Below are 60,262 nucleotides of genomic sequence, written 5' to 3'. Positions count from 1 at the left end.
CTTCCTTCTCATTTAAAGCAGACCACTTGTGTTGTGAACTAAGATCAAATTTTTTCTTCTCCAATATTTTCAATTCAACACAAAGACGTTCGAATTTAGAGCGCCATATCAACTCGGTTATCGTAGCATTAAGAGGATTTTTGACAAATGCTGAAGTTGCTCTGCTGTTTTCTTACCAAGTTTTTTTAAAAATTAAAATATTATTGCGCCTTCCGTGGATATTTGTGCCAGAGCCGCACTTAAGGAGCCAAAGAGCCACATGCGGCTCTGGAGCCGCACTTTGCCGACCACTGATTTAAGCAATCGATTTTGTGTTAGTCTCTCTTGATTGCAGGGTAAAAAAAAATACACAGTAAACTATATCTCCTTTGCCTAAATATACTTATTAATTATAAAAAAAAACTTATAATTTTTCCCCTCCCTTCAGTAAAATCGTGATTTTACTGAGAACTTTTTACGCGAGTTCAAATTTTTTCATACCATTAAAAAAGTCATTTATCCATAGACAATTCCATGCTAATAACAATTTTTAATAATTAATTATAATTTTTTAATATTTTATTTAGTAATGGACAAAAAAATATTTTGAATTTTAAAAAATTCAATTTTTACATTATTTTAAAATACATAATTTCAAAAAGTAAAGCTCAAAATTTGAGCTCAATTCGTTGAATACTTCTTGAATAATCAAAATTTAAAATAATTCGTATATTAAAATTTGATTTATCGAGAACTGTTTGATTGCTTTCGTTCCACTTTTGTATTTTATCATATAAAATTGCATTCTTTAAAATGATGTAAAATGATTTATGCCTTACGCTTCAGACTTTTTGTTAGAACCTTACAAAATAAAATATTAAAAAAAGGACAAATAAGTAATTTAAAAAAATTGCGTGGAGTTAACTTTAAAAACTTTTTTGATTCGCTGTAATAGAAATATATCTCGAATTTATGATGAAAAATGCAAAAAGTAAAATTAACAAAGTGGTATAAGCTTTTAAAAAAACTATGTGTCTGATCTCATAAAAGACAAAATCATTCATCTGCACTAATTAATTAGTATATTTGAGGTCAGGTCCTCAAATTATTAAGACATAGACCTGGTACTTGAAAATCCAATCATTAAATCAAGAGGTATTCAGGATGTTCATCTTTTTTAGCGCAAAAAAATATGATGAAATAAAATGCTAAATGAGAATCGGAAACTAATCAGGTTCACAGATCAAGGCCAAGAATTATTTCATTCAATTTACTTCCGAGGTTACTGCCCACTTTTTTTTTAAAAAAATAATATTTTCCTTTTTGAACTTAGCCAATGCTTGGCTGTAACGTTCTATTTATTGTAATCATCAATGCTAAATTGGCGAATTTTTCAGCCCTTCTCAACGAGATTGGCGATAAGAATAAAAGTTTCAGTTTCAGTTTTGACCGATGTTCCTCCATCTTGAAATTATGTAATTAATAGAATAAATAGAATCAGTGAAAATCTACTTCATGTATAGTTATTGACGAAATCTTCCGAATAGGTAAGTGATATTTGCCCATCACATTTTTCTTGACATCAGTTCTTTTTCCTCAATTTTTGCATTAAATTCTTTTTAGAATTTTTTATGTAGCAACGAACTTGGAAAAATTGTATGATTGTTATTTTTAATGTGCTTTCTATTTGTATAGTTTGCTCACAATTAGATGCATGTTTGAAACTTTTAATGTTTAGTCTTGAAGTACTAAACATATTCTAACTTTTTTTAATCTATTCACAACAGTTCCCAATTAGATAAGAAGTCATAACAATTTCAAGTAATTAATATAGCTATGGTAAAACTATTTTTTTCTTATTTAAAGATGCTTGTTCACAAAATGAGAAAAGATTTTTTTGTTGTTGATGTTTTTTCATCTTCTGAAAGTTTTTTTATGGTGTAAGTTTTGTTTTAATTTAATGAATTTTTTTTCTCTTTTTCATTAAAGTAACTTGTTTCATTTGAAATACATTTTATAAACTCAATGTTTGAATTCTAAAAAAATGGGTAGCAATAAAGAAATATTTCTAGCTTTGTTTAATCACTTTATATTTATAAGAGCATGCAACTAAACACTTTATTATATTATACTTGATTATTATTGAAACATTTGATTATTATAAACATTTTATTATTATTGTTATGTGTAACTAAATTTTTTACAAAGCAAGATACTTAAATAAAAATACAAATTAGCTCATAGAATGATTTATTAAAAAGTAAAAATAATCAATTTTTATCTGAAATTTAAAAAATATCAATGATTTTATTAATAATAGAAATTTTATTGCATTTACTAAAATTTGATTACATAATTACACATGAAAACACATTTATTAAATTAGAAAAATGTAAGAAAAGAGTAATAAAATCTTCCAATTAGCACACGGAATTTTTTAATTATTAATAATAAAAAAATTATAAGTAATCCAAATTATAATAGTAAATTATTAATAATCCAAAATTAAAAAAAAATGCTTCAATGAAATTTTCCTTTTCGGTTTTGGATGACCATTAACACCACCAATCAAAAGCTAAAGTCAATACTACAAATTTTATTTTGCTTCTAATATTTAAAATTGCTTGAATTTTTTTTAAGTATTTAATTTCTTAATATTTAGACATCTTTACCATAAATAATGCAAAAACAAAGCTAAGTGCACTAATAAAAATCATTATAAGATTGCCAGATGTTTTTTAAAAATTTATTTATGTTTAGTCATATACGTCGAAAGTGAAGCTTTGATTTTTTTAATATTTTTTTATTTGTGCTCATTATACGTGTTTGTTTTAGGAGATATTTCCGTATCATAATCTGTCACGGCGCCAACTACAATCGCCAAGATATCAAATATATTTTAAACTTTGCTTAATTAAAAAAAAAAAATGTGGAAGTTTGCCTGTAGGTGGCTACGAGCTATACCTTTCGAGTTGGTCCCTTTCTGTGATGTTTTTCTTAACATTCTCTCTGGCCGCTGCCGGGAAGTTACCTAGACTTGGCGATTATTCTGCCACAGATCACGATATGATATGGAAATCCCCCTCGATGCACCATGTTGCAGAATGATTCAGTGGTGAATTAATGCATATTCAATACATCCATGCACCTCTGACAATTTTTTTAAAAGCAAAGCAAAATAGAGTCATGGTGGCTCAGGGGATAGAGCGCTCTCCTCCCAATGAGATGATCTGCCATCGAATCCCTGGTCAATTCGAATTCCGCACCCAGCTCGAACCGATCACCTATGTTGACGTAAAATATCATCAGTGGTACATGGATCATGTGTTAAGAGTCCCCATGCCTTCAGGCTAATCGTGGGAGGTTTTCGTGGTTTTAATCTCCAAACGCGGGTTAGTTTCATCAAAAAATCCTTCATCTAGGCAATTTTCTCCTGATATTTGGATGCAGAATTTCTTTTGTCTTCTGGATCGAGTTCTAAATTTCAAGGCTAAGGAATTGAACAATAATAAAATAGGTTATAAGATAAAATAGTAAAACAATAATAACAAATAAGATAATGGTACGGTTTTTACGATTTTCCAATAAGCCTTCCATTTAGATCCATTGCCTGCCAGATAAGTGATACAGAATTATTGCGAGTGATTACAACACCCTTAGCTGGTCAGGCAGAAACTCGTAAAATATGGCGTGGAAAACCACAAAAACCTCCTTGGATTAGCCTGATGGCAAGGGGACTCTAACCCTCGATCCATCTACCACTAAGGTTATTTTACATCAGCACTGTCGTCGGTGTGAGACTGGTACGGAATTCGACCAGCCATCGCTGGAATTCGAACTCAGGAAACCTGAATGGGAGGAGAGCATTGGGTTGGATCCTGAGCCACCGCATCGGATATTTATGTGTTTTTGTCTCACTTTGTATGAATTGTTGTACTCTTTCCAGAACTAAGTTCTAATAATGTGTAGCATATACAGGGCCCGTGCTAAGCATTCGTCATCTCGCTAAATGCGATAAAATCGTAAATCCGGTGAAAAAAATTGTGTTTTGGCGAGTGATTTTTTCAACAAGAAGGAAATTATATATACTCCTCGTCCTCGATCCTGAAAAAAGCAGAAAAAGAAACAAAAAGTAATAGGGAATTTTTCTGAACATTCGTGTATTTTTATGTGATCAAAGTAATTTCCATTAGGATGCGTCGCATAACTAATTAGACTTGTATTAAGCATAGACTAACTACCATAAAATGCAAATAAAAAACTTTCATTGCCGGATCACGCGATATCGCGCAATGAAATTTTTCCTCTATTCTGTGTCTATAAACAGATCAAGTGGTAGCAAGATGCATATTTATAATCCATCGTAACAATAACGTAATGCTACTTCAGGTTTATCTTTATATTACTGCTATAGTGCAGTGGCGTACATATACTTAGATGCGCCCTATCATAGACTTAACACAATTTTTTTTAAAAATTATAATATGAAACGAAAACAATGAAGAGGCATTCGGGCATTTATAATCATTAATTTTATTTTAATTTATATATTTTTAATATTCATTAATAAGGAATTAATTGCGATGCAAGGTGGAATTTCGATAAATTATTAAATGGTAACATTGTATACAATACACTTCCCGACTTACCACATTGAAATGAAATTAATCTTTAAAAATGCGGGAAAGCTACTCACTATCTTGCAATATTTATATTCAAAGTTTACTAGATAGAGATATTTTTATTTGTAAAAAATTTTATAATATTTTTTATAATTTTAGTATAAAAGTTTTATTTTTTTTTTATTTGTATTGTAATTCAGATTACGTGGGTGTCCAAATAATTAAACATGTTGACCGCAAATATCATAATTTTTATGAAAACATCAGTGCAGTAAATTAAATTATTTTTTTATTACCTTAATTCTTTTTTATTAGTCAACTTAGTAATATATTTGCATGCAACACAAAAGCGAATTTAAAAGAAATTGACTGAAATGTAGTTGAGTCAAAGTAAAAAATAAATATTTTATTGAGCAATATAAATGTAAATTAAATCTTTCAATTAAAAGAAATTGTGTAAGATTTAAAAAGTTTTTTAAAAAAAATGAAAAAACTACAACAAAAGGATTATAGCTCCAAATAACATTTAACATTCAGTTGGGATTCAGTTCAGTATATTTTTAACTTAAGAACATTTATCTTTGGGGAATAATATGAGATTTTATGAATATTAAATCGCAAATGTTTTAAGCCACAAAAAAGTGGATACAACGGTTAAAAACAGTAAGCAGTAAAAAAAGAAACTCACATTCAAATTACACGTTTTGTAATATTATATTAAAATTATCAAGATTAAATAAAGAACAATTGAATAATAACTTAGATTGTAACAATGAAATCGGCACAAATAAAGCACGTCAAAGGAGATGATTAAAATGTCCGATTCGAAAATCGTTATATCACCGAATTAAAAATATCAGGAGTTTTGAAACTTCGAGGAAAAGCGGAGCGATTACTATTGAAAGAACGATTAAGGAAAAGAAAAAAAGAAACCACTTAGCTTTGCGTTGTAAATAAAGCAATAATTAGCAACGCAAATAAAGCGCCCATGGGAAATGCACGATTTGAGTGTGGTATTAAAACATATTAAAAATATCGGGATTTTCACAACTATGTGAAAATGCTTATTGCCGAAAAAGCGATGGGTAAAGGACTTGGATTTACGATATGATTGACACAATTCAAAGTTCGAGATTTGAGATCCAACAATATAGACTTCGAAAACACGATCGAAAAGTCACTATAAAAATATTGGACACAATTAAAGAGCTACAAAAGTGATTATTAAAATTCGAAATTTCGCATCATCATTTTTTCATATTAAAAATATTGGGATTTTTTAAACTATGGAAATTCGTAGTGATAACCACCAAAAAAAGGGATCGAAAAACTACATTGATTTAGATTTGACGCTTCCAAAATTTAAATCTGAAGAGTTTCCTATTTTTTATTTTATTTTCCATAGCAAATTATAATAGTTTATTATTATTATTATTACGTTCAATAGCTGTCATGGCCCTCGCACCCCTCTGTAGTGTATAATTTCTGGAATATTCCGCCCTCTAACCTCATGCACCCCTCCCCCGCATCAAGGGGAAGATATTTACGCTACTGCTCTTGTCTAAGAAGTTATCAAAATTAACCCCTAACTGTTCCTATTTCTTTTCTTCAAAGATGTTAAAACAAGATCTACATTTTTCATCCTTTTTCCCAGAAAAATCACTCTTGATTTGAAATTGCAATCTATAAAATAATTCAATTTATAGTAAATTTCTATTTTGATTTGTAGTTTTCTATTGAAAAAAAATCAATCATAAAAATTTTTTAAAATTTGCTTTTAACTAAGAATTTTGAAATTTGGCTAATTTACTGGTTAATAATTAGAATTTAGCGCAGGCTCTGCTTATGCATCCTACAAAACCTTGCATTACAGTTTGTTTTATATGCATTTCACTGATAATGGAGTTATTATTTATTTATGTTGGAAGATTATAGTAAATATGGTACGTTTGCCCTTGTGAAGAATTAACAGTCCACCGATGTTTCAATACAATAATTGCTTTATATTAGTAACAATGGCCATTATACAATAAAACGAAAGAACTACTGAAGATCTGACGCCTATAATAGAGATTAAGAGATGCATCCTCGAACAAGATGAAATATTTCTTAAAGTTAAGTTTTGACACGCTTGGATTTGGGGCGACCCCCCCCCCCAGTCCTAACGCCAAGAATTAAAAATGTTAAGAAAGTGAATTGTTTCCAACGGATAGTTAGGAACATGGGAAGAGATCAATAGTGAGCAATTTATCAAAAGATAAAATATTCGAAATCAAAGCAAACTCCCCGTGATCAATATCAAATAATTTGACTGCTGTTTAATCGCCAAAAAGATCGTAAGAATTAATTTAACCGTGTAACTGAATCATTTTTGTGGTTAGAGAAATAAAGTATCTTAACGGAAACAGAGTTTGATGTTCGATTTAGTCCTTTTGCGGCAATGAAATAATGAATCATACATTTGTATTGAACTAAAAAGTTAGCCGTTGCATCGATTGTTAAGGAGAGAATAAAATATTTTTATTTGTTTTTTATAAAATGTAATAGTTGGTTCAATTGAATTAAAATTAGATTTCCAATGATTAAAAAATTTAATTTATTAAAATAAAGAAATTTTAAAAGCTAGGAAATATGTTATACCTATTATGGTATCACAGATACTTTTAAATTACATTCATAAAAATCATGCATAGAATTTTCCCATATGCACAGTGTTAAGAGATTCGTTAATCTCAAGTCCTTTATTTTAACATTTACTCATGAAATGCCGTTGGTTAAAAGTATCTCTCCGCTGCGTTAATTATGAACCATCATTAGACCAGTGATCGGTAATAAAACATTTGAAGAACATTCGAAACGCAACCATTAACCATAAAATATTCTAAACGCAACCATTTTTCTCAGAGGAGTGCATCTAAGGAAAATAGTTTCTAAAATATTTCAAAAATCGTGCATATTTTTTCGGTAAAATGATCTTATATGTGAACTTCCGATATTTTCACGGACAACTTAAGCAATTTATTTATAACCGTACTTCATCAAGAAATTTCGACAAATTATTTACTTTTTACAACATTTAAATTTTATTTAAAAAAAATGCTATATTTAAATATGTTGGTACCAAATTAAATATGCTATGAACACTGAAGAGAAAATAGATTATAGTATTTTTTAAAGTCAACCTATGTTTTTGTTTTGTAGTTTGTTTTATCTTCGAATTAAGCAAAAATATTTGTTAATTATGGCTGAAAACTGAAATTTTCGTCCGTTTCGAGCATCAGAGTAGACTCTTATATGACAAGAAGAAAAGAAAAGAAGAAAAGAAAACTCCTGGATCATGTATTAGGACAAATTAGTCTTCGTGGAGGATTTTTTGATGGAATTAACTCGAATTTGCGTTACATAATCGTTGCGCACATAGAGGAAATCTACGAAAGCCTTCCACGGTTTTTACCGTCTACCATTGAGGAAATTTTTACGTGAGCTCTGTGGTTGACGCGAACCAGAAGCAAAATTCCTATTCAATTCCACTGCTGGGATTCGAATCTGGTTCACCTCATGGGGAGGCAAACGCTCTACTTTCTGTGTCACCACGGATGAACAAGCATTATTTGTAATTATTTTAATTAATTACAGTAACAGCAAACTATAAATTTTTATTTACGGGATTTTCAGGGAGCATGCAAATACCCCATTGCAGGCGCCTATAAACTCAACGTTATTATTATTAAATAGACGACACATATCATACACTATAATTAGTTAAGTTAAGTTAATAAGCACAATTTAATTGTCAGAAAAATATGAAAAATACATGTAATGAACGAAGTGAAAGCAAACATTGCCTTAATGTATATTATCTGTGGTTTAAAATTATTTTTAAATGTATTTTTTTACTATCACTATTATCCTTATTAATTTATTTAAAATTAATTTTTTCATCAAAATTACAATTATTATAAATAATTTATTTGTAACTTTTTCTGGTTTAGAGGACTTAAAGTTATCTGGGCCGCTCTTATATTTGTTTATCGAAACGATTGAGGTTATTTTAATTGCGGGAAATTTCCCTTTTTCCATGAAATAGTTTCAATCATCTGTTTCACGTCTATCTCGTTGAGAAACTCATCACTCTTGCTTCTTTTTTTTTTTTAGATTAAATGATGAGTTGTTATTTTTCTGTGCTAGATGAAGAACATGTCATTTTTCATTAAGTACTATTTGATAAGAATTTAGTTTATATTTTAGGATTTAATGTGATCTTTTTCTGATACCCAATATACATGACTAAAGTAAAACTATTTAATCCAATAGATTCGGATTGACCAATTTTTCTGAGAAAAAAGCAGCAGGGAAAAAAATTGAATTTTCGGGAAACCGTAAAAAATTAGCGCTTATGTCTCTACTAGCTGAATGCTCGACTTCGTATGAGGTGAAAAAACAACAACCAATAAATCAGTACATGACGAAACACTACAAAATCCTGCTCGAAACTGGAAGACATTTACAATTAAGTGATTTTTTTCCTGTACTCACCCTTTAATTCAAAGGGGCCGTGAAAACCTATTTTCTCATTATTGATGCAGTCATTGTAGGTATATTAGAAAAAATTTATCTAATTAAAAATAACTAATTAAAATCTAATTAAAATACATGATTTTTAATTTTTTACGTTTCTTCTAAAAAAATTAGTAACATTTCTCCTTTAATTTAGGTTCATAATGTATACAAAGCTCATTTTTTTATATATTTCAATTAGCAACAAATATAAAATGAAACATCATTGGGGTCTAAAATGTCTAAAATAGTGTGGCGATTTTTTACTTTTCTCTTGAACGAATTTGATATATTTCAACGTCAATTTTCTTTTTTGCCAATGATAATCTGACGAATTTTTACGTTTCTACGAATTAGTACTATTTCTCAATTAATTTGCTTTTTAATTTATAGCTTTTTTTTTTCGTTTGAGTTAATAACTAGATCATTGGCGTCAATATTTATATGACGATTTCTTTTGCTTCTTTTAAATAATTTTGCCTTATTTCTACGGTAATTTTGCCTTTTAGTACAGAGATTAATATTTTTTTTCTTCCATTAGTCCCCATTGCTGAAATTAACCCAGCATCATGGGCATCAAAAAATAATGTAACTATTTTTTTACGGTTTTTCTAAATGGATTAGTATTATTTCTCCATAAATTTTTTTCAATACAAACTTATTTTTTTATTTGAAATATCGTAATTTAGTGACTTAAAATTTATTTCGTTATATAAAAACATCTTTTTGAAGCATAACTCTAAACAAAATAGATATATGGTTTAAGATAGCTTTAGGAATACTAATTTACTGACGTAATCTGCTTATGCTACCACATTCACGTTGATTATTGAGTTGATCTGACACGAATAAAAATAATGAAATATTTTAAAAACATTAAATAAACACCTTTTTTTAAGGTAGAAAACATCACTGTTATCTTTAAGAAATATATGTAATCAAAATTCAGAATCGTTTGTAGTTTAATTTTTATCAATGGCTTATAATTATAACCAATGAAAAAATTCCATATAACCAATGAAAAAATTCCAATTTTTCGAAGTCTCTCTCTAACAGATTTAGTTAAATTTTTGAACGATTACATATGAAACGACCGGTACTAGAGTTGAAAGAGACACATATTCAAAGACAAAACTCTTCATTTCATTATTATAGATTTATCGTCAAATGTATCGTTGTCTGTGCATTCTCAATTTTCGGAATAATCATGTGATATGTCCATCTTAAAATAGAAATGATGCAGATCGTCTGTTTTTAAATCTGGACATAGCTCTAAATTATCTCTTTATGAAGTGGGCGTTTTTATGAAAATAGCTCATAAAAACGCCCACGAATTATTCTATTATGATTATACTACAATGACAGAGAGAATTATTCTATGATACATTTTGTGAGTACTTATATATTATGCGCCAGCATATGTAAGTATGTATTTAATTAAAATGTATAAACACATGTATTAACTTAAAATATTTATTAAATGCTACAGTTTAAATCAAACTACCATATTTTTCCTGGAATTGTAAGTTTTGGCCATGATAGAATTGGTTGGCAGGGCGCTGGACTCACGTTCGTGAGAACAGGATTTCGAATCCAGATTCCCCGTGTAGTAAATGGTTAATGGTGCAAGTTAAATTTATAGGGTCACAAAGTCCTCCATGTTATCATAACGAATTATACCTCTGGGAGTACTGAATAAGAGTTTGATCGCTCTCTGGTTCAGGTCAAAATTGTATTCTGTGGATGACTACATGGATGTATGAATGGGTCCGTCTTATAAACGGGTGTGACAGAAATAGAATTCTGGGCCATATATGAAGCCACTGGAAAACAAGAACAATCGTGCCCCTTACCTTAATGGCTCTCGACAATAACAACAATTATAAGTTTTCAGTTAAAAGTATTAAAAAAGTGTAGTAATAGTTTCAGACCTTGAAGTAGAGATGTTAAAATGTGTTAACATGTTTTTTACATCCACATAAAGAAAAATTCTTGAATTTGGAATCGAGGGGGTAAAAAAATTCTCCGTGTAAATCTCTCTAATAAACAAGTTAATGTGTTTTCAGAGTGGGTAAAATTAAATAAATCGTGAAATAACGGTGAGTAAACATTTTAGTTTGGCTGTAGTACTAAAGAACTGAAAATTTATTGCCTTTATCTACTCTGTTAATAACAGAGTAGATAAAATACTCCAGTGACCTATCATCGAGGTTTATTGTTCGTACCAAATTGGCAAAGATGAGAAAATAAAACGTCATTTTTTTTTAAAAAACTTCATGAATCCTAAGGTGAAAAAAAATTTTGAAGTAAAATAATTTTAAATATGAGAAAAAAGGTCCACTATGGTTATTCTAGAAAAAGTAAAATATAATATATTGGTTTTAAGAATCATGTTAATCTTGTCTCAAATAGTTTTCTAGATATGTTTTTTATACAAAATTCATTTTAAAATATATTGCAAGAATTTCTCATAAAACGTTTAAGAAAAAAAAAAGATAAAAAATCGACAGCTTATTTAATGTTATTGTTGTGCGTTTATTTGATGTTATTATTGTTGTACGTAAACCACCGACATTTTTTTCGAACTTAGACTATATAGGGGAGTGTCGGGTACCCCTACCCAGCGGGTACCCCCGCCCACTGTCAATTTCATATGTATAGAATATTTTTTCAAGTCAATGGGCCATCGGACATTAATTGTTCTATTAAAAAAAGATTATTTTCAAAGTTTCAAGTATTTATGCAGCTGGTAACATGGTAAGCAATAGTTTTGAAAATATGTTGAATACAGTAGTCCTGAAATTAAGAAAAATTGGTTGAATGTTTCTATTAAACTTCATTTTAATACTAAAAAAATAATTTGTTCTATACATACAACATTAAAGTATGTAGTCTTAAGTTTAATTTGCACAAAGAAAGAAGTTTATATGTGAAAAATTGTTCGAGTAATTACAAATTTACAAAAAAAATTGGATTTCGGGTAGCCCCGCTCACATGAATGTCGGGTATCACGGTTCAATTTTATTTCGTCGATAAATGTACGGTTGCTAAGATTATTATTTTATTGCCTCAAATTTGAATGTTATATGCATTTTTGAAACAAATATATGTTTTAATATTATATGAAACATAAATTTATATATTTAAAAATGCAAATTAAATATTTTTAAAATTTAATTGATATATCCAAATTAAATTTAATATCAAGAAATCATAAATATTATGATATGCTATTCACATACTTATTTATTTTCACTTATTTGCGAATGAATCAGTCTACAGAAACATTTGAATGCAATCAAAATACAAAGTCAATTTGTAATTTTTCTAAAATTGTTTTGGTGGTATTTGTATTTCTTTTCTCGCCTATTTCACAATACCGGTATGATATTTATTTTAATTGTTTATATAACATAATATTTTTAGCATTATTATTTGAAGAATAATTTTTATTTTAGTTTTTTTTCTTCGAAAATGCCCAAATTCAAGAAAAAATTTACAAATCGTGGAAAATGGAACAGTGCGCAAATGTTAACAGCTACTAAATTGGTTTTAAATAATTTTGTGATAAAAATGATTAATGGTGTTTATCTATTGTCAATACATTGGTCATTTTCATTTACACCTGAAAAAACAGTAACAGAAAAAACACTACCCGACACATTTTGAAAAGAGCTGAAAAACATGCTTTTTTAAATTTCTATTTTTTTAAGTTGAACTGTTCTTTTTTTGGTTTATTCCTTTTGCATTATTTAATTAGATGATAACACAATAGAAACATACAAAAATATTGATTATTACTCAATATTATACAGAAATATAAGCAATACTCCTTAAGTGGGGGGGGGGCTACCCGACTCTCCTCTGCTACCCTACAATAATGGAAGAGACAATTTCAGTTTTTGAAATTTTTTGAAATTTTTCAAGGAACACTTAAAAGATTTTTTTTTTTTTTTTTGTAATTCACAGGTATTTTTTGTTCATACGATTTCTTATACTTAGCATTAAGATTTAAATCTTTCAGGGGTTTGGGAGACCGACAATAAATGACGAAAGAAAACAAGTATTTTTGAACACCCTATGCCAGAAAACACCGATTACTTTAGTTGTTAGTTGTTATTTTTTATAACTGAATAAAGTTTCGTAATGAATGAATATTTATAGAAATATGGACAATTTTATGAAAAATTACTTTCTTGATTTAAGATCTTAAAAAAATTCTTTAAAAACTGCGCAAGATGTGAGTATTTAAGCTACTTCTTTTATACTGCGCATGCGCAAAAAAAAAATTAAAAAGTTTTGTACGTGATAATTTATTTTGTAGGTTTGTCTAATGATGAAAGCTGTATTTAAATAACCTAGAAATTTAAAATCAAGCAATTTTCTAAGTAGTTTTTGTACTTTTTGAAAGAAAGCTCAAAACAATAATGGGCTATCCACAAATTTCATGTACTAAGCAAGACTTATTAAAAATGAGATCGGCTGTGGAAATGTGGAGGATCACCCGCATAAAAGTATGTCTTTTGCATCCTTTCTTTCTCTATACCAGGGGTTTCTTCCAACTTACATGAGGCCGGGCGCCGCAATTAAAACATCAGTCAAATGGCGGGTCGCAACTTTATCAAAATTTTATATAGGACTCTTTTATGTCTGAAGGAACATTAAATATTACTGTCAGACTTTTATCAAGTTGTACAAAACAAAAGTATTGAATTACAAATTAAAATAAGAAGTAGATTTTTATCTGAGAAATAAATTTTTTGCACCGTTGGTATGTTAAATTTCACAGAAACGAAGAAATTGGGGTTTTTTTAAACGAAAGAAACGTATTTTAAACCCTTATAGATTTTTACGAAAATTGTCTGCAAAAAAATTACAACTAATATATTTTAGTTCGCAGACCACAAAGAAAGACTTCGCGGGCCGGATGTGGCCCGCGGACTGCCTGTTGGTAACCACTGCTCTATACCATCAAAGTTTAGATTCCAGATGATTATTGTAAGGTATCATTTGCTATTAAATTTTATCTATGATACAAAATTAAATTTGTGAAAACCCCTGATCGTTTTGAGCTTTTTTTTGAAAAGTACAAAAACTACTTATAAAATCTCTTGAAACTTTTTAAATTTTTAAGATTTTGAAATCAATTTTTTTTTATTAGTTACTTTTATTAATTTTTTTATTAGTTTTTTATTAGTTACTATACGATTCACTACAAAATTATAAAAAAACATTTTTAAATTTTTTTCAGTTTTTGCGAAGTATAAAAGAACTAGCTTTAAATACTTTCTTTTTTTTAATGGCGGGCACTTGGAACTACTGTCCATTGGCCACAGAAAGTGCCGGAACTGCTAACTCTCTTTTCTTTACCCAGTGGGCACCTGTGGCGAAGCCACGGCGGTGGAGCAGCGTCGCCCTCGTCACACTACCACAACCAGTTTATACGGCGGGTCTCATTCACACACAAAGGAGAAAGGACATAGAACACAGATAGAGAGAGAGAAACATCTATGCCCAGAGCGGGATTCGAACCCGCAGCCACTGGCTCCGCAGTCAGGCACGCTAACCGCTCGGCCACCTGACCGGCAGCTGAAAAACTTGAAGCAATACGAAAAACAATGGAAATAAAAAATATGACCACGGAAGCCGAAAACGAAACTTAATTCAGTTATTTGAATTAACAACAAATTTTCTTTCGTCATTTATTGTCGGTCTCCCAAACCCCTGAAAGATTTAAATCTTATTGCTAAATATAAAAAATAGCATAAACTAAATATCTCTAAAGTTACAAAATAATCATTTAAGTATTTCTTGAGAAATTAAAAAAAAAAATCAAACATTGAGTGTCTTTTCCATTATTTTAGGACAGTATAAATCAACTCGATTCTTATAAGTTACACTCAATACCATTTTATTTTTTACTTTTCCGTGCCAAACCATAGAAAAGACGGTCTTTTTTTTAATTTTTTAAAATAATTTTTTTCTTTCGAGTAATTGTTGATAGCACTATGAAAATTTGTTACGAAATTGTTTTGTAACAGATAATCCAAAATAATTTAAGGCCTTCATACTTTTTTTTTGAATGTAGTAGGTATAATTTGTTTTGTTTCATAACTTGTAAACACGAAGTTCAAGTAACATTTTGTGATGAAAAATCCCCCCGCCCCTCATTTTTTGGAAGGTTCTCTAGTCTCTTAAATAACAAAGAATAACATATAAATGCTGATTTCCTTTTTTTATGTCATAAGTTCATAAAGTACAAATTGAATAAGATTCGACATAAGTTGATTTATTATGAACTTGCAGTTTTCAGTTTCTGCATTCTTTTATTGTTTTAATTTCTTTTCTTCTCTTCATTACGCTTGGGAATTTATGCTACCTTGATTTTCCCTATCGAATAATTGAATTTCACTTTTTATTTATTTGTAGCTTGCGCGAAAAGAAATTAAATTTGTTTATACATCGGTTATTATTAGAGCCCGGATTTTGATGGCCTAAAAAATCTCAACTAATGCCCTTAAAAGGTGCAAAAAATGTCCTTAAAAAGGGCGAAAAATGCCCTTAAAAATGCAAAAATTGCGCAAAAAATGCCTTAAATAAAGTAAAAATATTGAATTAAAAAAATGTTTTGCTCTTTAAAATTATTATGAGTCATTTAAAAGATATAAAGCAATGCAATACTTGTTCTACGCTCATTAAAGTTTGAAAAATATGTTTTATATCCTAAAATAACAAAAAAAGGAAAATATATATGTACACCAAAATATTTTTATTTTGTATAGAATTATTTTGTATTAATGGATATAACAACTTCCATCTCATAATATTACTAAATATCAGAATTACATTGGATTATTAAATGTTTTTTGATAATTTGAAATGTAAACGAGCGTTTCTTGTCTGAAAGTAAATTTTCATTCCTGCAAAAGCTTCTTTCAACGTCTACTGATGTTATAGGTGCGTACTTGAAAAAGACGGTGTTACTTACTGACAATTCTTCTTCAATTTGAAAAGATGTTGCTTCACCTGTTAACATCCTATAGATTTTCTCTATTGTTTGGAAGCCAGTGTAATAATGAAAATTGATAAAAAATAATAAAAATTGTAAAAAATTAACAGAAAACTTTAAAAAATGCATTAAAATGCAAAATACGCCCCAAAATTTCAAGAAAAATGCCCTATAAATCTAAAAAGATGCTCTAAAAGACAAAAAATGTCCAAAAATGCAAAAAATGCAAAAAAATGCAAATGTCATCAAAATCCGGGCCTTAGTTATTATAATAGATAAGTCGTTTTAAATAATTACTGTATCCGCAACGGTTGTAGCGCCATCTAGAAAGTAACTCAGAGAAAGAGAGTGTTAATTGTGAAGGAGTAGAGAGCGCAATAAAAATGTGAGAAAAAATACAGTCCATTTGTGGTGTTTTAATTTGTGAAGTATTTAAAATAGTGAGCTATCGAGGGCCAAAACAATTACAACACATATATAAAAATTTAAATAAAACATTAGAAAACTAAATTTCGAAATACAACCATTGCGCTCACAGAACTTTTCTCATAAATGTGAAACAAGAGGAAATATTTAATAAAATATTTCAAAAATTGTGAATATTATTTTTTAAAAATAATCTTACATATAAATATTAGGTATTTTCATAAACAATTGAATTGAAACTCTACTAAACCAAAATATGTAATCTAAGTATTTACTCTTAACAACATTTCAATGGAATAACAAAATTATACTATGAACACTAAAAATGTAACAGAGTTCTATATTTCTTTTTCAGTTGACGTATTATTTATATGAACTAAAAAAGAAACATACTTTTACATTTATTAATTCGAAAACTGTATTTTCGAATTAAAAAAAAATATTAGTTAATTATAGCATAATATAGAAATTTTCGCACAGATCGGGAGTCGATTCGATGTGACACGTAACAAACACTATTTGTAATTATTTAAAATTCAAAAAAATAAGTAAATAAATAAATAATACGTCAAAGCTAACTATACATTTTTATTAGAACTTATAGAAATTGTGTTAATGTAGAATTAAAAAATTTTCGAGATAAGTTCCTTTTTTACAAAATTTATTTTAAAATGTTTTACAAGAATTTCTTATGAAATTTTAAAGAAAGCAGATGAACATTTGACAGCTTATTTGATGTTATTTTTGTTGCCTGTTTATTTGATACTAGTGGGCTGCGCCCCCTGCTCGCTAACGCTCGCCAACCCCCGAAAATTGCTACGCAATCTTATAAGGTTTGCTTCGCAAACCAAGCTCGCTTTGCTCGCTACTAACTTAGGTACATTGCAAATGCACAAAATTCTAAGTATTCAAAACAATCATTCAGATCCATATAAAAACTTTAAAAAAAAATTCATCTTTTTAGTAAATACTAAGTCATTAAAATAAATTTGAATTCAAATAAATGACATGTAATTCGTTAAACCTATTAGAAATGTGCTATAGTATAATTCGTGATATAAATCAAAAAATCTCAAATCAAAAAGCGCTTTCGACACAATACTAAATAGAGATCTATCGACAAAGACTACTCACTTCTGCCTAGCATAATAGTATGAGATTGCCGCAGCTGATGCTCTCTGGTTATTTCTTCCGTTTTTAAAAGCGCTATATGTTGAGCCACCTCAGCTAGATTTGGCATGAGACATTTTTAGCGGCAATCATTGGTCGATTTTCTAGCGTTGCCATTCGGAGAGTTGTAATGAGGCTTTTTTTGTCGCCGTGTAAGAGAAATCGTAACGTAAACAAAACAAAGCAAACGTTGCCACCGGCGGAAAAGAGATACAGTCAAAATTTGGGAGCCACGTAAGAGAATTATATATATTAGATTATCTTTGTTGTTCGCTTATATGATATTATAATTATTTCAGTCCCTTTAAAATTTTATAATAAATTTTACAACATATTTTCAAGATTAATTTTGTGTATAAAATGAATATAGGAAAGTTAACTGAGACTATTCATCAACTCGATTCTTATAATTTACACCCAATATTTTATTTTTAAGATATCAGTTCTCCCCTGTCCTTCATTCTCCTTGAGAATATACACTACATTGCTTTCCACTTACAACCACCTACGTCCCCCTTGACAACTACGGTTTTTTTTCTTCAATCTCTCATTTTATTGTTTTGTTTTCATCATGCATGGCACGTGTTAATTAGTCTTTATACTGAGCATCTGTTTCGGATACTGTAAACAATTCTATGTTTATTTAGTTATTTATTATTATTACTATTATTTTGGCTTTGATTGTTAGGATTATTCTCAACTCGTTAGATGTTCATAAGTATTTTTTGAGGGGAGGAGGTGTGGATTTTTTAATTGTAACTTTTCATTGATTTTAAAACTGTTTTTAAATAAATACTTTTTTTCAAAAATGCACCGTTAAATGTTTATTTTCTCACAGTTTTCAGTTTAAATTATAAAAAAAATGCTTTCAAGGTGCTTGCCTTTTAGCTTGCCTTTAACTATTTTTAAAAACCAAAATTCTTCTTTTATTTTAATAATGAGGGAGAATTACTTTTTGAAATTTTCACATAAAGTAGTATACGAAGTTAACTTAAAAATTTTTGAAGATAAAGTTCAGTTATTAAATGATATTACACATGTTCATAAATTTTTTTTACGATGTTAATTGAATGCCCTTTTAAAACTCTAAAGTATCCTTTTCAGGGTGCCCTTTTTTATTCTTTGGGAGAACTCTGTTTCCGTTCCTTTTGCGAAAAAATCCATTTTTAAAAATAAAGTTTAGAATATTAAACCTAATTTGGCAGAAAATTATAATTTAGAATACTAGTTAAGTGCCAAAATATCGTATTATATATTATTATTCACTACTTTTCTTATGACAGCTGGACTAGAAAGAATATTTTCTGCTCTTAGATTAATTTTAGAATTTAACGGGAACAAAAAATGTATTTTATTTAATACTTGCTTATTATTAGGTAAAAATTTCGTTTAATATAAAAGAAAGTTTTAATTATATAGTGAACATATAATGAAATTATTTATTAAAAGAATGTGAATGCAATATTGTAAATATCGGTCTTCCATGTTCATTTTTATGCTGTTCTCGCATGCAATTAAGGCAAAGGAGTGCGTTTCTTGTATTCCAGTGGCGTCATCTATTGCCAATTATTCGGCTTCTGCCACACACATACATCACAACCCATTTATGGGACAGACTCATTCATAAGTCCATTCATTCATACATAGAGCGAAATTTTGTCCTGAAGCAGATAACGATCTATCTACATTTCAGTACCCCCAGAGGTATGATTTGTTATGGGAACATGGAGGACTTTGTGACCAGGCATATTTAACGTGCACCAGTTACCATTAGGAGAATCTTTCTGCCGGCGAGGATCAAACTCACGACCTCTAGGACAAGTGGGTCCAACGCCCTACCAACCAGGCTATCCCGGCCCCGTTCATTCTTATATAATTATTAATTAAATTTAATGAGCAATTCTGCATGACCATTAAAATCTTTAATTATGATGTTGAAATGAACAACAAATGCTTAAAAACAACGAAAGAAAATATTTAATTTTTTTTTTATCTTTTTTCCTTCATTTCGAAAGCAAAAAGTATGAAAAAGATAGAAGTTGATATTCATTCTAAAAAACGTATAAAAAACCGATACATTGAAAAATAGAAATAACCGTACGACATTTTAGAGAAAATCTGGGCATTTCATTTCATGAATATATGGATGGTTGACTGAATAAAAGCAATAACACGCATCCTAATACCGGAAGAAATCTAGAAAACTTCCGGTGTATCCCTCCGCTTATGTTATCCTTATAAGGCAATGTGTGAACAGGCGTTAAAAAGTTTCATTGTGACATGTGTTTGAATTTACGCGTAATTTTACCATTTATAACAGTTTTTTGTAATTTATAAATTCCAACAGGTTGTGAGAGTAAAAATAAATATAATAAAATTGATATAAGAACGTAAATAAAGCGTAAGGTTTGCCATGTTTTGAGCGTTATCCCTTATTTGGCTATTAGTGTAAGAAATCGCTGTTTGTTTTATTTTGGATAGCATCCTTGTAGGATTGCAGAGTCTTCCAAATTAATTTCTTGTATGCTTATGTGGAATTTAAATTGTAAGTACGCGTTATAATGTTAACATTGGATGGTGCGCTAATCAAGCATAGGCGTAAAAATCAATCGAAAGTAGTAACCCGGAAGCGTATTTACAAAGACTCAATGATACAGAGCACTTGGCGCGATATTAGGGATTGTCGCCAGATTTGTGGTAAACCCACAGATCCTCTTTCGATTGTTGCAACCCCGTACAGAATGCGTTGTTGTGTTTACATTTCAATTTAAGGTTAAGAAATCGTGAAAATGTGTACAATATTTCAACAGCAGTTTATAAATTTTTTATCGTCTTTCGAAATGAAATCGACGAATTGTGATTAGCATAACAATACTTTAGTATCGAGCTGCAACAAAACGATTTGAGAGAATTATAATACAAGTTAATTTGTTAGTAAAATAGGCTTAGTTGTTAAGTTACCCCTCAAAAATCATGCAAAAAGAATTAGTTAAATTTAAAATAACAACTTAAGACAAATACAAATTATTAGAATATAAAAGAAAAATATTTGAAAATTTAAATTATTTTGATGCCGCCCTCTATTGACAAAAAAAGTAATCAATGTAAAAATAGACAAAATAAAAATTTACGAAATTTTGATTTATTACATAGTTGCTGAATAATTTTTGAATCAAATATTTAAAAAAAAAAATTAATGAAATAAGCCATGCGATTTAATAAACTACTAAGATTGAACAAGGTTAGATGTCACAAACTGTCAAACAAAAATAGCGAGCGACTAAAAGTGTCAACAACGGAACTAACCCAAACGCAAAGGTTTGTTCTATATACCTTTTCCTTACAGCGCAAGCGCAACTTTCTTTTTCGCACCAAAAATACTTAGATGTTTTTTATCGCGCCAAGTGCTCTGTATCATTGAGTCTTTGTAAATACGCAACCCGGAAGTCATACGACGAATTTCAACTCCTGGCGCCATCTGTGCTTAGCTTTCCACGGTCAACCATCTATACAATGCTTCTTGAAATTCCGTTCATTAACTTTGAAGATATTTATGTGTTAAATGATAAACTAAAATTAATCACATAACGCATTATACGTATTCATTTTACGTAAACTCCTTTCAATAACTTCATCATTATACAATTCATTATACATTTAGAAGGCAGAAATATGACTGAAATAGCTATGCTCATAACCACACTTTTAGTTGCCGAAGGTATATTATAGTAGAAATTGCTCAAAAGAAGAAAATAAAAACGTAATTTTCATTCTCTATTTAAAAATAAAAAGAGTTTTCAACATTTTTTTTAAAATTAAGCGTTGAATGTATAAATTTGAAAGAAGAGATGCATTTCTACATTTTTCGCTCTTTATTTGTTAACAGAAACTTTAATTAATTTTTAACTACATATTTGTTTTTTTAGGTCATTCAAGCTTGAAAGAGTCAATTGTGCCTAGAGAAATTTCTTCGACAGTTAAAATATGTGTAAAAAAAGAAAACGCAATTCTCAGCGTCCAGCTAAAAGCAAAGGAGTTAGCAGCTGTGCATCTGAGAGTGGTTCACTGGGCGAAGGTAATAATGAAGCATCTGAACAGCCAAAGCAAATTAATCACCAAATTGATAAATATGCTACTAACACTTCTGCTTGTGGCGTTAGTCAGGAAACCGAAGTTATGAAACACAGTACCGCAGCAGGGGAAACTGATAATCAGTCAATTGCATCGTCCTCCACTTCTCCTGCAATTTCAAATGATGAAATCGTTGATAAATCAAAATCAAATACTAAAATATTGCCTGATGTTTGTTTGAGTGTTCCGCAAAAAACAGATTCCCTGTATAATTGTGTTCCAGATACTATTCGTCTTTCTGAAAGTAATGAATGCATCGACAAACTTGTATCGTGTCACGATAGTAAGGAACTTTCTATCAACGATATACCACCAAATCTTGAAACAAATATTCTACAGTCTACTTCTAATTTTTCCAATCTTTTTAAGCAATTTGATCGACATGCTGTAAAAAAGGATAACTCTTCCTCGAGTACAACGTGCTACGTAGAGCAATCGGCGCCGGGTATTTTCTTGGAAAAACGTACCAATTTCCCAAGCACTTGTTCCGATAACCTGTCTTTAACAGATGAGTATAATTGCTCTGAAAATAATCCAAACGCCCCTATTTATTCATATGTATCTAAGGGTACTGGAGCAAGGGCACGAAAAGAACAATTAACTGAAAAATCAGGTGCTATTAGTTTATTATCTACTGAAAATATCTCTCAAACAGGTTGCAACATGAATGTGACAAAGGATGGTAAAAATCCCAGAGCTATAGTTTCGCCTGACACAATCACAAATTATAAGAAAACCAAGACTTTCAGAAAATGTGTATCACATTACGAATCAGTTAGCGCTGATGGTAAAGAATATATAAAAGAAGTGCCGAACAGTACTGGAATTGTATATCTGTGTCAATTTATCCTCAGGAGAGCAAATCCACAGTACAAATTGAATATATGTAATTTGGGCGATGAATGCATATTGGTAGCGAATAATGACAAATTTATTGCTAGAGTTGAAATATCGGCTAACTTACAGTTGAGCCAAATTTTCAAAGATGATAAACAGGAGTTTTTGAAACATATTATTATAACTAAAGTGTTAGAAGATGAATTAATACTTAAGAGAAACGATGCGTACAATAATTTTCTACTATTGTTAGAGCGAAGGAGTGCCAGTATTTCTAATAGTATTGAATGTGCAGATGATTTTCTACAGCTTTTTTTAATGACCACACATTGCACATTAGCCATGAATAAACCTTTAATGTTCTTGAAAGGAATTCTTCAAAATGAACACATCTCTCAAGTAATAAAGAATAATGCTAAGTGCTTCGAGAGAATTGAAAATAAACTCTACTTTCGAAATGAACATTTTCCGAAGTTCAGTAGTGTTGCTAACCCGCGCATGAAAGATTTGTTAGCTCCAGTTCGAAATATTTGCGAAGCTGGAATATACAATCATAAGCAAAACTTAATTAAAAGCTGCCCTACGAAAAATTCGTATCTTCTTTGTCATATTCTTTCAATTAGAGATTTGCCCAAAGACAAAATACTATTTATAAACCGAGGAGATATTGAACTATTTTCTAATGCAGTTGCTGTTGCTCATGAAGAGAGCAATTTCGTCAACAAAGTAATTTCTCTAGAGTTTATAAAATACTTGTGGGACAAATTTTATTCTAAAGTACAAATGTTGTATCATAATTCAGTGAAAGAAATTGGACCTTTGACGCATCCTGTGTACTACTACCTTTTAAAAAGTTTCCGAGACATTGCATGTGAAATAGCTTCTAAGACAAATATAAAACCTCAGGAGCTACTCATAGAAGAAAACGGAAATTTCAGAATAAAAACTTCCATTCCCTGGTCTACCAAGTCAGCTGTTCACAAGTCCTTAGAGAAACAATACGAGTTATATTTTCAATTATTGGAGCATTTCGAACCTGGTTCATATTCATGTAAAAACAAATTCAAATATTCGTTTAAGATTCTAGATGGTGATAGGAGTTTCATTAAGTCTCTTAAAGAATTTTTTTTCGGGCAGGAAAATAGTTTTCAAAAGTTTCCTGAGGATCGCCTTGTGTGGTTGTATATTGTAGACTGTGGCACAGCTCCTTTATTGTGTGATAAGTCTAGCAACCAATTTAAAGAACTGTCATTGTATGTTCTCAAAGGCTTTATTAAATTTATTGAACAAGCTAAACAAGACCGTTATGAATCTTTTCGAATTGCTGCCCTTAATATAATCAAATTCATCATGCAATTATCTCCTTATTTTAATGATGTCAGTTCGATTTTAACTGACGCAGACCATAATATTTTAGATAAGCAAATGGAATTCATTAACTGCATTCTCAATTCAGACGAAACAGATGTTTTATCTGATTATTTTTCTGGCATAATGGATGTATATAATGAATATTGGAAGTTGCGAGAAACGATATTAGAAAATCTACCTGTTCCTTGCAGAATCTTTAAAGATGACATGGAAGTAATTCTAGGAAAGATACTAAAACTGGTTGAAAGTGGTTTGTCAAAATGTGCTGAAGCGAAACTAGTGATCCGTTTCTTCAGATTTTATAATGAGTTTTTAAAACACATTAAAAGTATCGATTTTTCATGGCTGATATCAAAAACATGTTATTCGGAAGATTTAAATAAAGTTGTGGAATGTGTAATCAAAAATGATGTCACATCATACGTTGTAAAGGACCCTGAGAGCTTTGTTCAAATTCTTGAAAGGAAGAAACTGAAAATCCCTCGGCATTTTCTAATCGAAACCATTAATAAATTATTAGATATCATAGATTTAGTTTACGAAAAGTTGCATTGGAGTAACGAAGATTATTTAAATGCGATTGGCGATCTATTTCTCGCTATTGGGCATTCTTTTACTCATTTCGAGGATCAAGTTGATTATAATGATTTGGAACATTTTTTGAGAGATTGCACAGCTCCTTTTAACAATGTAGTAACACATAGTGATACCTATGAAGATTTTAAGAAACGCTTAGATAACGTCGAAAACTTTTTCCTCTATGCTCGAAAACAAACTCAAATCGGAATAGAACGTGCTCTGGATTTGTGTGAAATAGAAGTGAAGAGGGCTAAAGAGAGTGGATTCAACACTAGTATCAATAGAAGTATTTTAGAAAATTGCTATAATCTGTATAGCGAAAAACTTGGATCTTTAGAACAGTTAGATGTACCAGAAATCCTTGAAGAAATAAAAAAAGATATTGAGAAACAGGAATGTCTTCCTTTAGAACAGTGGACTCCGTCTTTCAAACAGACTGTAATACCAGTTTTACTCGCTGAAGTCGCAGCAGTGTGGACTATTCAAGAATCGAAAGATGTTGCAAAGATTATGAAAAGAATAGAACCTCACTGCGTCCAAATTCTGTGCATTTTGAGACTTTTAGGTGTGGACAATCCAGAAAAAGGCGTACCAAAACACTTTTCTCAAGTATTAACTGGCCAAGGCAAATCAGTTATTTTTGGTCTACTTTCTGTCATAATTGCATTGACAGGAAACAAAGCGAATGTAGTGTGTTACAGCGAATATCTGGCACAACGTGATAAAATGGCATTTAGTAATTTTTTAAAATCATTTTCAAGATTTAATGTGGGGAAAGAAATAAATTATCAAACATTCGATGACTTAGTTTTTGATTCCCTCAAACTTAAAGTTAATGACTCTGAGGAAGATGTGTCTTCTGCAGTGCGTGATTTAGTATTAAATAAATTTGATCCAAAAACTCTTGAATTTCCTGAACATAGTCGGACATCCGTTCTTTTAATTGATGAAGTTGATGTTTTCTTTTCGGATAACTTTTACGGTGATACTCTCAATCTTGGTGTTAATATAGATATGCCAGCATTGCTAGAAATACAACCTAAATTGTGGGAAATAGTGGAAGGAGGTTTGTACGAGAAAACCATTGTTATGGAAAAAATAAGAGATTTTATAACTGAACTCTTGAAGGAAGAAAAGCACGAAGCCTTCAAGCGTTTCATAACAAACACAAATTCTTTATTTGAACAACACTTAGAGAAAATGATTTCTGATGCAATAAGTGTTTCACAACAGAAAAATGAAAGCGTTTGGTCTATTGAAAGCTACAAAATAGATTTTAACGGTTTTGTAAGCTGTAGAGACAATCTTGGGGCTTATACTAGATCCACTTTCCATGGTTATTATAATATATTCAATTATTTTAGGTTGAAAAAAGAACATTTTGATGATAAATACTATCAAAATTATGGCTATATACAGATCGGTTATGGATCAATATCTTACGCTAATGTACCCTCTAGATATCAGAATATTTTAGGAGTGAGTGGTACTCTCATGACATTGGATGGATCAGAAAAAAATGCTATTAAAAATTATGGTATAAAAACCATGTCTGCGATGCCATCTTTTTTTGGGGAACGTAAACTTGTTTTCACACCTAGTAGCCATTTCACCATTCAAGCTACAGAAAGCAACTGGCATTCGAAAATATTCGAACATATTTCCCAAAACATTAAACTTAACCGAGCTGTTCTTGTCTTCTTCGATACTGATGCAGAAATAAAAGGATTTGAAGAAATATATCGAAGTAATATTAATCGTTTATATGTTTTGATTGGGAATGAAGAACCGTTGGTTGTGGAATGGCGGATCAATGAATCTGGCGTTGCACAAACAGTGACTTTGGCCACTAGAGCTATGGGTCGAGGTATAGACTACAAGTCTAACGATCGTAGCGTAGAAGAGAATGGGGGTGTGCATGTTATTCAAACATTCTTTTCTTTGGATGAAAAAGAAGAGACGCAAATCAAAGGAAGAACTGCCCGAAAAGACAACAAAGGCAGTTATGAACTGATCTTGTGTAGAGAACACCTGAAAGAAATTAGCTGCTCTGAAACAGCAAGTGGTAGCCTCATCAACACATACGAAGAAATTTGCATTGCCAGAAATGAAATTGCTAATAAGAGAGGAGAGTTAATTGCTGATAATATTAAAAAAGCGGAAGAAAAACACAAATTAACCTATAAATTTTTTGAATCCCTCGTTAAGTATACTCCTAAAAAACGTATGGAATATTTGTCTAAGTATCCATTTATCAAAGAGAAGTAATACTTGAAAACTAGCAGCTTTTGAAGTGCAATATTTTGTCATATTTAAAGATGTGAGATTAATGGTGTATTTTTGATTGTACTAATCTGAAAATCTTTTTGTAATTGCTCCGAAAATTTATTTTAATAATTTTATTCATTTATTATTTTATTGGGAGATTAAATTTATTCGTAAAAATTTAACTAATGTAAATTTGATTACATTTATTCATTTTAAAAATTTATTTAAGACAATGCGAATATTTCTTATTTTTTTCGAAGTAAAATTTTTCGATGCATGAGATCTTGAACCTTACTTTCGTTTCGTTGATTTCAAATATTCAATTGGTTTCTCTGCTCAAATCAAAGTTGGAAAAAATACTATGTTTTTTTTTTCCAAAAAAAAAAAATCCTGTCTTTTAAAAATATCAAAAAACTTTTGGTTGAAACCGAAGTTTTTGATTTAAAAAAAAAAAGATTTCAAATATTTTAAGCATTTAATAAAAGTAAATATACCATTATAAAGTATTTCATACCTTTAAATGTTTCTTTTAACTATTAATCTTTTCAATAAATTCAGAAATATGCACTTTTGCTCTTTAAATATGCGAACATAATAATAAAAAGAAGAGCTGAATATTTTAAATGTGTTTTTATAATTACTTAATAACTTCATATAACTTCATATTATAACTTCACTTATAACTTCATATTATAACTTCACTTTACATGCAAATCAATACTCAACATTTAATTTTTATTTTAGTTATATACGATAAGAATAGGCTTGCTTGTTGCATAAATATGCTTAAAATATAAAAATGCTTTACTTCTGTATTATTTAATTAATATCATTGTGTAGCTGCATATATACAATTTAAGTTTTTGAAATAATTTTTTTTAATTTGTTGAATCAATATAATTATCAATATATTTTAGGGAATATATTGTATATATTTTATAATAGTAGTAATTAAAAAATGCTTGATAATGGAATGAATTTTTGTTTTTTAAGAAATAATAGAGTTAAAAAATATGTATTTTAATATTTTTTGTGATAAAATTTGCCATTATTATACTTATTAATTGTATTATATAAAAATGATTTATACTTGAATTAATAATTAGTTAAATAATCAGTTTATTTAAATAATTGATTTTTTAGAAAGATCTCTCTTGATTTAAATTCAATGCTTTTTTCTAATGAAATGGATATGCATGTAAATTATTATATTTACATGCATATCCCTTTAATTATTTCTTAATAAAATATCATCATTATCTCTGAAACTAGAGTTTTAAAAATTATACACTTAAGAATGAATTGATTAATTATATTGCATAAAAGTAATTTTGTAGTTAAATTAAGTTTATTTTGTAAAAAAGTTCAATTTGTTTTAATTTATAGCTTTTAAAAAATCACAGTTAATTTAAATTAAGCCAACACTGATTTCTGAATATTTTTATTATAATTGTTTTTTATTATAATTGTTTTTTATTACAATAATTTTTTTGTAAATATTACAGATAAGAATACAATCATAATTCATTATTAATTTCTTTACACTGATACATAAAAAAAAATTCTAAACATAAACCGAAAGGTAAAGTATTAAAACTTAGAGAAGCAATTCATTTTCATTTATGCTTTTGATTGTAACAAGCATGAAAAGTCACGAATAAAATAAAAAAAAGTTTTTCTAACTTTTTATTTTAACTTGTTCAATAATTACATCATGTAATTAATTGTAAAAGTAATAAAAAAATAAATTTCGTAATACTGTATTTTATAGTAAGCATTTTTATAACATTTTGTTCACATCAATATTTTTATATTTATAGAAAACCTATGATAACTAAACATTTTAAAATTCTATTATTTATATTTATATAAAGAAATTCGAAATAACTTGAAGTGTAAAATTTTTAAACCAGCCAATTCTGGTCCAAGTTGCATTTTTTTTTCTTTCAAATAACATTTTTAGTCAATTATTTTGTCTAAATGTACAAGTTAAAAATCGTTTGACCTACAGAGAGGGTGGTATAAATATGAGAAGAATAATAAGAACAATCGCACCCCCTCTGCCTAAACAGGCATACGTCAACAACAATCATTATAATTAAGGCCCGGATTTTGATGACTTTTGCATTTTTGGACATTTTTTGTCCTTTAGAGCATTTTTTTAGATTTATAGGGCATTTTTCTTTAAATTTTTTGGCGTATTTTGCATTTGAACGTAGAACAAGTATTGCATTGATTTATATTTTTTTAAATGACTCATAATAATTTTAAAGAGTAAAACAATGTTTTACTTTAATATTTTTACTTTATTTAAGTTTTGTCATAAGGCATTTTTAGCGCAATTTTCGCATTTTTAAGGGCATTTTTTGCACTTTTTAAGGGCATTGAGATGTTATAGGTCATCAAAATCCGGGCTCTAATTATAATAAAGGAAGTAGAACATTAGAAATCTAGTTGCAGTTCACACTTTATAAAATTGTTATCAAATCTATCATATTGTTATGTTTTTTTTCCTTTTTCATATTTGTTACATTAATATTTAGAAAAGCATTATCTAAGTTTAAAATCCAATGCAAAGCATTCTTTGATGTTAATTTAATACTTATTATCTATTCTAATTAAGCAAGAAACCTCATTTTTCTCCACTGATAGTGGATGCTGAAGAGCAATGCTGTACTCTCTTTACTGTGAAATTCTGGATTGTTATAATTTTATATTACTATTAAATGAAGGTGTCATATTTTTGTTTGATTTCGCTTTATAAGTTTCTATCTGTAAAAGAGTTATTGTCATTCATATTATTAGAAGTCATATTGTCAATCTAATTATTTTGTATCTTAATTGTCATAATTATTTTGTACCTTAACGAACATCTATTTCAATGTGAAGTCATAATGCTGGAAAGAAATAACCTTTTATGTTTGCAAACTAAACTTATTTGAATAAAATCTCTTAATTTTGATATATCTCGCTAATTTATTTATTTTTGTTCATTGGTATTTATATTTTCACTTTTCTTATTATATAAGTAAGCCAGCAATTTGTACGGCTGTTTGGTGAGATCATAAAAAGGAAAACTTTTAATATAATTACCAATTAAAAAAACATTAATTTAAATCATCTCTTTATCAAAACAAACAAAATGGAGGCAGATTTGCATCAATTTTATGGCATTGTGGACACAAAAAAAAATGAAAAATATTATTGATTATAAAAAAAAAATTCCAAAAAAGTAAGTTAATTAGAATTTTACTACTATAAAAAACCTACAACTATTCTTAATTCTGAATAAGTAAATAAATGACTCAAGAATAAGGAAATTAATTATGACCAATCAGTAATCAAGTAACCATTAATGTATTGAATTAATTAGACTGACACAAAAAAGAACATATAATGACGTATATTATTTTTCCGTTGCGTGACCAAAGCATTGACACAAAAAAAAATCAGCAACTTTACCAGACAAATAATCAAATAGAAATAAAAAAATACAACCTGGTTTCAGTTAAGCACAGATGTTATTATGCTGAAAAAACACAAAAGAACAGCCGGGATGGAAACTTTAAAAGAAAACACATCTCTATTGACCTTAGACCAGTGTTTCCCAATCTTTTTTGTACCATGTCCCACCTAAGCTTTTCTAAAATTCTTATCCCCTCCCCTATGTAACATATACCTAATTTTTAATATTAAAAAATCGAATTGTTCACTTAAGAAACTTAGGAAATTGTTAGCGAAACAAAGTAAATAAATTTTCAGAACATATAATGAAAAACTAAAATTCAAATTCGAAATAATTTTAATAAAGATTTTTCTTTAATATTTTAATTTGTGAGATTCTTGCCCTTGATGCTTGCTGAACGTAGATTTTATCTTGGGTTCCAATTTGGTTAGCTTCAGTCTCAAGTTTCCCCGTTGTGTTATATCCAGACGATTTGATTTTTTTACCAATAAAATCATTTACAGCATTAAATCCACATTCAGCTAAATATGAAGATGGAATCGGTAACAATAGTTTTCTTGCACATTTGATTGAATTTGGGTACCTGTTTTCTGTTTCCTCACGAAGCCATGCCATCACTCCTTTCATATTAAATAAAGTTTTAACTGACTCATCATTTTGCATTTCTGCAAGTTCTTCTTGATATATCAGACAAATCCACTAACATGGACTGCAACATCCATGTTGGAAAATAAATTTGTTTTAAATCAGAATATATCTTTTTAAATCAGCCGATAGAATTTTCAGATGATAGATATTAACAAGTAAAGCGGTATCATTTACTTCACATTTTTGGAGCCAATGAAACTGTTCAAAGTTTTTGTAGTTAATATATTTCTGACATAACTTAATAAGGGTAATGAAGCCAAATATCTTCGCTTTTGCATCAACAAGAGTTTTATTTGTTCCTTGAAGTTTCTTATTTAATATATTCAGTTTTTCAAAGATATTGGCTAAATAACTCACAAATGCTTTACCATCGACTGTAAACAGATACTTTATTTCAGGTTTGTCGCTTAAAAAATCCCTAAGTCACATAATATTTATTGACCACAATTATTTAAGAATTTGCTTTTTTCTTTCGATTTTGTCACCGAAATCTTGCATTGCATTTAAATGGCCCAGAGCAAAAGGTTTAAACTCATGTCGAGTCCATTTTTGAATTGCCCCCCCCCCCTTACAATAAAATTGTCCCCCGGTGGGGCGTGTGCCCCACGTTGGGAAACACTGCCTTAGACCATCAGATATTGATTTCAGACTTCGGAGATATTCTGTAGAAGAGAGAGAGTTATGAAATGGTAGTAGTCCAAGGTGATCCAGACAAGAACGGACATGTTTCTGCCTTTCAGTAGATGTAAAACTTATGGTGAAGTTTCTACTTCTCCAGGATTGAAATATTCGATGGATGGCGAAAATATTGTTTCCCAGAGATTACTTCCACAGGCATGGGCGCATATTCAGCTGATTGTCAAAAATCCTTCGTGAATACAAAATAGGAAGTTCCGGCAGCTCTCTCTTTCTTTGTGTTGGAGAGAAAAACTTCTTAAATCTCCCGGACTGGAGCGTCAAGATAAAAATATGGAATCTCATTGCTTACTACATCACGTTTTGGCAACAAAGGATTACTGCTCGCAAACCCGCTACGTGGGTCGACTGGCCATCTGCTTTGACTAATCATGCACAGATGATCTATATTATTTAATTGGGTCGGCTGTACAACGAAGGTTATAAAAATTAAAAAATCATGCACAGTGCTCGCGCCGACTACAGAGCTGACGTGAAATATCCTAAGTGGTAGGCGCATCATGGGTTAGCGCCCCCTTGCCGTCAGACTAACTGTGGAAAGTTTTCTTGATTTTCCTCTCTACGTAACTCAAATGTTGGTTAGTTTCATCAAAATGTCTTCTACGAAAGCAAATTTCTCTCAATACTTGGTCCAGGTTCCCTTGTCTTCAGGATCGGGTTCAAAATTGCAACATTACGGAGTTGAACATTGGTAGTCGTAAACCCAAAATTGGGTCGCTTGTTCAACGACGGTTATAAAAATGATTAAGGTTCCGGTCGGAGGCTGAGAACAACAAGAGAAATAACTTTATGGCGGTGTGCTGGTCATGATGGTGAATATTCACTCGGCGTGGATATCACTGTATTTATATCCAACCCTATTTCTGCCCCAATCTAATAGCTTTTCCTTGCCTTCCTTTTGCCCTTCCAGTACTTACTCCCAGCTTTTTATATTTCAAAGAATTAAAAAAACAGTATCTAAACAACTAAACTGGACCAAACATTGGCTTTTCCCTAAAACACGAGCATGTGGAATTCAAAGGAGCCTACTCATCGCCCAGTTTGTCAGGAATTTGTTACTCAGGAGTGACTATGAAAGAAAAGGCCTCTAGCCGGTAACTCAAAGAGGGAAAACTGAAAAACAGTGACCCGATGTCACAACGAGTGATTAAGAAATGTGTGACTTAGTACTCGGCCAACTGAAGTCTTGATTAGTCTTCTATCTGAAGATCGTGTACGAGAAGCATTGATTTTCGAGGTCATTGGAGTGGATTTAAAAGATGGAAGCAAGAGTTGGATCGTACTATACACCTGTGAAGTTTTCTGAGACCATTCATGCTGAATTAGTTACTTAACTTACCACAGATAGATTTCTCTTGGCATTTAGAAGGATCACAGCTCGACGAGGAATAGCAGAAACAGTTTTTTCTGACAACGGTACAAATCTGACTCGAGCTGCAGATACGTATGAAATCAGTAGACTTCGGAAGACCAAAATACTTGGCTATTTCGAAAAAGATGCTCCCCTACCTCTGCACCCTTGAAAGATTTATACACAGTCATTTGCGATGTTGAACTCATCATAAATTCATGACCACTTACGCACATCTTAGAACATCTAGAAGACCTGGTATACGATTAACACCAGCTATGTTTATACACGAACTTAAAAAAAATCTGGAGTACCAGATATTGCTCTAATTGATTCCACAAGTATAAAAAAAAACAATTCTTTGCTTATCTTCACAAAATTCGAGAGGACTTAAAAAATGGTTCCGAATTAAATATTTAGGATAACTTAAGGATTTAAGCTTCTAAAAGAAAGACACTCAAGTTGAAGAAGGGAAAATCGTTCTCATAGGGGACGATAATAATAAATGAATCACTTGGCTTTTGGGCTAAATAGAGGTTCTTTACCCAGGTAAGGGCGGGAAAATAAGAGTGCTGGCCAAAACTCATCATGGTTCGTATACGACCATGTAGAAAAATTTATAACTTGAAGTGCCACAATAATGACTGTTTTCTTCAGCTTTGTCATGAATTTCTAAAGCTCAAGGTGGGAGAATGTCTCATGCCTTCATAATAAAAATTGTCAGTAGATGGTGCTCAAAGGAAACATAACTTTTTTACCCCCTCAAAACTTTTAAGTTGGTTGTTAGTTAAAATGGAACTCAAAATACGACTTATCGCAATAAACTGTTATGAAATATTAGAAATAATAAATGTTATTCAGATTTAATAAGATGTCAGCCTCATCATAATATTATCTAACGAAAGAAAACACCGTGGGCTATAGAAAAAGGTAAGCCGAAACTTACCATTACCTATATCTTAGATATTAAGAAACAAGAATAAATTAGATTGAACAATGGTGTTTCCAATAATTCTCTCTCTACCCTTCTCCGTTTTTTCCCGGAATCAATCTATGTTTGGTGTTTATTACACGCCTCAATCGATTGTGATTTTCAATTTTGATAAAGATTTTAATAGCGTTTATGAATCCACCTTAACGTTTGTAGAAATAACTAAAAAATTTATATATTTTGTAGTATTTCATCATATTTGAGTTTTTTTTCTACATTTTTCAAAATTAGAATTAAGACACGTTATTTCCTCTCTGAATTTAGAATCATTGTTTAGATAAAATGTGCGAAGTCACTTTTAGTGGTTTTTCTATTAACAGAGAGAAATAAACAAAACTATAATGAATTAAAATTAAAAATAAATAAGCGATAACAATTTTCCTTTAAATTTAAAATATCTCACCGCGCCCCCATGATTGCAATGGTACTGGGTCACGCAAGGAACATTTAAATATCTTCATTTTATTTACTGTGGTGTATTTCTCACTGGTTTGTGAGACTTTTTATGGGCGAGAGGTTTAATTGGGAGCTGAGATAAACTTGAAACTAATATCCGTCACCTAAAGCCAACGCAAGTAACTGTATTTCGTTTTGATTGCATGTTTACTGCAATTAAATTAAAAATATTATATCAAAACCATCTAAAATATAAACAATCAAGCCCCCATCCTCATTCAGTGGTAAAATTATCAAAGGCCGGTCCACGATGATGAAAAGGTTGCGGAGCACTGCCCTAACGAACTCGATGCATCGATTGATTTTGCAGCCACTGGCAAAATTTCTCTTCCCTTTTTACTGCTAACTCACAGAGTAGCTGCTTCGTATCTCTTCCTTGATTGAAAAAAAAAATTGCATTACGCATGCAATCAGAATAGTTCATTAAAAGGAGTAAAAGATCGCGAAAATTTCTGAAAATTGTGAAATGCACAGAGGAAAAAGATATCTGGCAAAAATTACCATACTTGTATGAAGACATCACTGGTGAAAGAAACCACAATTCTATGAGTTAAACCAAAATATACGGTATTCAAATTATCCATATTGCAATTTTACCTTTTGCTGTTGCTACTGTTTCCCGGAAATTCTGCTTTTCCAAATCATAGTTAATATTACAATTCATTTAGTTACAAATACAAAACTGAAAAGTAAATTTAACGAAATAAATGGTTTTTTTGCCATGTTCTAACGTCTCCAAATCCCGGGTCACAAATCAAATGGTACTTTGCCGCCTAAGAAAATTTAATTATTTTTATTTCATTTAATGTGATGTATTTCTCGCGGGTTTGTACAACTTTCAATGGGCGAGAAGAGGGGCGACACCTAAAGCCACACCAACATCGCACATGTAATTGTAATTTATTTTGAAATCATGTTTAAATACAATTAAATTAAAATTATTAAATCAAAACAATTTAAAGTATAAATAATCAATGTATCTCCTCCCTCAGCAAGAAAATTATCAAATGCTGGCCGGTCCAGCATTGGAACTATCATAAAGACACTGTTCCCAGTTGAGCATGGAATTCAAGCATCACTGACAGCGGTCAGTAAGTGGGTGGGTGACCACTTTGATCAGCCTGTGTAGGGACAGAGGGTGCGCGGTATCAGTCTTAGTTAAACTGTTCTACAGTAAAGTGCTCGACTTCACGTGCAGACCGTCGGGATACCAAAGCTCAGGTGCCATCCCCTCTGCAGGGGATCAAAATTGCGATGGCATGTCTTCGAATTATCGTCAGGAATATTTCTCAGACCGTCGCCAATAGCCAATTACGCAGCTATAGTGTGACGTAAAAAAAGTATCAACCAACCAACCAACCAAAGGCTGACCGGTCCGAGGCGATAAAAAGGTTAGAGAGCACAGCCTTGAGTATCACGTCCTGCGGTGAACAGATCGTCATTACGCGGTTTCCAGTAAAACACCGAAGTCAACCATCACTACCTGCGGTTAATGTATGGGTTTGTGCCCACTTTATCAGCCTGCAAAGCGACCATGAAGTACTTGACTTCGCATGCAGGTCATTGGCAACCAAAGCAAGGAGCCATCCCCTTTTCAGTGGATTAAAATTGTGGTGGCAAGTATCATAAAATAATAATAATTTTTTTTAAATGTTTATTCAACTGTCCCTCATTTTACCATTTATTTGGTAAATTTAACCTTTCTATGTCTATAATCTTACAAATTGGAATGGTTATTGTTGTTGTTGCTGTTAATTTACGTCGCACTAGAGCTGCACAATGGGCTATTGGCGACGGTCTGGGAAGCATCCCGGTGGATGATCCGAAGACATGCCATCACAAATTTGATCCTCTGCGGAAAGGATGGCACCCCCGCTTCCGTAGCCCGACGACCTGCGCGCGAAGTCGAGCACTTTACGGTAGCACAGTTTAACGAGGACCAATACCGCACACCCTCGGTCCCTACGCAAACTGATCCAAGTGGTCACCCACCCGCACACTGACCGCAGCCAGTGATGCTTGACTTCGGAGATCTGCTGGGAACCGTGTCTTAACGATCAGTCCACTGCGGGACCAAATTGGAATGGTAATAATCTGTTTATACTTGTATAGTTTATTTAAAATGGCGGTTTATTCAAATGGTTAATAGAAGTTAGATAACTGCTAATTTTTTTTTACTCTTATATAATTTCTCAGTTATAACAAGGGGGAAAAGAGGCATTAATGATGGCTTCAAATGTTTGATTAAAGTGTTTTAGAGTTACTAAACTCCGATATCTCAAACTAATGCGACTGTTTTATCCATATTTTATGGGAGTAGTTACAAATATGGTTTTCGTTGTAAACACCAATACGGGCTTAAAATATTTTTCACTATGAAAAACAGATTGTGCAATTTTGCGAAAGCAAGCAGGAATATACATCCAGTGTTATAACGGGTTTCAAACCAGAACATCTATGCTTCAGATCGATTAGCGGAATTGCAATACTGCACGGCGGGTTCAAGTTAAACAATCATACATTATTAGGGACTCCATTGCTGCGTGGCTTCGTTCTTTCACAAAACGTTCTGAAGCATAGAGGTAGCGAGTTCAATATCTTTGTGCTGTTTTTTTAACTTTTTGTGCCACCTGTTCTGTAATTTGACCGGATACAAGGTATTCTTTGCATAAAACACATGAGCTTGCATATATATGTGAACCAAACTTACATATTTACTGTTGCACATACATGGTTACGCTTTGATTCGAATCTGTTATCTTCGCTTCTAATAGCGTTTGGTGAAAAGAAGTAACAGCTTCAAAAACATAACTAAAAAACTATCAATATTCCTTGAATGTATTTATTTTTGTAGACATCTATGCAGCCTTGTAGGCTCATTGTAAAGAACGATTTATTATACGCCCTTCCCAACTAGAAGAAGAGATTGCTTAAATTAGAGAAAGAATTTACAAAACTGCATGTGGAGGTAACAGGTTCGAATCTCACCATGTCCCCGGATGTATGTTCATGTTTTGTGCTACCAGTATTTTGACATGGCTAAAGCTTGACTTCGACCTTGACTAGCCGAGCTTTGAAATAAGAACGCAACCGAGCCATGGTGGCTCAGGGGATAGAGCGCTTACCTCCCAATAAAGTTCGAATCTCAGAAATGGCTCGATATGAATTTCGTACGACCGGCTCGCATCGATCACAGAGCTGTCATTAAATATCCTCAGTGGTAGATGAACCATTATTTAGAGTTCTCTTGCCGTCAGACTAACAGTGGGAGGTTTTCGTGGTTTTCCTCTCCGTGTAATGCAAATACTGGTCAGATCCCTCAAAAAAAGACCACAACGAAGGTAAAATTTCTTCCAATACTTGATCCTGGCTTTCCCTTGTTTTCTTGATAGGGTTCAAAATTACAAGGCTGTGGAGTTGAACATTGGTAGTCGCGTACTTAAAATTGGGTCGGCTGTTCAACGACGGTTATGAAACAAAAAAGTAAAATAGATGCAGCCATTCATCATTATAAAAGCACTTCGGTAAAAATTTCTGTGCTTTTTAAAGGGCCGTAAGGCCTCAGACGCCCAGTTCCACTTGTCACGACGTTGCCTCGTGACAATTCTCGTGGTCAAACTTGTTAATTAAACAGTTGATTAAGATCCCGTGCTCTCATCTCGCAATCGAATGGTCAGTTGAACTTTTAACTTTCTAGAAATTTGTCACAAGATGATTGATTTGTCGACCTTCGGATGCATGATAAGAACACGAGACCACGTTTAACCCCTTAAAATAATATATATAAATAAACTCCAAAAAAAGAGGAGTTGGTCAGAAAGAGAATTTGCCTCTCAATAGTCTCCTCAGTCCGATTGCCTCTCAATACGAGCAGCTATGGGTAAGTGTGGTCCTCCTTCTCCTTATTGATATGTATAATGATTAGTAATAAATAAAATGTAACTTTAACTTTCAATTTGGATATTCTTTAAATATATACCCGTCACATTATGGTGCCTTTAACAAAAATGTTTTCAATGCTAATGGATAGGGAGTTTACTATTTCAATATTTTTGAGTGATTTCTTTTGTTTTGTTTTCAAATCCTTGTGTTATGATAGTGTTATGTAATTCTTTTATGTTCTCTGTTTTTTATGTAAAATGGTATTTACTGTTAAGATTCTTTCTTTATTTAAATAAATAATATACATATACAAGAATTTTTTTAAAATGTCCGATCCCCCAAGCCCAAATAAGATCGCTGGATATCAGAATTTAGTAAACATATTCGATGGAGAATTATTTTCAAATGTTAAATATTTCCTTAAAAATCTTGAAGAGGTTGGTGAAATCGTGGAATGGAACGATGCGGAACATATTGCCGTAATGAAGAGTAAGTTAAAAGGTCCCGCGTTACAGTTTTTCATAGAAGACCCTGAACTAATTCATGAAAAAAAATTTGACAGCATAAAAATAAAATTCACTAAATTTTTTGAAAGCAAAACAACACTTTCCCATCGTCAGCAGCAATTTTCAAACTGTAAACAAAATCCGGGTGAATCCGTTCGCAGTTTCTCGACAAGAGTCTCAAACTTGACTATAAATTATTTCGGGATAGAAAATTCATCGAAGGAAGATGCGGGTCCTATAGTCGACCAAACAAAATTGGCAAAATTTTTGGAGGGTTTGCAAACACCTCTTAAGCGTTTAGCCCTAAGCAGAAACCCAAATACGTTCGATGAAGCTGTAGAAAGTGCGCTATTGGATGAAATGAATTTGAAATTCACTTGTGATCCAGAAAGCTGTAATAATGTTGCGACGGAATCAGAAACGGGACTCGAAAGAAAAATGACCGAGTTTCTTAATAAGCAGACTGAAATTTCAAGTGCGATGATAAGCAATCTCGCAAAACAAATCGAGAAAATAAATATAAGAGGACAAAATCTAGGTTTTCACCAACAAATGCCACAAAGAAATCAAAAGTGTATCCACTGTGGTCGTCAAAATCATGCATCTGATCAATGTTGGTTTCAACGTAATCAAAACATTCGAGGCGTTAGGCGCAGATTTTCAGATAATCAACGCACCTCTTTTCATAGGGATAATAATAATTACAGGCGACAGGAATACAATAATGCTCCTAACACCACTCGTGCCTTTCAATCGAGGTCAATGGCCCATCCCACACCTTCTGCAGATAACAGACAGACTTTTCCAAAGCAACGTTATTTAAACTTTCAGAGGGAACGATAAAACCCCCACAGTTCTCTCAAAATGTAAGGGGTTACAATGATACAAACTTATCTTATCAAGTAGGAAAACATTGCGCATTACCAGTAATCCAATTAAATGTAGGAAATATAAAATTTTATGCTCTTTTGGACTCCGGAGCAAGTGTATCTCTTATAAGCAATAAAGCATTTCGAAAAATACCTTCCGAATTAATCACATTTAATAGTTTTAATCCTAATATCAAAATTACTACTTTAACTGGAAATGAAATAAAGTCTAATGGTAATGTTACCTTATCATTCTTAATTACAGACAAAGTTTTGCAGCATAATTTTACAGTCACTAAGTCAGATCTTGCCCAGGACTACGATGTAATTTTAGGTTTCGATTTTCTTTCCTCATTTCAGTGTAAAATAAACTTTGAAGATAAAATGGTAACTTTTAGTGATTCATCCTCCCAAATACATAAATTTGGAGTGCATAAAATTAACGTATTATTAATGAAAACTACTGGTAAACTTGTGAAAAAGGTTAAACTTAAGCCAAACGAATCAGCCGTAATTAAAATTAAATCTAATCATAATATTCAACCAGGAAGTTCTGTGTTATTGACACCTATTAATCTAAATTACAACGTTGAAGTGCATAAATCGCTGTGCATGGTTGATGAAAATGGACAAATCCCGTTAGTAATAAATAACCTCTCAAAAACAAATTTACATTTAAATAAGAATATGAAAATCGCTTACATAAATTCTGAAATTAAAGCTAACAAGAATGAATCTATTGCTGATATTAGGAGAAAAGAATTAAAGTTAGAAGATTTTGATATGACTGGAATTCCAAACGAAGCAAAACAGGAATTATCAAATTTGATTTTCGAATATGCTGACATATTTAGCACTTCCTTAAAAACAATAGGAAAATGCACATTAGAAGCTCCTCCAATAAAAATAACTGACTTTTCCCCAATTCAATGTAGACCTTTCCCGGTGCCAGTATCCTTGCGTGACACACTTAAAAGTAAAATTTCAGACTTAGAAAATTCGGGCATAATTGAGAAAACAAATAGCAGATATAGTTTTCCTTTAATTTTAGTTCGAAAGAAAGAAGAGAACCAGTGGCGTTTAGTAATAGATTATCGTAAACTGAATCAAATTACAATTTCTTCAACTTATAAGTTACCTTTAATCTCCGACATTTTAAACTCCTTGCGAGGCGCAAATTATTTTAGTACCTTAGATGCCAATTCTAATTTCCATCAAATTAAACTACGCGAAGAAGACAAACATTTAACTGCTTTTTCAAGCCCATATGGCAACTTTCAATATAAATATTTAAGTTTTGGAATGAAAAATTCAGCTCAAATTTTTCAGGAAACAGCGGACAAAATCCTTAATGGTCTACAGTCCGAAAACATATCAGCATACATAGATGACGTAATTGTACCCTCATATTCAATCTCAGACTCCATCCGTAAACTACGGCTTGTTTTTGAGCGTTTTCGTCAGTATGGCTTGACTTTAAATCCAAAAAAGTGTAAATTCCTTCAAACAAGTATCCGATATCTAGGACATATAGTAGATAAGGAAGGTTTAAAGCCCCTTCCTGATAACCTTCATAACATAAAAATTTTTCCAATCCCCAATACGTTACGCAAACTGAGGCGTTTTCTTGGATTAGCCAATTATTATCGAGATTTTATTCCAAATTTTTCTGAAATTGTAGCACCTTTAACGGAGTTAACTAAAAATAGACATAAGTTTCAATGGAACTCTTTCGCACAAAAAGCATTTGATCTAATTAAAACAAAATTGTTGTCAGACGTCATGCTTAAACATCCTAACTTCGATGATATGTTTTACCTAAATACGGATGCATCATCCATTGCAGTAGGTGCAGCCATTCTACAAAAAGATAAAAATGGAATTCTACGTCCAATAAGTTATTTTTCCTATAAATTAAAACCGCATGAGAGAAAATGGCCATCTATGCATCTTGAAGCTTATGCTATTTTGCTGGCTATTAGACATTTTAAGATGTTTCTCTATGGTAGAAAATTTAGAATATTATCTGATTGCAAATCTTTAAACTATTTATTAAAATTAGATTCACCAGCTAGTAAACTTTCGCGTTGGTTATTAGAACTTTCCAATTATGACTTTGATTTCGAGCACATAAAAGGTTCGCAAAATTTTTTATCAGATCTCTTATCAAGAGATATAGAAGAAACAATAAATGCTGTAAAAGTTGATGTACCTGATATAGACAAAATCAAATATGAACAAAGAGCAGACCCAATTTTAAGTCCTATCATTGACTATTTGGAAGGTAAAAGTGCTAATTGTAAATCGCAATGCGATAATTATTTTTTGAACAATGGATTACTTAAAAGAATTGCCAATAGGAACAAACGTGCACCACGAAATGAATATTTTGAACAAATTGTGATACCAAAAAGCTTAATACCTCATGTATTAGAAGGTTCCGAAACAGTGCATTTCGCATTTTCAAAAAATTACCGTACTATAAAAGAAAAATATTACTGGGCAGGTATGTACAATGATATTAAAAATTTTTCCAACTCATGTAAATTATGCATTGAACGAAAAGGTTTTCCAATAACTAAATCACCTCTTCAAAATTTTGTGACACCCTCTCAGCCTATGGAACTCGTGAGCCTAGATATTTTAGGACCGTTGCCAATGTCCATGTCAGGAAATAAATTTGTATTGACAATTATCGACCACTTTACTAAATATAGCATTCTTTACGCTTTAAAAGATATTACAGCTCAAACAATTGCTAATAAACTTATGAAATTTATAATAATTTTTGGCATTCCTAATGCAATACTAACAGATCTAGGGACAAATTTTCAAAGTAATCTTTTTAATGAACTTTCACGCCAACTACAAATTAATAAATTAAAAACTACACCTTATAGACCTCAAACTAACTCTCAATCGGAAAGATTGAATTTAAGTATTAAATCAAGTTTAACTTGCCTGTCGGAAAAGACAACTGATTGGGACACATATTTAGATTATTATAACTTCATTTACAATAATTCTTATCATGATACTACTCATGAAAAACCTTCATTTCTTATGTTTAACCGTGATCTTAACTTACCTTTTCATATATTAGAAGAAAACTCCCACATTCACTATTTTCCATGCGAAAATTACATAGAGGATAAATTATCTAAAATGCAGTTTGTTTATCGTAATGTTTATAAGAATCTCGAAATGTCTGCTGAAAAACAGACTCGACTTCGTGAAAATATTGCGCAAGAAAAATCATTTCATTTAGGACAAAAGGTGTACCTTTTTACACCACGTACTAATCAATCTACTGGAAAGGCATTTGCAAAGAAGTTTTCAGGCCCTTATCGGATAGTAGAAAAACATTCAGATTTAAATTACTCAATAGTCGATACAAAAAAAAACCGTGCAAAACCTTTAAGATGTCATGTTGATAGATTATTTCCCTTTGTTGAAAGACGAGCTGATTTGATTTTACCTTCTCTTAATCATCAAGATCAGCCTACATCAAATATAGAGAATTTAAATAGTCAAACAGCTACTAATTCGTATTTGTTTTACGAGGAGAGTGAAACTGATGATTACATTCCCCCTTATCACCATCCACAAAAACGTCCTGCAAACAATTCCTCCTCCACTGAGGTACAAAGGACTTTACCAACGGAGATAACAAACAATAAAACGCCTAACTGCGCAGCCGCAGACATCAGAAACAACACCGCTCTTGCAAATAATCCAACTCATAGCCGATATGATTTACGGCCTCGAGCAATTAAGACTGATGAAACCAAGTCAGCTAGTCAAAAAACTTCGATTACGGATAGATTTCTGAATTGGGCAATCACCGGAGATAAGGATCAAGCGGACAAGAATATTGTTGACAAAATGTCGGATGCACTCGCCGTAAAACTAATGGACCTACAAACGAAACATGATACTACTATTAATACGCTATTTCACAAACCTCAGAAAACGCGAATATATTATCGTTCATATTGATTTTATGAAAAAAAAAAAAAAAAAAAAAACTTTTTTTTCCCCTCTCGAAATATTTCTCAAAGAAGAAAAAAAAAAAGGATAATATTTAAATAAAATTCACAAATAAAATTTAAAGTTCTAGTGGATAACAAAAAAAAAAAAAAAAAAAAAAAAAAAAAAAAAAAAAAAAAAGAAAGAAAAAAAATCTTTTCTACGTAATTTGAAAGAATTTTTATCTGTGTAAATACCTTTATCGAAATTGGGTACGTAACGGTCGAACTTACCCTTGATCAAAAAAGAAAATTATGATATTTCACTGTTCAAGGAGATGTGTTACGCTGGCGTAAAACAACTTCTTGAGCATTTCAAAACATTATCATAAGTATTTATACATATTATTAATATTTAATTTATTTTTTTTTTCAAAAAAAAGAAAGAAAAGAAAAGAAAAGATAATCAATTGAGCAGATATTTTTTTAATAATTTTATGTCTTTTTTTTTTTTTTTTAATTTTAAATTTTTATTTCCTCCCTGGTTTTTCTTGATTAATCTCTATTATTAGTACTAAATTTTTATTTTCATAAATTTTATAGTTTCCTTGTTATGTTACATATATAAAATCACTCAAACTATTGAGATAGTAGTCTCTCCTTATCCAGCTTTCCGGCGGTAACAACTTAAAAGAATTCCTAACTTTTTTACTACATATCAATACTCTTTATTCTAAAATAAAATATAATTTCAATAAAAAAAAAAAAATGTTTTTTTTTTTAACACAACGCAATTTCTTCCATTATAGAATCATGACTTTATTAAATAAGTAAATACAAAGAAAAAAAATACATAAGATAACATAATTTAATTAAATAAGGAGACCACACTTTCTATCCCTTATTATAGGAATAATCGTTCTTTTCCTACTTTGGAGTTCCTACTTTGGAGCACAGATCTCAGCTGTTAAAATATGCCAGAGAGATACCCCAGCTGGATATTCGTGCACAGAGGCATCTCAAAATCTTACAGACCAAATGGATTTCCCAGAAAACGCATGCCACCTTGTAAATTGCAATGGATGTGTTTTAGGTCTAAAAACGTTTATCTGGTCAGAGGATCAATTTTTCGTCCCGACAATATTCCACGAAAAGCCATCTTCGCGTGCTGGGAATGTTTCATACTTCCAATGCCATGACAGTTCCAACAAGCGCTCCGACACATCAATACCATGTGATTGTGCCCAAAACTGCACGGGAACCCAGGAATTTTGCCAGTTGAAAACATGTGATTTAAATTCAACTTGTGAATGCAACGTGCAGCACTTACAATATGATTTGCAACATTCCTCGGATTCACTTTTCCTTACAAACCCAACCCTGATATCCGTTCCTATATGTCTACATAGAATACCAGCGCGCCATCACCGACGTCAGTTATTAGAGTATGAAGCCGCGTCATTCACGCAAAATAACATTACTTTACTTTTCAATGACCCCATAGTGACAGTTCCAGAAGATGGTAAATTAATTGCAAGAGCTGCAGGCAATGAAATTGTTTTAAATATCTACAATGATCACAATGTTATACTACCAGTGGAGTTGGTAGCCTTTAAGACAAAACTCACGCTAATTTTCATTACTACATCTGGTAAAGCAATCCATGGTGAGGTATTGCTAGAGGGCAAAGAAATATGCCGAGCATCACAGTGTTTTTTTTGTTGGACCTTTTTCCAACAAATCCAATGTTGGCCATCATATATAGCGTATGGCATATATTCTATTCTTGTTTTATTTACCCTAGTGCTTTTAATTTTTCTAAAATTAGCATGTAAAGGACTCATTTCAGTGATAAAGGTGATTATTTTTCTACTGCGTAATTTGACCAGAACTGCAAAGGCATTCCTACGCTTTTTCATGCTGGGTGGAGCAGTCATTGGAACAGGGATAAGAAGACAATTTAATGACTTCCATAATTACCTCGAACTTCAAAATATACCATTGCCTCCAACACAGGCATCGTTACTTGTGTTACTATGCATTTTTCCAATGATATTAGCTGACTGTTCGACACATTCACTCATCACATCTGATATACAAAACTGTCACACACGTGAAGGCGTGAGAAAATGCGATATGTTCACTACCGCCGAAATCACCCTCAAAGGATTGGATTACGAGGCCTGCCTTTGGTTCCAGGACTCTAGAAAGAGTAATTTACTACAGCTTAAATTACGCTTAGTTTCATCACAGTGCAGCTTTTCTACCAAGCGTAAATACTTCACGTTTCCTGTCCAAGAACGTACCATCTCACAGTTAGCATGTCCTCAAAATTATCAATGTGCATGGGGAGAGCATTGCGTTGCCGGAAAAGAATTTGAAGGACTCACCGACGAAAGCCTCACCTACCCAGGTTTTAATGCTTGTCATCCGTCAAGTGTAGGGAGTGGATGCATAATTGTATCCAGAATGGGTTGCCTGTTTTATAGATTGTTCTTTGTTCCGGATCTGTTGAATTCTTATGAGGTTCGCAAAATCATTGGACACCGTTGCACCTATACTATAGCGGTGGAACGAGCCAGGAATATGTCCACGGAACTCCTCACACTACAGTCAACCGCCGTCACTTCTGATGGCATATTCCTAGAAATCTTAGGTTCTTACAATCAGCCTCCACTCCATCTATCAGATTCCTTAGTGCTTCGAGTAGGTGATCCTTCCGAAGCATATCTTATACAGTCCAGTCCTCAAAACCATCCAACCGCAGGTATGGTTGGGCAAGTACAAGCTAACACGAGCTACACAAAAGATTTTATTTTTGACAAGGACATGGTTACCTGTAATTTTTTTGAAACCACGCTACGTTGTGAAAAACGTCCAGATGGGTTGCAAACCATGATTTCAACAAAAGAGAATTCTCTTCCTCTTACACGAGATATGCACCTGCTAGCGGTTGAAAAAGGTGTACTGAAGTCGAACTTGCTTTCTTCGGCACCAGTAAGAGTGCAACTTCATTTTAAAAACTATAAAATATCACTAGAACACAATGAAATATGCCCGAATATAACCTCTAAAGATATTAAATCAAAAGGTTGTTACAGCTGCCAAATTCTAAGTGAAATGTACATAACAGCTCTTTCCAATTGCCAAGCAGGTACAGTATCTGTAGAATTTCAAGTTCTACAGTTACATACACAAAGCCTGTTTTTAGAAACTGAACCTAGGGAATTTAATATTCAATTCTTAGCGGAGAAAAAGTGCTATGATGAAAAGATATGTTTGGTTTCAAGTAATATGAAACATTGTCAACTAATATCTTTCTGTTTAAATGAGCCAAGCCTTAATTTAATTCAATTAAATACTTCTTATACAAAATCTTACGTACAAAGCGATTCCTCTGGTACAGACTTTTTTCAGTTTCTTACAATGCCTACATTTACTGGTATTTTTTATTCCTTAAAATTTATAGGGGCTGTCCTTCTAATTATATGCCTATTTATATCAGTATGTTCATCATGTATTACTTGTTTTCGAAAATGATTTATATGTATCGCATATCGTAATATGTATCGTTTTAAAAATAAATTAAATCTTTGTAAATACCATGTTAAGTTAATATGGTGTTATGCAAGAACTATATTATGTTTTTTTTTTTTTAGAATATGTATACCTAAGAGATTTTTATTATTTTTTTTTATTTTTATTTTTATTTCTTTCATGTTTCACCATTATTGTAAACCTAATTCGTAGAATTTTGTTCTTATGTTCTTGAATTTTCCCATTCTATTAAAGAAGCACAAATGTAGAGTTAAAATGCTTCATGTAAAATATGTATTTCTTTGAAAGGAATTGTACGAGGAGCTCACTAACCCCAGCTGCACCCTATGAGTGAGAATTCTTTTTTTTTTTCTTCTCTTTTTTTTTTAATAGGTTGAGGTGGATATTGTCACGACGTTGCCTCGTGACAATTCTCGTGGTCAAACTTGTTAATTAAAACGAACGAATACCGTGCTTAATGGTAAAATTTCTTCCAATACTTGATCCTGGCTTTCCCTTGTTTTCTTGATAGGGTTCAAAATTACAAGGCTGTGGAGTTGAACATTGGTAGTCGCGTACTTAAAATTGGGTCGGCTGTTCAACGACGGTTATGAAACAAAAAAGTAAAATAGATGCAGCCATTCATCATTATAAAAGCACTTTGGTAAAAATTACCGTGCTTTTTAAAGGGCCGTAAGGCCTCAGACGCCCAGTTCCACTACAACGAACGAACGAATACCGTGCTTAATGGTAAAATTTCTTCCAATACTTGATCCTGGCTTTCCCTTGTTTTCTTGATAGGGTTCAAAATTACAAGGCTGTGGAGTTGAACATTGGTAGTCACGTACTTAAAATTGGGTCGGCTGTTCAACGACGGTTATGAAACAAAAAAGTAAAATAGATGCAGCCATTCATCATTATAAAAGCACTTTGGTAAAAATTACCGTGCTTTTTAAAGGGCCGTAAGGCCTCAGACGCCCAGTTCCACTACAACGAACGAACGAATACCGTGCTTAATGGTAAAATTTCTTCCAATACTTGATCCTGGCTTTCCCTTGTTTTCTTGATAGGGTTCAAAATTACAAGGCTGTGGAGTTGAACATTGGTAGTCACGTACTTAAAATTGGGTCGGCTGTTCAACGACGGTTATGAAACAAAAAAGTAAAATAGATGCAGCCATTCATCATTATAAAAGCACTTCGGTAAAAATTACCGTGCTTTTTAAAGGGCCGTAAGGCCTCAGACGCCCAGTTCCACTACAACGAACGAACGAATACCGTGCTTAATGGTAAAATTTCTTCCAATACTTGATCCTGGCTTTCCCTTGTTTTCTTGATAGGGTTCAAAATTACAAGGCTGTGGAGTTGAACATTGGTAGTCACGTACTTAAAATTGGGTCGGCTGTTCAACGACGGTTATGAAACAAAAAAGTAAAATAGATGCAGCCATTCATCATTATAAAAGCACTTCGGTAAAAATTACCGTGCTTTTTAAAGGGCCGTAAGGCCTCAGACGCCCAGTTCCACTACAACGAACGAACGAATACCGTGCTTTTCTGTGTTCCCCTAGAGCCAGAAAAACGGTAAAGTTTTCCATATTCTGTTAGTTTTGATCTTATTTTTTTTCACAGTGCGGGGCCATTAAACTCGAACCCTACTTTCAACCATTATTAAGGACAGTTCTTGTCAGAAATTCAGCATCATCTATTTCAGCTTCTCATTTACAGAAGTGCTAATTTCTGTTGTAATATTGTAAAAAGGAAAATACAAATGCCAACTTAAATGCAATTGTTTATTATTCTCACAAGGAATGTGTTCAATTTTTACACTTTTTCAGCTAAATTTCTGCAACAAAATGAGCCTATTAACACTTATTTAGTGAGCTAAAATACCTTTTAGAAGGATCTATACCAGATATTTTGTTTACTGAATTCTAAGTATAAATTTATTCCGGTTTTTAAATCGACCCCTATTTTTTAGATAGCAAATCTCTGGTATCTCAGGTGAATAAATCGAACCCTTATTTTTTATTACGAGATAGTAAATCTCTAGTATGTCAGGTGTAAAAATCGCCGCCTATTTTTTATAACGAGATAGCAAAGTCTTGATATGTTAGGTGTATGAGTCGACCCCCTAATTTTGATTACGGAATGGAAAATTTTTAGTACATCAGGTGCATAAATCGATCCCCTATTTTTATATACGAGGTAGCGTATTTCTGATATGTCAGGTGAATAAATCGGCCCCTATTTTTGATTAAGAGATAGCAAATTTCTGATATGTCAAGTGTCAGACAGATCTCTTACAAAAAAATATGAAAATTTCTAAAATTATTAAAACATGATTAAAATATGAAGTCTACAAAATTGTTTCATATTAAAAATATTTCAAATCGAAAACACTTACAAAAACAATTTTCTTGCTCTCATAAACATCATATGTCCGATGATACGAGACGCGTTGCAAAAAAGGGATTCAAATGCTGTTGTAACTTTCTTTTTTTTTCAAAAAAAAGCATGGAATTTCGAAATTTTTGATTGGGGGGGAGGGGAGGACGATTTTTTGTGGAAATCAGCAAATGTTAATGATGTAAAATCTTTATCACGGAATATAATCATGCTAACGATAACTGAATATATCACAGATGTTCCAAAAATCATTAAATTCTTAATTTTAGGGTATGTTAAAAAACTTTCATTGTTATATATTTTTTGAAATATTCTTGAATAAATTTTCTTAATTTTTATAATTCGTATTTTTTTCAAAACATAATTTGAAGCAATATTTTTTTTAAAATTTATATCTAAACAAAATTAGATGAGTGAATAGTACAAAATTAGTTGTAAATATCATATTAAAAATAGTTTTTGAAAGAGGTAAATTGTTAAAGAGGTGTTATTCACATCTGTTTCATTGTTATAATGCATGAATATTTCACGATTAACGAATGTCCGATTTTAATACTGTTCTATAACCTCTGACTTTCGCTAAATTTTAGGGGTTTGAAAAGTCGACTTGTACACAGATAGTTACGGTTTTTTTAGAAAACTAAGAGGGTTGTGAAGTTGAAACTAATAACATGCAAATTGCATTAATAATCAATTTATTTGAAATTGTACTTTGATTTTTTTATTGAAATCCTTTTATTTTGATAAAATAATAAATTTTTTTCTGAGATTTTTAACATTAAAGAACAATTTAAAAAGCTTATTTTAATAAAAAAAGAAATAGTGCAATTATTAAATAAGAAAAGGTTGGGAACAGCGCAATTATTAGTTAATAAAAATAAATCAAAAAGCTAACAAAGATATCATACGTAGGCGAATCCAATAAACGCTTTTTCTAATCGTGTTTTAAAAAAAAATTCTCTAGATAAGATACTTCTGACTGTTTGCTGATATCTGTTGAACATTATCCCTACTATCGTTTCAAATTCCCTCTTATTCCCTTGATGAATCAGTAGAATTTTCACCTCTGGATTCTTTTCACACAGCACTAATATTCACGTGCCTAGTCTCCAACTAGTTTCACCTTCATTTAACTTCGATTGCATAGGGCTCATGATAAATTAAACTATGCTTGGTGACACAGGATGGGAGTATGAGATTTATTAGAGCCATAATATTCAAAGAATAACGAATGTAAATAAGTTTTCGTAAGGAATTTATCATTATTCCCTAAGAATATCATATTTGAACTGAAAGCGTATCGAACGAAGCTGTCTCAACTAGTTTCACTTTCACTTAGTGATATGTTTACCGTTATAGTGTGGTAAGTAACTATATTTTTGTTATTATCTACAGTAAATTAGTCATATTATATTAGTTATAGTATTATTATATTAATATTATCATTATTATTCATTATTAATACTATTTTATTTATTATCCACATTTACTTTAAAATACTTATTAGTTTAAATTTAAACTTTTTCAAATGATGTATTTTGGTATACTTTTTTCGTTTCAATTGATGATTTATTTTTCGCAAATTTGAGGTGAATTACAGTCGATACTCTTTTTTTTCCTCACAAATTTAAAACTCGTGCATGAATTTTAAATCTTTATCTTCAAAGCATGAATGTTTACATGCAATTAAATTTGTTTCTTTAACAATTAAAGATAAAAAAAAAATTTACAATCTATTGCTAAATTATACTGTGTAGCCCAATTTATATTTCGTTTCAAAGTGTAATGATAAATAATATGGGGATTTCGCATTCATTGTTTTAATATCTTTCAATTTAGCAAAACAAAAGAATATATATCACATTCTCCAGGAACTGACATTTTTGTCCTTTGCCTTTTCCAAATTTAAATTTCTTAATATTGTTTCTTTAAAAAAAACAATTTGTTTAATTGTTGAAGGAGTAATTTATTGCTAAATTATACTGTTTAGCACAATTTATATTTCGTTTGAAAGTGTGATGATAAATAATATGGAAATTTGCGTTCATTGTTTTAATATCTTGTAATATTTAATCAATTTAACAAAGATAAAGAATATATATCACATTCTCCAGAAACTGACATTTTTGTCCTTTGTCTTTACCAAATTTAAATTTCTTAATATTGTTTCTTTAAAAAAAACTGTTTAAAGTTTAATTTGTTTAATTGTTGAAGGAATAATTTATTGCTAAATTATACTGTATAGCACAATTTATATTTCGTTTGAAAGTGTAATGATAAATAATATGGAAATTTGCGTTCATTGCTTTAATATCTTGTAATATTTAATCAATTTAGCAAAGGTAAAGAATATATATCACATTCTCTAGAAACTGACATTTTTGTCCTTTGTCTTTACCAAATTTAAATTTCGTAGTACTGTTTCTTTAAAAAAAAACTATTTAAAGTTTAATTTGTTTAATTGTTGAAGGAATAATTTATTGCTAAATTATACTGTATAGCACAATTTATATTTCGTTTGAAAGTGTAATGATAAATAATATAGAAATTTGCGTTCATTGTTTTAATATCTTGTAATATTTAATCAATTTAACAAAGATAAAGAATATATATCACATTCTCCAGAAACTGACATTTTTGTCCTTTGTCTTTACCAAATTTAAATTTCTTAATATTGTTTCTTTAAAAAAAACTGTTTAAAGTTTAATTTGTTTAATTGCTGAAGGAACAATTTATTGCTAAATTATACTGTATAGCACAATTTATATTTCGTTTGAAAGTGTAATGATAAGTAATATGGAAATTTGCGTTCATTACTTTAATATCTTGTAATATTTAATCAATTTAGCAAAGATAAAGAATATATATCATATTCTCTAGAAACTGACATTTTTGTCCCTTGTCTTTACCAAATTTAAATTTCTTAATACTGTTTCTTTAAAAAAAAACTATTTAAAGTTTAATTTGTTTAATTGCTGAAGGAACAATTTATTGCTAAATTATATTGTATAGCACAATTTATATTTCGTTTGAAAGTGTAATGATAAATAATATAGAAATTTGCGTTCATTGTTTTAATATCTTGTAATATTTAATCAATTTAACAAAGATAAAGAATATATATCACATTCTCCAGAAACTGACATTTTTGTCCTTTGTCTTTACCAAATTTAAATTTCTTAATATTGTTTCTTTAAAAAAAACTGTTTAAAGTTTAATTTGTTTAATTGCTGAAGGAACAATTTATTGCTAAATTATACTGTATAGCACAATTTATATTTCGTTTGAAAGTGTAATGATAAATAATATGGAAATTTGCGTTCATTGCTTTAATATCTTGTAATATTTAATCAATTTAGCAAAGGTAAAGAATATATATCACATTCTCTAGAAACTGACATTTTTGTCCTTTGTCTTTACCAAATTTAAATTTCGTAGTACTGTTTCTTTAAAAAAAAAACTATTTAAAGTTTAATTTGTTTAATTGTTGAAGGAATAATTTATTGCTAAATTATACTGTATAGCACAATTTATATATCGTTTAAAAGTATAATGATAAATAATATGGAAACTTCGGTTTATTTTTTTTAAAATCGAGCAGTTTAAAAACGAAAAAAATATCTAGGGTAAACTAACCTGTGAAGGAACACTTAAGCTTCGCTTGCCTTTTAAAAAATCATATTAATTTCAAAATTCGTAATTTCAGTTAAATGACAGTGTCAACATATTTGTTACTAATTGTAAATTATGTAAAAAAATTGCAGAGAACTTACATAATATTGTTTTAAAGTTTTGGATGTTCAAATAACAAGTAGTAAGAAGACCAAGTGAAGGAACAGCTCTTACCAGTGAATTAACACCCAGTAAAGGAACACTTAATTTTGGTAATTTTTTAATGCTCTTTATGAATTTATAAGCCATACAAATATTTAAAAACAAGCCTATTCTTGAAATTATAACATATAAATACTTGGAGAACGCAAACTTTTTTTTGTAATCATGAATTGAAAATTAAAGTGTCAACATATTAACACATACTGTTCATTCACTGGGAAATCTATGCCCAGTAAAGGAACATGCCTGTTCCCTCACTGGTTAGAAGTTGTTTTTCGTATTTTTAACATATTTTTGATGAGGAACATCACTAAAGGTACAAGAAAGTTAAAGTTTATCTTTTATTTTCATTAACTTAGAAAAAAACCCAGTAAAGAAACACTTGTTCCTTCACTGGTTTTTCATCGTTTGGTGATCCAGTGAATAAACACCCCCATATCTCAGTACTTTATTATGCTATGATGCTTTAAAAAAAATAAATCGTAACTTCAATAACTATATTTTGAATTCTCTTTTTCACAGTGAGAGAAATAAAACTATTACATGCAATTAATTCCACTTCAAACATATAAATACAAACACTCACCTTATAATTTTTTCAACAAAACAAGGTATTGCAGAGATAATAACAAATTCAAAATTTTTTCCAGAGAAGTCTATGTGACCAGGTAATCCCAAACATTGCTAGATGACTTCCTATTGTTTGGCAGTAAGCTACTGTTACCAATCAATCTACAGAAAAACTTTCAAATTCTTGTTTTTAATCAATATATATAAATTGTTCCTTCACTGGTTGGTTTACATTACACTATATTGCATATCCTCCAGAAAATGGAGACATTTGGGCCCCTTGTCTTTATTTAGTTAGTTTCCTTGACTCTATTTAATTTGTGAAAAATATTTCTGCATGACTCTGGTCATAATGTCAGACATTCAAAATAAATTTTCAGTATAAATACAAATAACAACAAATGTATACATTGTGCATATTTTTCTAGATACACATGGAAGCTACTAGAAATAAATATCTAATATACATAATTCTCTTACGTGACTCCCAAATTTTGGCTGTATTTCTTTTCCGCCGGTGGCAACGTTTGCTTTGTTTTGTTTACGTAACTATTTCTCTTACACGGCGACAAAAAAAAGCCTCATTACAACTCCCCGAATGGCAACGCTAGAAAATTGACCAATGATTGCCGCTAAAAATGTCACACGCCAAATCTAGCTGAAGTGGCTCAACATATAGCGCTTTTAAAAACGGAAACTGAAATGACCAGAGAACATCAGCTGCGGCAATCTCATACTATTAAGCTAGGCAGAAGTGAGTAGTCTTTGTCGATAGATCTCTATTTTAGTATTTTGTCGAGAGCGCTTTTTTTCACGAAATTATATAATACGAATTTATCTGACGATTTTTGATTTATATCGCGAATTATACTACAGCACATTTCTAATAGGTTTAACGAATTATGTCATTTATTTGAATTCAAATTTATTTTAATGACTTAGTATTTACTAAAAAGATGCAATTTTTTTTTGAAAAAAAGAAGTTTTTATATGGATTTAAATGATTGTCTTGAATTCTTAGAATTTTGTGCATTTGCAATGTACCTAAGTTAGTAGCGAGCGAAGCAAACCGTATAAGATTGCGTGGCAATTTTCGGGGGTTGGCGAGCGTTAGCGAGCAGGGGGTGCAGCTCACTGGTATATATTATTTCTATTAACTATTATATAACTATAAATATATTTAGTAACTATAAATGTATATATTATTTCTTGTAATAGTATTTCATTTTCTCTTAATCATAGGTAATAAAAAGCTAAAAATCTATTTAATATTTGTAGTTGTGACGGTTTCTAATTTGTTTCCTTTCCTTTATGGAAACCTAAATGATCTTTTGTCGGAACCCTGATGTTCATTAACAGTGCTGGACATATTAACATGAAAAGTCAACTTACTATTTTGAAAATATTTCATTTGAAGAAAGATATTTCTTTCCTTGTCTTATCAAATGATAGTTTTAAAATTAGGTTCTATCTAACTGATGAATTCATTGGATCGGCCTTTGGCCTAATTGTGAATTATTTTTTAGTGTTTTTTTTTATTTTACTATATTAAAAAAAAAGACATATTATGCACATTTTATTAAAAAAAAATTTAATGTCATTGGCAATTCATACATTTTATTAAAAAGACCGAAACTCTGTGGCAGAATTTTTTCGAGCTATCTGCGACAAAGCTGTCTAGCGCTAATATCTTTCTGGAAGATACTTTTAATAATAAACTACATGCTACTAATTTAAAATAACAAAAGCACTGTGTTTGCAAAAAAACTATACAAATTTTTTTAATTGATATTCTCGCACGATTTATTTCCTTTTTCGCATTTTGTAAATAATCATTACACTAAAAAAAATAATTAAAAATCATGAAATCCGTATATATATATGTAGTAATTGCCGAAAAAAAGATCGACGACGAAATCACGCGTTTCGGAATCCTCAAATGTGTGTTTCGTTTCGAGATTATCGAATTTTGAAACTATGAGGAAATCAATGGCAATAACTTCCAAAAATTCCCTGGAATTATTGCCTTAAAAAATAAATATTCAAATGCACAATTCGAATTTTCCATATTGTTTGAAATATATCGAAACATTTTAAAATCCATTAGAAAATCAATATCTATAGCTGCCAAAACTCTCTAGCACTAATATCTTTCTGGAAGATACTTTTAATAATAAACTACATGCTACTAATTTAAAATAACAAAAGCACTGTGTTTGCAAAAAAACTATACAAATTTTTTTAATTGATATTCTCGCACGATTTATTTCCTTTTTCGCATTTTGTAAATAATCATTACACTAAAAAAAATAATTAAAAATCATGAAATCCGTATATATATATGTAGTAATTGCCGAAAAAAAGATCGACGACGAAATCACGCGTTTCGGAATCCTCAAATGTGTGTTTCGTTTCGAGATTATCGAATTTTGAAACTATGAGGAAATCAATGGCAATAACTTCCAAAAATTCCCTGGAATTATTGCCTTAAAAAATAAATACTCAAATGCACAATTCGAATTTTCCATATTGTTTGAAATATATCGAAACATTTTAAAATCCATTAGAAAATCAATATCTATAGCTGCCAAAACTCTCTAGCACTAATATCTTTCTGGAAGATACTTTTAATAATAAACTATGTTACTAATTTAAAATTACAAAAGCTCTGTGTTTACAAAAAAACTATATAAATTTTTTTAATTGATATTCTGGCATTTTGTTGGGAGGGGGACGCAGGAATTTTTTCTTTTTACCCATTTTGTAAATAATCATCGCAATAAAAAAAGCAATTAAAAATCGTGAAATCCCTAATAGTAATTGCCGAAAATTAGATTGGCGACGAAATCACGCGCTTCGGAATCCTCAAATGTGTGTTTCGTTTCAAGATTATCGGATTTTGAAACTACGAAGAAATCAATAACAATAACTTCCAAAAATTCGATAGAATTATTGCCTTAAAAAATAAATACAGTACAGAACCCGTTATCCGGAAATCAGAAAACCGGAAAACCAAAAAACCGGAACGAAATTCAATAAATTTTCCCGCCATTTTTAAAAAAAATTTTTTTTTCCTCATAAGATTTTAGGATTTTTCTTTCTTTTTTGAAAGATGTTTACCTTACCATCATTTTGGAAATAATCATTAGTGTATTACTTCATCGTTTTTTCTTCCTTTTAAGATTATTTCCAAATATATTTTTTTAACATTAAAAAAACGGCTTTTTATAGAGATTCAGAAAACCGGAAAAATCATGATTGATCACGGAACCGATTTAAATCATGATTTAAATCAAATGATTCTTTTAAAAAAATCATTGATTTAAATCAACTGATTTTTTTTAAATATATTATATTGACTTTAAAAGTCAAAAAACATAATTATTGATTACATAAACATAATAATTTAAATTATTGATAATTTATTATTTCTTTTCTTAGTTTTAAAATTTATTTTAAATAAATTGCTGTGTTAATTAATTTTAGTTAACGAAATTACTTTCTTGGTGTGTATTAAATTCCAACACATTTGAAATTACATTTTAAAAAAATCTTTTGATTCTTGAGATTGAAAGTACAGATTAAAATACACATTTAATGCTGTCTTAATATAGACTTACATAGCTGTAGAAAGTAATTAATAGACATGAATTTCGAAGAAAAAAAATGCAAATAATTTTAATTAAAATTCTACCTTTTGATTGAAACTGCATGGAATTAAAATCTACATTATATTTTATTGGTGGAAAATGTATATTTCTAAAGCTTGAGGTTATTTTAAAAAGAAATTATCCTAATATGCCAAAAATATAAAAAAAAGGCTAATAAATTCAGATATTTTTTCCTGATATAGTGTCATTCTTCCCTTTCAAAGTCTATTTGAGGTATTAGAGTGATTAACTGGTAACTGGTGTTTTTTTTCTCATATGTTTATAGAATCTTTGACATTATCAGATTTTCTATAAAGAAATTTTGTGGAAATAAATTCCAGTGAGTGCATAGATTTTTTTAAAAATAATTTTAGCTGATCTATTTTGTTATAAAATTAAAAATGAATATTTTAATATGAAAATATATAGATTAAATATTTATTTATTTTTTGATGAATGAATACATTTATAAACACAATCTGTTACATTTATTTTGTCATATTAAAAATCAAGAGAAAAAAAAACGCAATTTTAAATTAAAATTATGGTTTGCTAATTTAAACTTTAATTTAAAAGTTAAAAGAGTCCGTCCAAGCCAAATTTGTTACAGCTTAGGGTACCTTCACAAATTCAACTTTAGGAAAAACGATAGTTTTCCTAACAGAAACAAAATACTCTTTTTTAAAATTTTATTTTTGTGTTTCGTAAGAAACGAATAAATCAATATTTTTGTGTTGATTTTTTAATATTTTTAATTTTCACAAATTATGTCTTAATGAATACCCCTCAGTCAACCATGTCTTATTTCAAAATAAATACCTCTCAGAAAAACCTAGATAGACCCCTTTCATTAAATTCTCTGTTTCATCTAGTCTTCAAATTTCAATTATGCATTTGTTTCAAAATGGTTGTTATGCATTCAAAGCTATGTATTATAATGAAAATTATATTAGCAAATTAGAACTTCTGAAATATTGTTATAATGTCTTAATACTAATTTAATTTTGATTAAACATTTATAAAGTATTTTTAATCATAAATTAAAGTTCTTGCAATGTGTTTGAATAAAAATCAGAAAAATCTGATTTAAATCAACAAAAAAAAATAGTGCGTGGAGTCCCTCCGCTCAGAAGAAGTTAAACTTCGCAACCTGCGACGTTAATTGTAGAAGAATCAGCAGTCGTCGAAGGATCACCAGTTCTACTCAACGACTCTTTTTCCTGCTCCGCTCGTTTCCGTGCTCTGTAATCACGGTAATATTGTGCATTTTCCCCTCCTGGACCTCTTGAACCAGTGGAAGTGCTTGTGGTTGCCTCATCGTCTCGCCCTGGAAAATGTATTTGTATTAATAATGTATGGGAATGCGTCATAATGTAATTTCAGAAGAGAAAACCTAACAATCAATTGATATTCACAAGAGACGTACCTTGTCATAACCTTAAATCCGTCGCCTTGTCCGTGGGATTGTTCTCACTCATTTTTTACAATTGTAATCCACTAAATTTGAAAATAAAAAATACTACCCTATTAAATTATATGTGTATCAAAACAAACTAAAAAAATATTTATAGAAAAACAATACTCTTATGACTTTTATTATTTTTATGCTAGTGAGAACCAAAACAATATGGAAATGAATGAGGGAAAACTGGATCCTACCACGTGATTTCCCGGCCAATAAAAATTTAGCATTAACGTTTAACGCAACCTTGTTGAAAGTCGCATAAGAAGTATAACTTCAAAAAATCCAATTTAAATCAAAAAAATCTGATTTTTTTTTTAAATTTTTCTTAAAAAAATCAAAAAAATCACGAGCCCTGCTTATTTTGAGCAAAAACTAACGCAAAGCAGAAAAATATTCAGAATCATGCCGTTGGCCACTGGTTTTGTTAAATAGTTATCATTATCAGGTCGTTTTTTTTCTTTGTAAAGGGGTGAATTTTTTTTATTTTGTTTTATTTTATTTATTTTTTGACTTGCAAAGTGCTTGGTGATTAAAAAAAAGGTTGGGAAACTATGGTCTAAAGTGGAATTCGGTTAAAATTTTCATATTAAGGAGCTGATTGTTAATCACTATAATCATTTTTCGGTTTATCAAAACGCACGTTTAATGTGTTAACCCAAATATTTATGACGGGAGCTCGAAATAATAATATTAATTATAGAATATTCACGATACATCATTTATAATGTTTGAAACTAATGCTGTAATGGCATTGCTAAATTGATTTTCAAAAATTCGTTTACCTCATCGGTTTATAGTCTGACATTTCACTTATCATACTTACAATTACATAAATAAAATAACTAAAACTTAATATTTCAAAACGTTACCTGATAAATTTATGAAAAAAATAACAAATAACCACTTTTTAATCATTTTAGATGTCACTATGACAGATAAAATTTATAATTAATAGAATATAAAATTACAGAATGTACAGCGAGTAAAAAATTATGTGTACATCACTCTGAATAACTT

At 30.6% G+C, this 60,262-nt stretch overlaps 2 protein-coding genes across 5 annotated transcripts in view; both read left to right on the top strand.

Annotated features, from left to right (window-relative positions):
- The first annotated feature begins 1,415 nt into the window (after positions 1-1,415).
- On the top strand, positions 1,416-27,131 carry LOC107457571 (uncharacterized). Its single transcript, XM_087156992.1, has 2 exons — positions 1,416-1,526; positions 21,690-27,131. The coding sequence occupies exon 2, from the start codon at positions 21,748-21,750 to the stop codon at positions 26,947-26,949; it is 5,202 nt and encodes a 1,733-aa protein (XP_087013118.1). The 5' UTR covers positions 1,416-1,526; positions 21,690-21,747; the 3' UTR covers positions 26,950-27,131.
- A 21,742-nt stretch (positions 27,132-48,873) lies between these two features.
- Positions 48,874-60,262, top strand: part of LOC107457572 (uncharacterized) — a 25,436-nt gene continuing 14,047 nt past the window's right edge. Inside the window, exons 1-2 of one of the 4 annotated variants that reach the window (XM_087156987.1) lie at positions 50,778-51,089; positions 53,517-53,610. The gene's annotated coding sequence lies outside the window, so the exon portion shown is untranslated. Of the gene's footprint in view, positions 48,902-50,747; positions 51,090-53,490; positions 53,611-60,262 lie in introns of those variants that run through there. The other 3 variants (XM_087156988.1, XM_043053302.3, XM_021147763.4) reach the window with 3 other exon arrangements.

Source organism: Parasteatoda tepidariorum, chromosome 2 (assembly GCF_982258835.1).
Source record: "Parasteatoda tepidariorum strain Cologne lab strain chromosome 2, Ptep-v5.0, whole genome shotgun sequence".
In the NCBI taxonomy this organism is placed as follows: Eukaryota; Metazoa; Arthropoda; class Arachnida; order Araneae; family Theridiidae; genus Parasteatoda; species Parasteatoda tepidariorum.
The sequence above is the reverse complement of the archived record's forward strand: the minus strand, read 5'-3'. Positions and strand labels throughout refer to the sequence as shown.

Coding starts and splice junctions, on each gene's coding strand:
- LOC107457571 (XM_087156992.1), top strand. CDS start 21,748: ATGTGTAAAAAAAGAAAACGCAATTCTCAGCGTCCAGCTAAAAGCAAA.